The 50,468-nt window shown below is 41.0% G+C and overlaps 2 protein-coding genes across 2 annotated transcripts; one reads left to right on the top strand and one right to left on the bottom strand.

The window, feature by feature from the left end:
* Positions 1–1,182: 1,182 nt before the first annotated feature.
* On the bottom strand, positions 1,183–3,461 carry tmem244 (transmembrane protein 244). The gene is made up of 6 exons (XM_038968003.1): positions 3,347–3,461; positions 2,859–2,944; positions 2,485–2,561; positions 2,217–2,342; positions 1,615–1,659; positions 1,183–1,440 (listed from the first exon to the last, which is right to left on the bottom strand). The coding sequence occupies exons 1-6, from the start codon at positions 3,449–3,451 to the stop codon at positions 1,343–1,345; spliced, it is 537 nt and encodes a 178-aa protein (XP_038823931.1). The 5' UTR covers positions 3,452–3,461; the 3' UTR covers positions 1,183–1,342.
* A 4,362-nt stretch (positions 3,462–7,823) lies between these two features.
* Positions 7,824–41,950, top strand: l3mbtl3 (L3MBTL histone methyl-lysine binding protein 3). The gene is given in 21 exon segments (XM_038968094.1): positions 7,824–7,931; positions 9,616–9,727; positions 10,943–11,112; positions 12,089–12,226; positions 12,844–12,928; positions 13,193–13,287; positions 13,595–13,699; positions 14,042–14,177; positions 14,863–14,954; positions 15,652–15,803; positions 17,792–17,868; positions 18,278–18,363; positions 18,519–18,629; positions 22,181–22,295; positions 24,583–24,685; positions 26,419–26,554; positions 31,341–31,385; positions 35,896–35,938; positions 36,851–37,008; positions 37,101–37,163; positions 41,219–41,950. Coding segments are annotated over 21 exon segments (2,274 nt in total). The 3' UTR covers positions 41,363–41,950.
* Positions 41,951–50,468: the final 8,518 nt, after the last annotated feature.

Here is a 50,468-nt window from a genome sequence, read left to right as displayed (position 1 = left end):
CACCCTATCTCAATCCATCTGGAAAGGTGTGGACACTATGATCTGAGCAAAGCTCTTACCAAGGTGAAATCTACACCCGCAGGTACAAGAATGGAGTGAAACTAGTTGGTGTGGCAGGTAGCCTAGGGGTTAAGAGCATTGAGCAGGTAATCAAAAGGATGCTGGTTCAAATCCCCTAGGTGGCAAATCGGCCTGTGTCCTTAATTTGACCCTAATTGCTCATGTAAGTCACTCTGGATAAGAGTGACTGCTAAATTACTAACATATTTTGGGTAGATATACTTCCTGTTGTAGCTTTTCAATTATTTTAGTTGAGTCTTTGATTTACTTCACTGTCTGGGGTGTGTCTGTGTAAATGTGGGGTCACTGGGATTACAACTGTGACTAATGTCAGTATTGCAGACTGTAATGATCAGCAGACTGACCTGTTCAAGAGGTGGATGTGCGCTTCAGTACTGAAATGACACCATTCAAAATAGTAAGGAGGAGCGACTGACTGACTGCTAATTCTAAGCATGCTTAATCCCAAGGGCTTTAACAGACAACAGATGCTCAGGCTTAATAACAATCACCACTGTGCTATCCCTAAGGTTCCTTAGTGTTTTAATTAGGTAATGTGTTATAAGACACTAATACCACTTTGTTTTAACCCTAATTGCTCCTGTAAGTCGCTCTGGATAAGAGTGTCTGCTAAATTACTAAAATGTCAATGTAATAACACTTTGTTGCAGTAATAATACAGTAATAACACTTTGTTACAGTAATAGCACAGTAATAACACTTTGTTACAGTAATAACAGTAATACCACTTTGTTACAGTAATAACACTTTGTTACAGTAGTATCACTTTGTTACATTAATAACACAGCAATAACACTTTGTTACAGTAATAACACAGTAATAACACTTTGTTACAGTAGTATCACTTTGTTACATTAATAACACAGCAACAACACTTTGTTACATTAATAACACAGCAATAACACTTGGTTACATTAATAACACAGCAACAACACTTTGTTACATTAATAACACAGCAATAACACTTTGTTACATTAATAACACAGCAACAACACTTGTGTTTATTTCATCTCCAAAAAGAGTAAATGACTCCTTATTATTTCCAATGGCATGGAGGAGGATATGAACAAGATACACAAAAACAAGAACATTGTTGGCAAGAAGTGTTTAATATTCTCAACAATTCCTTCCAAACAACCTTTAATTGCAAAATATAATGTGTGGATTTACAGAGTACCAAAGTTGTGTAGTACAAAAAAACTGAATATAAAAAAATATTTCACCCTACATCATTTTGTAGAAGAAAAGCTAAATGTTTTTCTTAGAAATTTTGGAGCTCATCCGGATACACAAAATTATTCCTGAAAAGCTTGTATGCTACAAGTTGGCCTCCGAAAATCATCATCACCAATCCAGAACCTGTGACACAAGTGGATATAAAGGATAGACCTATTTGAATGCATCAAGTATTGAATCACTTGCAAAATAAATGTAGAACGACTAATTAATGCGATGATCAAAATACCCTGTATATAACAACAAATCATGTTTGTATTGGCTTCAAATTGATTGAAATCAAGTATGATTCCTTACCAAGGGCAATCCAATAATGTTCTGTTGACGGGAAATCAGACATAACTGGATGAAAGAAACAGACAGGATAGTAATTGAATATGACACATATTCAACCATATCAAATAAACTAATACATCAAATCAAGCTTTCTGTCAGCTTCTGAAACTGTATGATCATGATGTTCTTCTGACAAGCCTGTTTATACTAAAGTGGCCTTACAACTTTGCATAACATAACCTACTGTAGATTGAAATCTCAGCAATTCAATGATAGGATTAACATTGACATTGTTTGTTATTTTAATCTAATTCATTAGCAGATACTGAAACTGGTACTAAATCATCTACTAAAAAGTGTGACTCAGGTGGGAAGTAGATTCATGTGGAGTCATTGATGTGTTTGCTATTGTCAAACCTGGCTTTACTGTAGAGCACAGGCAGCACCAGACAGACAGACGCCATCACACTAGCGACATTAATTGATGTTAACCAATAGAAAGAGGGACTCTTGAAGCATGGTGCTTGACACAGATTTAAATACAAAGTAGACAGCTGCATATACACAAGGCAGTGATTAGACCATATGTACATACTTGTAAAAATTGCTCTCTTGCTGCTTACCTGCTACCGTCAGACCGATGTGGATTAGTGTGACTGTGATGGCGTAGTCCCACACCCACTCCTCGACAATCCACGCAAATATCAGGCCTCCCAAAAGATAGGTCAGCTCCATGGAGATCACTGTCACTATGCAAGAAATACAAAACTACACACCTCAGCCAACATGCTTACCAACATGAACACACAGAATTCAAGGTAGTCCATCTAAAAAAGGGATGTTGCTAACTACTGAATAACAAGAATAAAGCAGAGTCTTCGATCAACTCACCTAGGTATTTTGGACTTTGCCATGACGGCTGTGTTGTGTAGTCAAAGGGTGCTAAAAGGCTGTCAACCTCATGTACTCTGCAGAGATGATGAATAATGAGAAACTTGGGTCATAAATGGTATATTTGCTGTTAACTGTAGTTACAGTAAATGTGTGAGGTAGCACTGGAGACATATTGTAATGCTTTTTAGCAGAAACCAGAATGAGGGTTCCATGCAGACACTGTGCATTTTTATTTTGTGGGTAGTTTCTGTGTTCATGAGACAGGAAGTACACGTCAATCATGTACCACAACATATGACAATGAAACTATATGAAAGACAGGATATACTTCATTTGAATATTGTGGAAAATATCTATTATTTTAGACTCACCTGAGAATACCAATGCAGAGACTGACCACTATGTAGTAAACAGCATAGAAGGATATTATGCACATCAGCAAGTTCTGGAGAACAATCTGTAATACATAACATCACATCAGACTCCGTCACACAAGACCCTCAAAATGTCAGATGCTCATTCTTAATAAAACCTCAAATATGATCCATAATAATATGGATTCATTTGATCATTGCTGTTGCCACAAATCTACAAAAAAGGAAGGCCATTTAGAAAGTTTCGGACTGAAATACTTGCATAAACTGAACTCAGATAGGTTCAGTCATTTCATTGAAAGGTATTAGAATTCTATACCAAATGCTCTAACTTGAATAGTGAGCTGTGTTGCCAAAACTACAGCAGCACATGACCTATGTACACAGTGCCACACTAAGTAGACACTGGTAAACATGTACACCTCCTGTAGTTCTCTACTACTACATTTCCTGTGGTATCCAAAACTGAAGTCCAAGGTCTTTACCCATGTTTCACTGACGTTGGTCTTGATCTTGACTGATGTTGGTCCATAGCGCTTCAGAGTAGACCCACAATACCCACAACACCTGCAACAGTAGTCCAACAACATGAATGGCCGCCTTTTCTTTTATCAGTGGAGACGCTAGAAGGCCGCCTACAGTAGAGCAAACACACCAGGGGATGAGGGCTGGTCTTACTGGTTAATGGGATTACACACACGCAAAAAGCTTCCTGTCTCAATCCAGGCTGGATAAAGCACGCCCCAAGGCTCAGACCACTTCTACAGCATCACCAACACACAGTGGCTAGAAATACACCTGAGTGGGGTGACAACCAACCTCTCTTCACATCACTGTGATGTCACTGCATACATATTCACTGGACGGTATTATTTTTTAAGCTATTAATGTGTGGTGTTGGCCTGTTGGGGTGTATATACTGTAACAGCTGCTGGAGCACCAGGAGGCAAGCCAGACATGACTCTGAGTAAATTAAATGTAAATAGGTCACACACTTCTTTAGAACAGTGGAATTGTCTGCTTCTCTGGCCAGTTGATCTACAGCATACTGCACAGCAAATTGGCCAGTGTTACCTAGTGTAGATTTTTCAATGTAACTTTTCTATGGTTGATTCAGGAGTGAAGTTAACTCTGTAAGTGTTAATTTAACACTCATTGGTGTAAAATAACCAGAGTGTTGGCATTAATAACCAGAGTTGAGCTCTATTGCAGGTTGGTTTTTAGAACAGTTTGATTCAATAACTATGCTTTTCACGTATATTGATTGATTTATTAGTCTTATGCTACTCAAATATAAATAACATTTTCTAAACTAATCCAATCTGTTACTTGGACTTATTACACCGGTTACTGAAATGGTTGTTACAGTTTAGATGCTTTAGGTAGTCTCATATTTTAATATTCCCAATCCAGGCAGTCATTCTGAATACAGGTTGCAGGTGAATACAAATTCCAAATGTTGGATATTCCCAGTCTAGCTGTATTCCAATAGGAATTACAGATCACTTTGCAAGCCAGCATGAATTTCAGGTCACTGTATTAGGTTACAACTAGGCCCTCAACATAAGGCGTTATGAAATATGTATTGTATTGTCTAAAATAATTACAGTTGAATGATAACATATTTGCTTAGGATCTCACTTGGTGAAGTCCATAGGACTGAAAATGAATGAATGCAACAACGATGTCACTGTCACTAATGAATAGTCATGGGTTGTAAACTCTACAATTCACTCAATAGGAAAGGCACACTGGGAAATATGCAAATACGACTTTACCCCTAGCAATGTGTTAATTTAACACTGAAAAGTGTGGACTGTATAGACACTGGAACAATGTTAAATGTAACACTCTACAGTGTTGATTTAACACTGGAGAAGCTGCTGTGTGTGTGCTACGACATATGACCTCTGTAAAACTGAACATATTCTTGAATGAGAGTTGAGACATTGAACAGGCTCCTGCTACACGGTTGTTAAAACCATGACAGAACTTTGAGGGAAAGCAAACAAGTCCTAAGCACTTAAATCATTATCCCAGTCATAAACCCAGTCTTCAGTATGCCTTTTGACAATCACCCTCAGCACAGCATCATTTGAGCTTCTTTTCTTTTTAGCGAATTAGTGACACTGTAACTCACTAATCACTAATGTTCTATACAGTGAGTGGATTGTGCGGTGACGCCAATAATGCATTAGAGAAGAGACAGATCACCAACACAAAGCATGTCTTCAGTTAAATACTCAGTCATATGCAAGAAAGGGCTCCCAATGAAATCTTTGCCCGCATGCCATTCCAATATGCACATTCCATGAAATGAAATTGAGCTCCAAAAGTAACAAATTAAATGTACACTATGGTGATATGCAACAGCAGTAACACCCAATGCAGTATGCATTAGCCAGACATGCTCTCACAGAGCAGCCCATAATAATCTGAAGACAAAGCATGAAAGATTTTATAGAAAAAGTAGAAAAAGAAAAAGAAAAAGTAGTCATACATTTTTTTATAACTGCATGCATTGGTAATGATAAGCATGATTGACTACAAATCTGCACAGATAGTTACTGTACATTTGTCTCTAGACAGCCATTACTGATGAAAGTCATACGTTATGTATTCTATTATGTACTGCTACTTTTACTGGAACAACTCTAGATAAACTAACTAGAAGTCCAATAAAGGTATTTGAATTAAAAAGTAGGCCATGGATACAGCCTATTAGTGTTTTTCATTTTGATGTCATTACATCAAGTTGAGCCAATTTGTATATAGTAATGGAACTATAGCATGACATAAAGAAACGTTGTACATCAATATTTGCATGGTTTCTTGCACAGGACTCACAAGCACAGATTCATTTTAGTATATCAAATGCAACGAAAACGAGCTTGCTGCGTACTATAAACCTAAGCACAAAATTGAAAATGTGTTGATGGCGCACTACGTACTAGGATACAACACAATGTCGGTAGTGAAACGTTTTCTGACGTTCTTTGTGCCATTTCGCAAGTCACCCCGTTTCACTGTCGACAAGCACACTGGGTTGTATTTTTAGTAACATGGTATTCGTGCTCTTGTATTCCCATTATCGCATATTTCATTCTCCAAATATCCACAACGCATCAATAATCATTTGCTGGTGCTTTTATTTCAATGGTAACGTTATGCGACAAATAATGGTTAAATCTATAAATATTTTGTTACTCAACCAGCTAAAACTTTCGATATTGCCATCATGTGTTCTTCAGTCTAGCTGGGGCACTCACTGCAAGCACTAGCTCAGAGCCACGCTCATGCGCATTGACGGCTGCCTGGGCAATTTGTCAGTACTCGTGGGAGAATTTGGGTAAGAAACAGACAAATTAAAACAAATGTACTTTAGGATAAAACAGTTAATGCAGGAAATTATGTCTTATTGTAATTAGTGATCTATTGTGTAGTCTAATACTTTCGTGAGAGGTTCATTGCGACGGAATTTGACCAAAACTTAGCAATAAAGTACAAAACGACTGGACGTGTCATCAATAATATCAGCCAGGAAGAGGTTCAATGTAAAGCGTTAATCTATTGCGTTCTAAAATTGTAACAAAAGTTGCGTCGAAAATTACTGCAATCGATAGAAAATATGTTGCGCTACATTTCTTGTCTATAGGAGACGTATATAATAATGGTATATTGTACTCTTTCAAGAATAATGCGCTTCAGTAATTCCCGGTTATGGATGTGGAAAGGAGGAACTGTGCGCTTGACAAGCGATTTGGACTAAAATATTTATATCACCATTTCCTTCCAAAAAGCTGTCAAGGCAGTTAAATATAATTTTTGTTGTAGTGCAACGAGTCTGCAGGCCTGCCGGTGAGAATTATATAGAGTATATTCCAGCTCCGCCATTTTGGGAAACTGCCTTTAAAACACATTAAATAGTATCAGAGCAAAGAAAAGTGTTTAGATCTGATACAATGCATGTTGGGCGTCTTGCTAAGGGACATCACTACATACCTGTAACACTCCTAGTTGGAATACAAAGGAAATGCGAACTGGTTGCGCCCAACCGAATAATTTAATCCCACTAGTAATAAAAACTATTTGACTCAAAGAGCTCGAAATAAATATGAATAACGCTCATAACCGGTAGTGAGCATCTGATTATAAAATCTAACACACATGGAGAAGAATATGTGCACAGTCAACATGCGGAATTTTCCTTTGTAATAATATTTTTGGATAATTCAAAAAAGTATTCCCGCATACGATGCAATTTTGACGTTTAGCAGATAGGAGTAATCCTTCAAATAGTTTGGGTTGTAAATTAAATTATATGTTTGCGTCAATTTGAAGTTACTCTCATATTGCAATTTCATAAATGACTGTCAACGATTTGCTGTTGATATAGGCTACTGTAACTGCCTGAATGGGCGCATACATAAAACATAAATTATAGCCTATACCCTACCCCAATGTCAGGAATTGTATTTGAAAGACAGCAATATTGATGCATCATATTGCATAAACTATCAATAATTCATATTTTCTATAAAATACATTAGACATTTTCGTCTCGATTTTCTGTTCAGTGATTTCATTGTTGAATAGGGTCTGAAAGTTTCAAACGCAGTCGTCCTAATGTTGTCAGCAATGACCTCTAGTGGTTGATGCACGTCATCGAGTTCCAATCACATGGCTTCCGCTGTTACGTTTCGACAATAGTGAAACATTGTTGCAAAGCAGCTCTGTGAAATGTTATTGAAACATTGTTGCCAATCGGCTCTGTGGAACGTCACTTTGTTTTTCTTTATTTCATTTGAGTTGCACTTTAGTTAGCTAATGTTATAAAAAGCCTTTTAAAGTCAATTTATGTAGATTTAGTAGGCCTATGACATATTTATTATGCAGTGCATTATTTATTGTCTGGCTTGGCTTCATCTATCATTGTCTATTTCAGATATCACCATTTTTAATATGGATGAGTCTACAAACATCACAAATGCAGTAACCCCTGATTTTGATGTGTATGGTGCCATGGACTGGAGTGATGGTGTTGGAACCTTACCTGGGAGTGAGCTAAAGGTACAGATCACCACAATAGCCAAAAAGGTTCAATATTGTCATATATATATATATATATATATATATATAGTATCAGTCAAAAGTTTGGACACACCTACTCATTCAAGGGTTTTTCTTTATTTTGACTATTTTCTACATTGAAAGCTTTGCACACTCTTGGCATTCGCTCAACCAGCTTCACCTGGAATGCTTTTCCAACAGTCTTGAAGGAGTTCCCACATATGCTGAGCACTTGTTGGCTGCTTTACCTTCACTCTGCGGTTTAACTTATCCCAAACCATCTCAATTGGGTTGAGGTTGGGTGCTTGTGGAGGCCAGGTCATCTGATGCAGCACTCCATCACTCTCCTTCTTTGTCAAATAGCCCTTACACAGCCTGTAGGTGTGTTGGGTCATTGTTCTGTTAAAAAACAAATGATAGTCCCACTAAGCTCAAACCAGATGGGATTGTGTATTGCTGCAGAATGCTGTAGTAGCCATGCTGGTTAAGTGTGCCTTGAATTTGAAGTAAATCATGACTGTGTCACCAGCAAAGCACCCCCACACCATCACACCTCCTCCATGCTTCACGGTGGGAACCACACATGCAGAGATCATCTGTTCATCTACTCATCGTCTCACAAAGACACGGCGGTTGGAACTAAAAATCTAAAATTTCGACCACCAGTCTAATGTCCATTGCTTGTGTTTCTTGGCCCACGCAAGTCTTTTCTTCATATTGGTGTCCTTTAGTAGTGGTTTCTTTGCAGCATTTCGACCATGAAGGCCTGATTCACGCAGTCTCCTCTGAACAGTTGATGTTGAGATGTGTCTGTTCCTTGACCTCTGTGAAACATTTATTTGGGCTGGAATTTCTGAGGCTGGTAACTCTAATGAACTTATCCTCTGCAGCTGAGGTAACTCTGTGTCTTCCTTTCCTGTGGCGGTCCTCATTAGAGACTTTGTCATCATAGCGGTTGATGGTTTTTGCGACTGCACTTGAAGAAACTTTCAAAGTTCTTGAAATATCCGGATTAACTGACCTTAATGTCTTAAAATAATGATGGACTGTTATTTCACTGTGCCAATTTGAGCTGTTCTTGCCATAATATGGGCTTGGTCTTTTGCCAAACAGAGCTGTCTTCTATATTCCACTCCTACCTTGTCACAACACAACTTATTGGCTCAAACGCATTAAGAAGGAAAGAAATTCCACAAATTAACTTTTAACAAGGCACACCTGTTAATTTAAATATATTCCAGGTGATTACCTCATGAAACTGGTTGAGAGAATGCCAAGAGTGTGCAAAGCTGTCATCAAGGCAAAGAGTGGCTATTCTGAATAATTTGTTTAACACTTTTTTTGGTTACTACATGATTCCATATGTGTTATTTCATAGTTTTGATGTCTTCACTATTATTCTACAGTGTAAAAAATAGTAAAAACATAAATGAGTAGGTGTGTCCAAACTTTTGACTGGTACTGTAAATATTTGTATTATACCTAGCAGAAAAAGGAAACATTATAAGGAAATTAAATGAGCCGTTTTGGTAAGGACAAATGCAATGTTATATATAATGTATACATCATAAATTGTAAAAATCATAATTCGTTTTAGTTTTTCCTGACCACATCGCATGGCCCTAATCACAGTATTCATCTAAATATAATTACTCCTCACGTATGTGTGTGTTATGTTTATCAGTTTAAGGTGAATGAGTTTGGAGTCTTGGAGGTCCTAACAGAGGAGGGAGATGATGAGAGGGTGAAGAAGTCTCATGCTACCACTACATGGGCAGTGCCCACTGCGCAGGAGGGTAAGATGGCATGGTTCAATGTACACAACTTTGATATGCTCCCAACAGGGATATATTTGTGAGATGTAAGCCTACACATGTACAATGTTTGTATCCCCATTGGGATCTTACATAATATGCACCTGTCTCTCTAGCACCTGACCTGGTGGGATGTGCATATATTTACTCTTTCATCTTCCTCTTTCAAGTAAGCATGTTTAACTGACGGTTTTCACTACCTTATCACATACCACATACACAGTCTTCAAGAAACGACTTCACATCAGTAGTGGTGGCTTTGTTTTTATGACTATTCACAACACCAGATAATTACATCAGGTAACTGTGCTGTCTGAAAAATGCTTTCATCTTTTAGTTTAGGATACCTCTGATATATGCATTTTCCAGAATATTACATTGTCATTATTGTGTCTAACCTTATAGGTATGAGAATCAGTTAAATTGAGCTCAAAGCTAAGAAAGTGATGAATAATGATCATTAAAAGTAGTCAGCTGTCAGCTATCTATTGGAGCGTTTCTGATTAGCTGAGATCTCAAATGCCTTTAATGTATGTGTTAGTTTAGCTCGTGGCTATATTGTTGTTAAAAAATATCAAGTAGGGTATCAAATTTAATTTGTCACATTACTTACAAGCCCTTAACCAACAATGCAGTTCAAGAAATATAGTTAATAAAATATTTACTAAATAAACTAAAGTAAAAAATAAATCAAATCAATCAAAAAGTAACACAAAACATTTCCATAACAATATTGAGGCTAAATACAGGGGGTAACGGTACCGAGTCAATGTGTGTGGGTACAGGTTAGTCAAGGTAATTTGTAAAGTGACTATTCATAGAAAATAAACAGAGAGTAGCAGCAGTGTAAAACAAAGGGGGGGTGGGGGGGGTCAATGTAAATAGTCCGGGTGGCCATTTGATTAGTTGTTCAGCATTCTTATGGCTTCGGGGTAGAAGCTGTTAAGGAGTCTTTTTGTCCTAGACTTGGCGCTCCGGTACCGCTTATGACTTGGGTGACTGGAGTATTTGACCATTTTTTATGATCCTTTGACATTATTCCATTACCCTGTTCTTATTGACCCTGAGCTTAGAAACGTTTCATTAGCCACACAGGAGATGGGTGAAGATGACTTTTTGACTCTTTCTCTCGCTTTCCCTTTCTCCCTCTCTCTCTCTCCTCCCCCTCTCCCTCTCTCACTCTCACTCCCTCCCCAGCCCTCTCAGACAGTGTGTGTGTGGCAGTGAAAGAGGAGAGGCAGGAGGGTCAGTGGGCCCAGAGAGGCCTGGTGTGTGTGCGCTGCCAGAGGAAGGGCTCCCCCGTGGACTTCCTGTCTGACTGCCTTCACTGCAGCGAGCGCTGTCTGCAGCAGGACCAGCAAGAGTGAGTGGGCTGGGAAGGCCTAGAGATGTATTAGGTCCAGGGGGTCTGGTCTGGTCCTAACTGCAGTGTCTGCCTGATGCTGTGGGGAAATATTATGCTACTTTCTGGTAGTTGAACTGGTGTTTATTGCGGTTTTGAGGTTATTCCTTTTGTAATAACTTTCCCTTATGTACAGTACACTGAAATAATAGCGGTGACAGACTCACATAGTCAATGTTGATATCATACACTGATGCCAAATTATCATGTTCAAACTATTTTGAAACACCAATATAGATAAAAAAATGTTTTACTGGTATCATATTTTCTCTTTCTCAATTTGCTCATATGAACAACTATAAACATCCTTCATATGCTTAAAAAAATCAATGAGTCTCCCTCCTAAAATGTTTTTGGGGCCAGCCATCCTATGCAGAGTGGAAGCCAGGAATAATCGATCAGTTAGTTAATGTAAAGACTAGTGGTGATGCTAATGCATGCTCTGAGCTGGAGAGAGAGAGAGCCAGTGCTGCATTGCCGTGGGCCCCATGTATCCATTGTCTTATAGGAGGAGAAGCTGCCAACAGAACGTTACATCTTAAAGTGGTATTCCCTCTGTGGATTTACTACTGCCATGGCAACAGAGAAAGGAAAATACTGCCTATGCATCCTATAATAAATAGTTAATTACACGTAATTAGAAACATTTTGAGTTAGATTACAATAAAAAAAAAAAAAATGGGGGATTTTACCCATTTATAGCTGATGATGATACGATTATTCATAGGCAGCCGTCACCAGGAATAAGTCAATGTAGGCGCAATGCGTTATGAATATGAAATACATGTGGTCCTCATTTACATTTTTGACTTCAATTATTTACCATGAATGAACACTGTTTTGTGCTGGTCATACTTTAGATATTTTGACAGAAAAATTTGCCAGTTGAGTTGTTACTGAAACTATAGTTTTTATGTTCTTTCCACTGCAGTGAGCTGAAGCTGAAGAAAGAGGTGTCTAAGAGCAATGGGGAGGTGGTGGGTATCAGCTGTAAGTGGCCTCTGCAGCAGTACAAGGAGAGCCTAGCTGACAAGATGAGCACCACAGAGGTCCTGCCTGAGGACCATGATGAGGACTATGTCAGTATTACTTTATACTCTAAGGAATATTGGATTTTTAGTTTTTTACCAATGTTGTTATCCGGAATTCTTATCCATGCCCCCCCCCCCCCTCACTTTTACAGACATTGTGTACCTACTAAATCACTCCCAACATTTTAAGACATTTACTGATATTTCTTGATATTTCATCACATTTTGTAGATATTGCTTATGTGATTTAAAGACGCTATAGACAAATAGTTCCAGAGCTCTCAGTCTGTACATTTTTTGCATCACTCCAGATTGCACAAGATTGTGAGGGATGATACATTAGCCTTGCATGTCTTTTATTGCCGAGGTGTCGTAACTCATACGAAATTAATACCTCTCACAAAATTCTGTGACCTGATTGGTGCTGAAAACTCGCTGATAGTCTCTGATTTATCATTAATGTTTCAAAATGGAAACATTTCAATGTATACACAAATTCAGAATGATTTCCATACTACCTCATAAACACTGTCCTGATTGCAAGCACCATCATATCACATTGCTCTAGTCTATACTGTATTTGTGAGTATTCTTAGTCTTATTAGAATGTTCCTGAGTATTATAGTGTTCTAGTGTGTAAATCCTGCTGTTTGTGCATCAAACAGGAGGAGAAAGACAGCAGGAAGACGACGCGTGGCGCTCCGCGAGGCAGGAGGAAGCGGAGGGGGGATGCAGCCCTGCTGAGACACAGTAAGTAGAAACAGGCAGTGGAAGGGACACCTGTGAGGTGTGTGTCCCAAATGGCACCCTATTCCCTATGTAGTGCACTATGGGGCCTGATCAAAGGTAGAGCACTATATAGAGGATCGGGTGCCATTTGGGACTGTCTCTTGGGACAGAATCTTCTCACTATTTCCAAATCACTATATTCATATAATCACTGCCATTGCACACACACAAACTGTATGTAATTTAATTTATTGCTTGTTACAATCAAATCATTATTTATGGCAGCTGTTCCATATGGAGGGAAGAAGAAGTCTTGGTGTTGGGCCTCCTATCTGGAGCAGGACAAAGCCATCGCTGCCCCCACTAAACTGTTCAAAGAGGTGAGCTATCATACCCCCCAGGCCTGTCTAGAATTGGTTATTAACTGAGGTCTAACCCATTATCATTCTCTGTTTCCTTCGAGTCATTCTAATCGTTCTCCTATTTCTCCTTTACAGCTTGTTATGCAGCGTTTATATGCAATTTCACAACAAGGCCTACATTGTGTCCTGCATGTTTAGAATTCATTTATTCAACTCATTAATCATATTATTATTTTCCTACAGCAACATTGTTAAGTTCATTATTTATTCTACATAAGTCTGGGAATATGTATTTTAAACTAATTATGTCCCATTTTCCTTTCAGCACCAGGCCTTCCCCCAGAGTAAGAATGGATTCCGGGTGGGGATGAGGCTGGAGGGTGTAGACCCAGAACATCCCTCCATGTACTGTGTGCTCACTGTAGCTGAGGTAACCTCTCACCTCGACTCATCATCGCTGCCCTCTCAGAGGAGTCTAAACTCATGGCATGGATATCTTCAGCTTTGGGATGATCTGAAGCAAAGTCTGCATTGTCATTGTTCTTGTTCCAGTGCATAGCAATAAATGTGTTCACTAACATGTACTGTATGTGTTGCTATGCAATGGCATTTAGCAAATTACAGTATTTATACGACCATAAATGCTTGTTTGGTTTTGAATTTTTACTTTTCTATTTTGGCATCATGTGCACGTCTGGTCAGTATGCTGCTACTTCAAACACAGGATGACCATGTTCGGTATGAAGATGCTTAATGCTTCTTCCATGTTTAGGTTTCAGGACACCGAATACGGCTTCACTTTGACAAGAACTTGGACTGCTATGACTTCTGGGTGAATTCCAACTCTGCAGACATCCACCCTGTGGGATGGTGTGAGAAAACGGGACACAAGCTGCACCCCCCCAAAGGTAAGAGACATGCTACCTTTGACAGATATCCACCTGGAGAAGATAATAACGTATGGATTGCTTGTCATTTTGGATGGGATATTTTCAAACTGTTACTTTAGCACTTCCTCATCTTCTTCTCATTACTATTTCCTTCCTGCTGTATTTGATTTATTGCTCACCAGATTTAATTTGAGCCAGTTTGCTTCAACAGGAAATCTGAATTATTATTATGTGGATTATTATAATTAGTGGCTATTTTTGTAGGGGTTGATACATTTTTTGTAAGGGAAAATCAAGTCTGACATTTCAAAGTAGAAATGACAAACTTCAGAATTTTTTACCTCAAATACACTACACGTTTTAAATGTCTTGCATTGCAGGAAAGTTCTCCTGCAACAGGGTGATCAAATTATAATCCTACATCTGTATGTGAGACTAGTCATTCAGGGATGGTTACAGTGGGTATACTTTGACAAGCAGGTGTGTAAGCAGGTTACCCATGGCAACATGAAAACTGGAAAACAGTTCTAAACTATTTTGAAAACACAAAGAACACAAAGATTTTATTTATATGACTTTTATGTATGATTACTAGCATACTTGAAATTTAACCAGCGATATTTAATAAGGAGTAAAATAATTTCCCCCCAGTTCTTTATGGAAACGTGAGTATAATCCTTGTCATTTCTCTATGGATGGACAGGTATGAAGGATGAGGAGTTCGGCTGGTCGTCATACATCAAGCAGAGCAAAGCCCAGGCAGCTCCCAAGGCCCTATTTGAGAATCAGAACACGGTAAGAGAAGCCTACAGACCTAGATTAGGCCGGGGACACACAGATGCATGAACACAAATGAAATCGACATACATCATTGTCCATTTTTGACCGTCAGAAGTACAACTCAAGTAAACTATTTTCGGGACGAGTTCGGACGAGTTGCATTCATTTTTTGCCAATCATCTCCGTTGTCATTCATCCGGCAACAGATGACTCCCATTTTAAAAGCATTTGCTCCATCCGAAATTCTCTGACACAAAATCTCAATGTGTCCACTTTCATATAGCTTTAGTAGTAGTGTTTTACCACCACTAGGTAAAACTGTTTAGTTAAGACTACACATCATTCATTGAAGTACAGTACTTGACATCAGCCCATTCAACATAGATTTGACGCAGATGCATGTGCAGTTTAAAGGGTTTAAAGTACAGGTGTGGTTTTCTACAGCAGGAAAATAATCCTGCAGCAACAGGAAATGTGGATTATAATTAATTGACCTTTTTTGTAGGGGTTGACACATTTTTTCATAAGTCTGACATTTCTAAGTGGAAATTACAAACTTCAGAAGCCTTCAGAATACACTACAAGTTTAAAATGTCCTGCATTGCACGAAAGTTATCCTGCAACAGGGTGATCAAATTAAGATCCTATATCTGTAGGGTTATGGATGAAGTAACTTTTACCTCTGAGTAACTGTCCTATGTATATTTTCCAGACTGTCACCCCTTTAGGATTCAGAATTGGGATGAAGCTGGAGGCCATTGACAAGAAGAACCCCTCCTTCATCTGTGTTGCCACAGTAACAGACATGGTGGACAGTCGATTCCTGGTGCACTTTGATAACTGGGATGAGAGCTATGACTTCTGGTAATGTCTAACTTTGTGATTACATTTGCTTCAGTACTCAAAATCAAAGCACTGTATCATCACCAGCAGTGATTTGTGTTAACTGATGCCGTATCATAATCATATTGCTTAGGAGTCTGTGTTGGTTTAGCTTGTTGCAGAATTGGGCACTAGATGGTGCTAGATTATTATAACAGAAGGTTTGTGTCTGGGAGGAGAAAATCATTGCCTCTTACCAAAGTGTTTGTTATTCATATTTTACACAAGCAAACATGCTACATCACTTGAATCTGCATTATTGCTTTCAGATTTGGAAGACAAAAATGTCTGTACCATGAATTAATATTTTGACACTGGCACGCATATCACTTTTCTCACAATTATTTAGTCTTATTTCTTTCTCCCTTTTATTGGTTTCTTATTGCATTTGTTTGGCTCTCACAATTCTTAATGCTTCCGTTTCCCCCCTCAGTTTTCATCACTCCAACCCTTGTTGATTGTCACCATTGTGTGGCTTTTTCTGACTGAGAACTGCGTGTGTGGTTACAGTCGTTACTGTCGATTCGTGCCCACTCTGAACTCTCCCAGCTGTGGATTTAGATTGCCAGCCAGGAGGAAGTCTCGATCTGCACGATGCAGGAGCTTGTATTGGTTGAATTATGGATGATCGTCGTCAATAAATGTCAAGGAGGAGAAGAGTTAGAGAAAGAGTAGAGCACAGAGCGGCTAAGGTAGGAGCAGACTCATCCAGGAAGATGACTTTCTCACACGTGGTGTCACTACGTATCACATCAGCCAGTCACAGCCAGTCACAGGCAACTCCAACATCACAGCTCGGGCCAGAGAGCAGCTAAACCACTCCACTCTGCTCCATCCTGGCCTGGCCAGAGAGTAGGACACTAGGGGGGAGTGCGGCGATACAGATTTTTTTGGTTTCCTGTGCTGAAGACGTCTATAAATCGGTCTACTAATACAGGACTAGTAAAAGCCCATTGCACTACTGAGATTATTCCACACTGGCACACCACAATAGGGATTGGCTTTACAGTGTGTTGAGTACATGGTGAAATAGTAAACAGTTTAACTCTCCAAAGATATTTCAGTAACAGCCTATTGGACAAGTAAGGAGGGTTGCAATATACTAAACAGATTTGCAAGCCCCTTGCAATTTAACCAGCAATGCCGATGCAATAACGGCATCATAACAGTATTAATACCTGTAGTTGCACCTAAACAATGCTACTCATCAGGTCAATGATGTGCCCTCCATCATTCAGTGATGGGTGAATGTTGTCCTACTGATGTTTGTTGTGCAGAGAGGTATTCGTAGGAAGCTGTGAGAGAAGTGTCCTTTCTCACTCTGACTGTCCCGATACATCAAAGTGTATGTTGCATAAGATGCCATCATGGCTAAATGCACGCCACAGTGGGTCAGACTCTGTCACATTGTCAGTTGATCTATTCCTCTGTCTGTATTCTCAGTCATTAACATGATCCTTATTCAATCACTCATAACAGTGAGGATTCATATCATAAACTTCATGTCTTAACAGTTTATGGAGACAGGGGGAAAGGGTAAGGGGGACACCTAGTCAGTTGCACAACTGAATGCTTTCCACATTTATCCCAACCTTTCAGTTTCTGGCCGAATGGCAGGTAGCCTAGTGGTTATGAGTGTTAGGCCAGTAACCGAAAGGTCACTGGCCTAACAGCGTTTTTAAAAATCTGCTGTTCTGCCCTTGAGCAAGGTAGTTAACCCCCAACAACTGCTCCTCGTGTGCTGATGACGTCGATTAAGGCGGCCCACTGCACCTCTCTGATTCAGAGGGGTTTGATTGAATGTGGAAGACACATTTCGCTTGAATGCATTCAGTTGTGCAACTGACTAGATATTCCCTTTCCCTCTTAATGGCTAGGCTAACTGCCGTCAAGGCATTAGGAAAGGGGGACATTTGACATTGGTGAGCTGATGGCATTTTTACCACTGTCCTTCTCCTGCTCTTCTGTAGGTGTGATGCAACCAGTCCCTACATCCACCCAGTGGGCTGGTGTCAAGACAACAACAGGATTCTCACGACCCCTCCAGGTGACATACTAACTCCTGTCAATCATTATTGTCACTATTTGTCCTGTAATGATGACTGACCATACAGTTATACACGGAACCCAAACCGGCTGTGCGCGTGAGCCATCTTGCATACATTTATTTTGTCCCCCTACACCAAACGCGATCACGACACGCAGGTTAAACCGGCTGCACACGCAGCCGCAGCCAAACCGGAGCCGGTTTGGGTTCCGTGTTAGAGTAAAAAAACACATGAAATGTTTCCAAACAGATGATCTGATCTATAAATTATGTTATTCCACTGTGGAGTAGGCAGATGGTTTCGAGTACCAGAAAGCACAAGGGACTTTACCTGCCCGCCCACACACTACATAATATAGCATATAGTAATAACATCCTCAATCTGGATCAATCTTTTTCCTTGCTCTAGGTTACCCCAGTGTCAAGGATTTCTCCTGGGGAAAGTATCTGGAGGAGACCAACTCATCACCGGCCCCTGCCAGGGCTTTCAAAGGGGTGAGGCTGTCTCTCTCTATCTTCGGCCCGTAAGACGATGTGGCAGCCCCCCCATCCACATCCAAACACAATTTACTAGAGTAGCCTAGCTGGCTGTCTGCCTGCTGCAGAGTGACATATGACATGCGGCCTCACACCCCCCTCTCCCTCTACAGAAACCTCCCCACACCTTCCTGCCACTCATGAAGCTGGAGACGGTGGACAAGAGGAACCCCATGCTTGTCAGAGTGGCCACCGTGGTAGACACTGAGGACCACAGGATCCAAGTGAGAATATATCTATCACTCTCTATCTACTGTAAACCTCTCCTTAGGACGCGCACCCAGCCCTTCCATGTGTTTGATCTATTCTAGAGCTTGCACACCTGATTCAACTTGTCAACTAATCATCAAGCCAATGAGTAGGTGAATCAGGAGAGCTAGTTCAGGGCTAAAACTAAATAGTGAAATGTCTGGGGGTCCCCAAGGAGAGCTTTGAGACACAATGATCTACCTGACTCCTGTCACTGTGTCTATCATTATCTATCTGTGTCTATCTGACCCCTGTGTCTACCGGTATCTACAGTATCTGCACTCCACACTGGATTCATTCAAAATGGCAGTGTCACTCAGCTGTAGCAACACTTCTATCTGTGTCAATAACTAGGAATGCTCCCTTCCTCCTATCACTAGTTTGTAGCTCAGACCAGGAGATGAGTTTCACCAGGTGTTGTGTGTGGTTCAGTTCAGCTGTACAGGAGGATTAGCCATTACATCACTCATCTGCACTGTGAACTACAGTATGTCACTTTTTAGATTTGAAAGAGTATAATCTTAGATTAGAGAATTATATGCCTAATCCGAGTCCTGTATAGCGCCTATATTTCAAAATTTCCCTGGAAAAAATGTCAAGGAATTTCACATAGAAAGTTGGAAGGAAATTAAAGTGTCCTGCATATGGCAAATAAGTGAAATGCACTGATGTACTGCATTGGGAATGAATCGAAAAATGATTAAAGTCCCTGGCATTGTCACATCCCATTGTCCCAGTACGTTTTTTAATGTAATTTGTTATATTTAACTAGGCAAGTCAGTTAAGAACAAATTCTTATTTACAATGACGGCCTACTCCGGCCAAACCCAGACGACGCTGGGCCAATTGTGTGCCGCCCTATGGGACTCCTAATCACGGCTGGATGTGATACAGCCTGGATCCGAACTAGGTACTATAGTGACGCCTCTTGCACTGAGATGCAGTGCCTTAGACCGCTCGGGAACCCGAGTGGTGTCAAATGAACATCTGCCTGACTTTCTCCGTGAGATAATTTTGAGGAGCACTAAGCTTCACGTTCCATGAACTCTGATGTGAACAGTAGTTTAGTGCCAGTGGCCAGCCGGCTGGGGAGTCATGAGGCGATTGCATTGTGTTGGGACATTAGTGCAGGACAGGTATCTATCCGCAGAGGGCAGTAGTGTCACCTCCCCCTTCTCTCATCCCTCTCTCCTCTTCTCTAACCTGCTGCTCCTGCCGATGGGCCATAGAGTAGTCTTTCTTTCCCCTGCTTTCCCCTTTCCCCTACAGTATGTCAATGCCTTTACCTCAGCCTTACTTATGTCTATACTGTTCAGTCATCTCAGTCTAAACCCTTCTGTCCATTGAGAAAAAATAACCCTTCATAGCATATCTCCACTCTATACAGTCCCTCAGGTTTCTAAAGTCCTAACCCCTACCTGTCCACCTACTGGAAGATTACCCTGATTCATTCTCTGATTCATTCTCAGTATACATATTTTTTCAAATCACGCGAGACAAAACATTTATTTTTATTTGGAATTGTAAACCAGATAAAATGAAACCGGCATATTTATAAAACGAACATGAGTTTGGAAGGTTAAAACTATTCAATTTTAAGGCATTAAACCTCTCTCTTACAGCCTCCATTAGTCAAAAATGATATCTAAATCCAACTGGTTACCAAGAGAGGCCCATCCTATGCTTAAGAGTGGGCTCTTTGCCTTTTTGCAGATTAAAACCATACATTTTCGGTTTATTGACAATGGATCCCTGTTTAAGTATCCTCCTTTTTAAATTAAGCCATAAAGAGTTTGCTACAATTTCAATTTCATCCTCCAGGAAAGGCAGATCAAATATTACAGCAAATAATATGGCTAAACTCCACTGTACTGATAGAGAAAACAACCATTTTCTTGGAAAATATTTACAAGAAGGGTATAATATTTATAAAGGATATTGTCAACAAGAACGGTAAAATGATGTCACACAAGCAACTACCCCCCCCCCCCCCCCCCCCCCCCCCCTTTCCCCCTGGATTCACCTGGTCAGTCTATGTCATGGAAAGAGCAGGCATTAATTTCAATTTAAGCTATTATATAAAATCCTTGCTACAAAAAGAATACTCAATATATGGGGCATTGAACAGTCAGCATTGTGCAGACTCTGCCACGAGGAAACAGAATCAATAGAACATGTTGTTTTCTGGTACTGTCCATTGGCAGCTCGCTTTTGGAGGAATGGATGTTATGCCAGGAATGGTTGTTATGTCATAATATCAGGGTTCAGATGGGCCTGCAAACTGTATTGTTAGGGGATCTGAAAAAACACGATCAGTCAATGTGAAATATCATTACACTCTTCTGTAAAGTATTTATTTTTAGGGCAATATCGTCAGAAATGTTACAAATAGGGAGGTTCAGGACCCTCATAACACATCACAGTCAAGTGGAGGGATGGATGTATTGCAAAAGGAAATAACAAAATGGTATTATACTGGGAAAGATGGGTTAGACTGTGGACATTGGAGGGTCGGAGTTAATATCACAATGAATGGTGGATTTACCCGCTGTGGGTGAACATTCAGAACTTGCAGAATGTGGAAATTAGGAATAGATGTATAATTGTTTAACTACATGTACCGTACATGTGAGCGAAAATAGCTGTAAGTTGAAGTAGAAGTATTGTTATCAGTTAGTTTACTCCAGTCAGGAGAGGGGTGATACGGTTGGGGAAGATACAGAAGTAAGGGGAATTAGAAATGATGCAAACAGTTCAATTGATAGAACCCAGACCTATCAACAACATTAAAGCTGATCTACCTCCCCCCACACTCACACACAAATATATTAAATACATCCTAACCCCTAAACTGTACTCTACTTTCACTCCTCCATTTATATACAAGCCTTTAGATGTGATCTGGACTGACTTTTATCTTCCATTCCACCACCACCATTCCAAGGCAGTGTTCTCTAAATCTCCTTGCATCCCCATCACTCACACACAAACCAACACTACATGCATTTCATGCTCTGATTGTCCTTCAACAATCACATGCGTTATCTTTACTGCTTCCCCTTCTCCAGTTCCTCTGTAAACCATCACTTGCTTCATATTTCATGTTGTCTTCAACTGTAAAATAGTAATGCGGGTGTTCAGCCAGGGAGGGAAGAAGGCTGTAGACTAGGACGGTCTGCCCTTCCACAACTCCCTGGTGTGCTCCTGTCTCCTCTTGTTTGCCCCACATTGTGAAGCACACTCTCATTGTCAGGAGTGTGAATCAGAATGGAGGGAGAGATAGTGATCAACTAGGCTGTGTGTGCCTCACAGATAGCAGGGCTAGCCAGCTGTAAGAGGCAGCGCCAGGGGCTTCAGTCGGAGACAATACTTGTCAGGTAGACTGGCGCAATCAGTATTTCTGCTTCTTACCTCCAAGACATGCTCTTATCATGTCTACCATGGTTTTGACAAGCTCTTTTCCCCACATTTCTATATTTAGCTATTTTACTGTGACTGTTTGTCCTTGGTTTGTGTGTTCCTTTAGATCCATTTTGATGGCTGGACGGATGAGTATGACTACTGGGTGGACACAGACAGTCCAGACATCCACCCTGCGGGCTGGTGTGCTAAGACTGGCCACCCCCTCCAGCCCCCGATCAGTGAGTGGCTTTATGACTCATCCTAATCTATTCATGTCCAGCTCCCTGCCTCAGTTCAAGACCTACGGTTCATAGAAGACACACTTAGAGCCAGGCCTCCATTGATGCTGTTTTTTCTCATCCCATTCCATCATAAATGGCGTAATATGCTTTCCCTGAAAAGACGGTTCCATCTTTGCATTGTTTTAATCTGATCTGCCGTCATTATATTTAAGAAGTAGTTGAAGCCTTGTTTGTGAAAATAATTGCTCAAAATAACTCAAGATGTTTGATGACTCCTGAGTCCTGACTCTCTCTCTGGTCAATATCCTGTATTTTACCCAGAGGATGCTGGGAGCAGAACAATGAACTTCCCTCTGCCTCCCCTTCCCCTTCCTGATCATTTCTCCCTGTGTAATGGTGTCCATGGAAACGTGGAGTGGAGAAGTCGATGCTGCCGTCATATTTCAGAGTACAGAGCTGGTTTCTCAGAGAGAGAGCTACTGCTTCACATGGCAGCTCACTCGTGTCAAAAGGACAGATCCAGGGAAATATCTGCTTTTTCTCTACCTGTATGGCTCTCATTAGTACCAACTCCTTGTGAGGTTGACACCTACTCCTTGTGACTCTGAGGCTATCCTAATATGGACACTGTACTGCACATTAGCATTACATGAATCCAATAGATTTTGTCACATTATTCTCGGATGGTTTGCCTGAAGTCATGTTGTGAATAATGTCTCACTAGGTACAGTACAAGTCAAACGTTTGGACACACCTACTCATTCAATGATTTTTCTTTATTTTTACTATTTTATACATTGTAAAATAATATTGAAGACATCAAAACTATGAAATAACACATATGGAATCATGTAGTAACTAGAAAAAGTGTTAAACAAATCTATATATTTGATATTTTAGATTCTTCAAAGTAGCCACCCTTGGACTTGATGACAGCTTTGCACACTCTTGGCATTCTCTCAACCAGCTTTACCTGGACTGTTTTGTCCAAAAGTCTTGAAGAAATTCTCACATATGCTGAGCACTTTTTGGCTGCTTTTCTTTCACGCTGCGGTCCAACTCATCCCAAACCATCTCAATTGGGTTGAGGTCAGGTGATTGTGGAGACCAGTTCATCTGATGCAGCACTACATCACTCTCCTTCTTGGTCAAATAGCCCTTACACAGCCTGGAGGTCCTGTGATAGTCCCACTAAGCGCAAACCAGATGGGATGGCGTATTCCTGCAGAATGCTGTGGTAGCCATGCTGGTTAAGTGTGCTTTGAAATCTAAATAAATCAATGACAGTATCACCAGCAAAGCACCCCCACACATCACACCTCTTCCTCCATGCTTCACAGTGGGAAGTACACATGCGGAGATCATCTGTTCACCTACTTTGCGTCTCACAAAGACACAGTGGTTGGAACCAAAAATCTAAAATTTGGACTCATCAGACCAAAGCATAGATTTCCACCGGTCTAATGTCCATTGCTTGTTTTTCTTGGCCCAAGCAAATCTCTTATTATTATTGGTGTCCTGATTCACACAGTCTCCTCTGAACAGTTGATGTTGAGATGTGTTTGTCACTTGAACTCTGTGAAGCATTTATTTGGGCTGCAATTTCTGAGGCTGGTAACTAATGAACTTATCCTCTGCAGCAGAGGTAACTCTGGGTCTTCCTTTCCTGTGGCGGTCCTCATGAGATCTAGTTTCATCATAGCGCTTGATGGTTTTTGCAACTGCACTTGAAGAAACTTTCAAAGTTCTTGACATTTTCAGGATTGACTAAACGTCATGTCTTAAAGTAATGATGGACTGTCATTTCTCTTTGCTTATTTGAGCTGTTCTTGCCATAATATGGACTTGGTTATTTACCAAATAGGGCTATCTGCTGTATACCACCCATACCTTGTCAAAACACAACTGATTGGCTCAAACGCATTAAGAAGGAAATAAATTCCACAAATTCACTTTTAACAAGGCACACCTGTTAATTGAAATGCATTCCAGGTGACTGCCTCGTGAAACTGGTTGTGAACATGCCAAGAGTGTGCAAAGCTGTCATTAAGGCAAAAGGTGGCTACTTTTTTTTTTTTTTTCTACAATATATTTAGATTTGTTTAACACTTTTTTGCTTACTACATGATTCCATATGTGTTATTTCATAGTTTTGATGTCTTGACTATTATTCTGAAATGTAGAAAATAGGAAAAATAAAGAAAAACCCTTGAATGTAGGTAGGTGTGTCCAAACGTTTGACTGTAGATCCGAATGTAATATCTCCCCCTCTCCTCATCCCCAGGTCCACAGGAGCTGTTTGAGTCGTCAGGGCAGGGCGGATGTCCCACCCCAGGGTGTAAAGGTGTGGGCCACATCAAAGGAGCCCGCTACTCTGGCCACCACAGGTGCTCTCTCTCTCTCACAGCACTCAATCTGGCTGGCCAGGATTAAAACTACCATCTACTGGAAACTGAAACTTATAGGGCTCCCGAGCGGTCTAAGGCAATGCATCTCAGTGCTAGAGGCGTCACTACAGACCCTGGTTCGATTCCAGGCTGTATCACATCCGGCCGTAATTGGGAGTTGCATAGGGTGGCGCACAACTGGCCCAGCGTCGTCCGGGGTAGGGTTTAGCCGGGGTAGGCCGTTATTGTAAATAATAATTTGTTCTTAACTGATTTGCCAAGTTAAATAAAAAAAAAAATTATAATACAAATAACAAAAACAGGCTTCATATCACTACAGGCTGGTGAATGGTCAAACTGGGTCTTCTTGCTCATTGATCAACCGGTTACATGTATTAGCCGATATTGTAGCATAGACGTCCGTAATGCAAAAGACACCCAATATGTGCCTACAGCAGATGTGTTAGGTCTGGATGTCAACAGTATTGGTATTGTACATGATCCACACGTACCTGTATGCCCCTGAGGTGAGGCTGTATATAGGCTGTATAATTGGCTGTGTGGAGCTAGAAGCACAGCCGTGTAAGCGCATGAGTGTCACTCTCTCCCATCAGTATTCATCACCATTCTTTCCCTTTTCTCCGAAGAAACCACATCTCCACTCTCCATACACCTACAATGATGCATCTGCATCAGCTGGCATTCTTACAGCATATACCCCTCCAGGTGTAGTATATCTACTAATGTGAGCAGAAAAATATTTGCAGAAAAGGCAATATGACTCTGACGTTTAAGTCCTACATTATATAGTTACCTGAGGTCATAGATACTGCTGTAGAGTCACTTTTTAATGGGGACACTGTACCATGGTTCAGTATCTGTAATGTAAGCTGATTAACCTTGGAGTCGGAGTACATAATGTCGTTTATTAAAATGTATATATGGAATGAAGGGCGCTTTATCAGTATTTGTGGGCTAACCTGGCATATTAAACAGGTAGCGCCACAGCTAGCTATGGACAGAAATAATGGGAAAGATCCTCTTTTTTTTTTTTTTTATTGTGAATGTGGCCAGGGGGGAATGAGAGAGGGATTAGAGGAGAATGAGAAAAACGCTTTAATTTCTCTTCTCTCGTCAGTCAGTGGTCGCAGTTACTCAACCATCCATACCCCCATGTATATGCAAATATGTTGTTTATATATTTCCTTTTTAGTGGAGTTAAAGTATGTTTCCCCCAAAGTTAATGAGAAGTTGTACATTACACAGGTGGGAGGTGATAATGCACTGTAATGAAGTAGTCACAGTCTGCACACTGCTATTGTCTGCAGCAAATGTAATGCTTCCAAATTGAGATTCATCACCCTGGAATTAATTACGTCAACCCCAGCGACTCAGAATTCTTTGGTTTGCTGCAGTGACTATTGAGAAGTACTTGGAACTGTGTAAACTCACATGTTTTATGGCAACATCATCTTTTGCCCGATTAGACAGGAAAGAGAGTCTGTGACACGCTCTCAGTGTGAGACAACTTCCTTATTCTCATTATTTATTATTGCTTTTATTGATTCGGTCCCCAAGAACATTGATGTGTGAAATCCTATCTTGTCTGACGGTGACATATGTTATTAATACCTTATTAAGTTATAATGAAGTCCTATTATGAAGTTGTTATTACACAAAGTCCTTTTTCTTAAATCAGTCATTTGTAATAATATATATGCTCTGATTTGCAGTGCGGTGGGATGCCCATACTCTGACATCAACATCAACAAGGACTCAGTGCTGCCAGACCGTCTGAGTGGTGAGATGCCAGGGTCAGGAGGACTGGGCCGACCCCGACGGGCAGAACCCAACCCAGACAACCACCCAGCTCTAGCTCTCAATGCAGAGTAAGGACCAATTAGTAACCAGAACACGCTCAGAATGCTCTTAACTAATCAACATTCTCAGACATTCCCAGACAGACTGAGACAATGTTGTAGGGTGGAAAATATATAATTCCTGAGTTTGGCTGAAACTATCATCGTGTAGCTTCGTATTTTGAAATATAACTGAATTTCCAGATTCCTTCAAGCATTTTAGCAGCTTAACACCCAAATAAGTGTGAACAGCCCTCATCTATTTCTGTCTGAAGTGACTCAACATTCTAAACAGTTCCCCACCAGCCATGGCTCTCTTATTATGGATGTTCTTTCTGCACAACTTAAAAGCAATTCCTCTCTCTGACAACTTCTTAGCAAGCACTTAAGCGCCAACACAAATCACCTGGAAAAGCCTGGCAGGGGTGAGATGGCTGGCAGCGGCATGGCGAAACCCGCCGGCACAGAGCCCAAGAGGAGGTGAGTGGCCCTTACAATGCATGTGAATAGCCCTGCTCTCCGGAATGGCTGCCAGACCTGGCATTAAATCTGATGGTGGAGTGGTGTGTGACTGTACTGTGTTATTACTGCCTGCCTGCTTTCCTGCTTTCCTGTTGGACTCTTGATAGGACTGTGAGGACCTGTGAGGACCCGATTTGCTAGTCACGTAACAGGTTGTTACTAGCTTGTGAATTTCTGATGTTTGCGTGAAATCTGCGAGACATGACTCGATCTTCACTTCTCCCAAGCCTGTTGGGGAGTTGCAGTGATGAGACAAGATTGTGATTGGATAGCAATTGGATATCACAAAATTGGGGATAAAAAGGCAGTGAAATAAAATACAAAATAAAAATACCCCCCCCAATTGTTTTTTATATGGTTATATTATGTAAGAATAATGGTGCAACACTAATAAATATAATAATATTTTATAACAAATGTGCGTTCTTACGCGTTGGATAGCGGTCACTGTCCGCGGTTCTGAAACATAATCTTCAGTTTGCCGTTGAATTGGTGCCTTTCCCTGTACAGTACCAGTCAAATGTTTGGACACACCTACTCATTCACTTTTCTGGTTACTACATGATTCCATATGTGTTATTTCATAGTTTTGATGTCTTCACTATTATTCTACAATGTAGAAAATAGTTTTAAAAAATAAACTGGAATGTGTGTCCAAACTTTTGACTGGTACTGTATGTTGCTTCTATATGTGCATAAAAGCAAAGTTAACCAGCATATTGGTGTTGAGAACACCAATCCTCACTCAACCACAAACTGTAGGATAAAGCAATTTCACAAATGTGCTGTTTTTAATCTTTGCTATGCTGTAATTAAGGCTTTTTCCCCATTAGAACAGACTGGTATTACTTTTAAATTATTTAGTGTTGTTTACACCGTTCCAAACATTGTGATCTAACAACACCTGTTTGTCACACATAATATGCACGCAGCCTTGTATAACCAGCACTGAGCTGTAGGCCTAAGAGTGCTTCCTGTTTATTCTTAATACCGTAACCTTCTTAGGCCTATATTTCAATATATAGGCTACTGCAGGGGTTCCCTAACTTTTTTGGCCCACAACCCCTTTTGATATCTGAAAATATTCGCAACCCCAACCACGTGAATTTTTTTATATATAATTAACTTTTTTATTTGGGGCTATGCCAGTCAACATTATAACAGTATTTCTGATGGTCTATTCAACTCAGCCTCACGTTAAAATTATGTGATGGTATGACAGTCAATTGCAAATTAGTCTGACATAATGTATCTTATCTCACCACCACTAATCGCTGCCTGCACCTGCCAGCATCACTACTCTGGACGGTTCTGATTTAGAATATGTGGACAACTACAAATACCTAGGTGTCTGGTTAGACTGTAAACTCTCCTTCCATACTCACATAAAACATCTCCAATCCAAAGTTAAATCTAGAATCGGCTTCCTATTTCGCAACAAAGAATCCTTCACTCATGCTGCCAAACATACCCTCGTAAAACTGACCTCTTACCAATCCTCAACTTTGGCAATGTCATTTACAAAATAGCCTCCAACACCCTACTCAACAAATTGGATGCAGTCTATCACAGTGCCATCCGTTTTGTCACCAAAGCCCCATATACTACCCACCACTGCGACCTGTACCCTCTCGTTGGCTGGCCCTCGCTTCATACTCGTCGCCAAACCCACTGGCTCCAGGTCATCTACAAGACCCTGCTAGGTACAGTCCCGCCTTATCTCTGCTCGCTGGTCACCATAGCTGCACCCTCACGTAGCACGTGTTCCAGCAGGTATATCTCACTTATCACCCCCAAAGCCAATTCCTCCTTTGGCCGCCTCTCCTTCCAGTTCTCTGCTGCCAATGACTGGAACGAACTACAAAAATCTCTGAAACTGGAAACACATCTCCCTCACTAGCTTTAAACACCAGCTGTCAGAGCAGCTCACCGATCACTGCACCTATACATAGCCCATCTATAAATAGCCCAAACAACTACCACTTCCCCTACTGTATATATTTATTTATTTTGCTCCTTTGCACCCCAGTATTTCTACTTTGCACACTCATCTACTGTCAAATCTACCATTCCAGTGTTTTAATTGCTATATTGTATTTACTTCGCCACCATGGCCTATTTATTGCCTTTACCTCCCTTATCTCACCTCATTTGCTCACATTGTATATAGACTTATTTTTCTACTGTATTATTGACTGTATGTTTGTTTTACTCCATGTGTAACTCTGTGTTGCTATATGTGTCGAACTGCTTTGCTTTATATTGGCCAGGTTGCAGTAGTAAATGAGAACTTGTTCTCAACTTGCCTACCTGGTTAAATAAAGGTGAAATAAAACACTTATTTTTTTAATTAAAAAATAATGAGATGGGTGAGTTTAGGTGCAATCTTACTGGCAGCAATATCCTTGCCTGTGAAGCCCTTTTTGTGCAAAGCAATGATGACGGCACGTGTTTCCTTGCATGTACTCATGGTTGACAGAGGAAGAACAATGATTCCAAGCACCACCCTCCTTTTGAAGTGTCCAGTCTGTTATTCGAACTCAATCAGCATGACAGAGTGATCTCCAGCCTTGTCCTCGTCAACAATCACACCTGTGTTAACGAGAAAATCACTGACATGATGCCAGCTGGTCCTTTTATGGCAGGGCTGAAATGCAGTGGAAACGTTTTTGGGGGATTCAGTTCATTTGCATGGCAAAGAGGGACTTTGCAATTAATTGCAATTCATCTGATCACTCTTCATAACATTCTGGAGTATATGCAAATTGCCATCATACAAACTGAGGCAGCAGACTTTGTGAAAATGTATATTTGTGTCATTCTCAAAACATTTGGCCACGACTGTATATATGGAAAAATACATGTTTAAAAATTTCGCTCAATCGAACAGACAACTCTTGGTCGACCAAGATTTTAAACTTTTTTTGTCGGGGACAGCCCTATACACTATTGTGCTTGAAAAGCCCAGGAGGGCGAACCTTTCTGAGAAACTAGATCCGGCGTGCCTGGCACCGACGATCATATCATGATCAAAGTTGTTTAGGTCACTAATTTTGCCCATTCTAACGTTCAATCGAACAGTAACTGAATGCTTCGATGCCTGCTTTATATAGCAAGCCATGGCCACGTGACTCACTGTCTGTAGGAGGGATCCATTTTCATGAACGGGTGTGGTGTACCTAATAAACTGTCCAATGAGTGTACACATCTTCCTTCAAGTGACCGATACACAATTGAGGTTATTTGTGCTTTATTCTGGACTTGAGAGTTTAATGTTCATGGGCTAAGATCAGCATCTATCTATTTTCACACAGAGAGCCACACAGAGAGCCGCAGAGTCACGGTAGTAGAATTAAAGATTGCTCTAATTACCAAGCCTCTCTACATCAGCTTCCCCAACCTTTGTCAAACTCATCTGACTAATGCCTGCCCTCCAGTTGCCCTCCTTTCATTATGGTTATTTAAGGACTAGTAGTAAAAATTACTCCTCAAGCATACACTACCAAATCCATCATGCACTGTTTTCGTCAGGTTTAAAGTAATGTATAATTAAATGACATAATGCTGTGTTTCTCTTGTAAAAACACTTTAATGTCATTACCAGCAGGTATTTACACTAATATGCACTCAATCCGATTTCACTATAAATGTACAGTATCTCTACTCCACAAGCATTGCCACAGAGCTGTTGGCCATATGTGGGCAGCTTGATTTGTATAGGCTAACATGAAATTCACCAAAAAACATCACTTTATTCTTAAAATGTTAATTAAAAATGTTGATTGTTAAAATGTTGAGTAATGTTATTTGCGTAGAGAAATTGGTTGTCCAGGGACTGGCACCAAGTTTTATCTCTGTTTTATTCAGGAGTTGGAACCTGCTTTCAGTCCAATGTACAAAACAATTTCTGAAGACATGGAAAAGAGAGGGGACCGAAGGTGTTCGCTAAGTTTAATTTAGAGAGAAGCTCAAGTCATTACCCTGTTATTTATGAATTATCAAGACTCATCAGAGCAGCATGTTGATTGAGTATGACTGAACAATTTTTGGGATTTGGGAGTGATTACAATATACATTACATTTTCACCCCAGGAGTAGTGAAGGTATTAGAACATCTTGGAATGTACTGTGATAATAAATTAAGTAATAACTCAGTATGTCATGAAAAATGTTTTTCCAAATTGTGTGATCCCAGTTCCTGCAAGACTGCCCTGTTTTTGTGTCTCTATTGACCCCCTTCTCTCTCTTCCAGGGTTGGGCGGCCTTGCAAGCAGAAGAAGGTAGAGGAGCTGGTGGAGGACGAGGAGATGAAGAGTGAGGTGCCGTGCATAATTGAAACCAAAGGTACTGAACTGTCTCTAAATAACATTATATTCTTCCCACTGGAGATTTTCTTATGATTAAAATGATATCAAGAGCATCACTGCACAGTGTTTCCCCAATATAGTCTGATCTATCACCTCCCACTCATCTTACCCCGTGCCTTCCTTCACAGTATGAATCAGTAATGTAGATTAATCAAGAATTACATCACTTCCTCTGTCTTTTAAATGTTCATGTCTTTGGCACAGATAATGTTTCTTGTCCTAGCTCCTTTGGTTTCAGTTCATTTATTGAGCGAAATTCCAATATTCACATCCTCTCCACATTAAACCAAACTGCACCGCATACCAAAGCAGTCCTTGTAGTATTGTGTGAACATAACCATTAAGCAATACGAAACCTTAAAGCAATAGGAATGACTCACTCCTTCTACAGTACAGTCTCTGGATTCAGGGTTATTTGTGTGATGTCCCTGTGTCAGAGCATCAAAGGCTCTGCTCTGGTCCTTTGTGTTCTCACTCTTCTGAAGGGATAGAAGGTGTTAGATTCTAAATAACAGAGTAAGAAACTGACGGACACTATAAAAGCTCCAACGAAGTTTATTCACCCAAAGGATCGAACAGCTGAACAGGCAAAGACATATTTCCACCAGTGGTAGAATATATACCACAATTTGGTTGGAATCTCTTCCTTCTCTCTAAACATGACATCTTTATTGCTAGGCGGGAAGTTAAGTGATGCGGGCAATAAACTGACCTGACCTGACTTCGGCCCCCCATTCCTCACTAAGCCACATCTCTCCACCCTTATCAATGCCTGCACACGTGATTGCCCTTCCTTTACTCAATACATTCCAAGCTTAATTGCCTCCACCATATACATTCCTCCTACAGATAACCATTAACTTCTGGTGTAGAAACCAGACTATGGCTCTCAATATTTCAATAGAATACCTGATAATTAACAATATTTTAAGTTTATAGTCAGAACTCATCAAAAGCTAGCAAGCTGGAAGCAAATATTATTTTAATACAAAGACAGACAGAATTAATTTTCGTTAAGGTTGGGCGGTTCAGATTTTCATACCTTCATACCGTTCCTGTACCATACCGTGGTATATGGTATTACCGGCAGTGCACACAAGGGGCGCTACTTTTTTCAAAATCGTTTTTTTACACACAACAAATTTAGGCAGCATTCTCATTTCGACGCCAAACCCACCCCTGGTGTGCGTGGCCAAATAGTTGTATTTCATGTCATCCAACATATGTAGTTTTGAGTTTAGTAAGCGGCATTGGCACTTGGATTGGAACCGGTGCTTTGGTCAGATGACATGAAAATAGAGCTCCTTAACCACGTGTTCCAGTGGTGGGTTTGCTCAGATGACATGAAAATAGAGCTCCTTAACCAAGTGCTCCAGTGGTGGGTTTGCAGTCTATTAGAATGCATGAGCAGAAAAGAAACCTATACCACATACCTACCCCTACCTACTAAATGGTGGTGGATGTTATGGGGCTACTTTTCTTCCATTGGTCCTGGGGCCCTTGTTATGGTTAAGGCATCATCAACTTTACCCAGTACTAGACATTCTAGACAAAAACCTAGTTACCTCTGCCAGGAGGCTGAAACCTGGCTGCAAGTGGATCTTCCAGCAAGAAAATAACCCCAAGCATACATCAAATTACACAAAGAAATGGTTAATTTGACAGAAAATCAACATTTTGCATTGGCCATCTCAGTCTCTGGACTTGAAACTCATTGAAAACCTGTGGTTTAAATTGAAGAGGGCAGTCCATAAGCGCAGACGAAGGATATCAAGGCTTTGGAAGGATTCTGTATGGAGGAATGATATAAGATCCAGTGGTGGCTGCTGATTGGCTGAATACCAGGGGCGCGGGTTCGTTAGAGTTGTCAACAAAGCAGCATGACAAAAATATGATGCCAAGTTTTCGATCTACCGATAGTTTCTTTGAGAAGATATATAAGTGATCTGTGCATTTGAACAACAGCATAAATAGATTTCACTTTTGCATGTAAAAAACCGAATGACAAATGCTGCACATGCTGCCACTGTTTTGAACAGATTAGATTATACTATTTAGAACGAGCAGCCAGCTCACGAACTAACGGGTGCACCTGGGAGAACTCAACAAGCATGCAGATGCAATAAGTGAAAATACATTATCTAACTGGGGATAGCTAGCTAACATGTTACAAAGCATGACGCGTTAGCTAGTTTCATTCTGAAACAACTTAATATTTCTGAGTTAGTCAGATATTAGTTTAGAAAGACTTGAATTTGGAATGGGAGCTAACTAGCTAGCATGCTAGCTATAGCTAGCTAGCTGCTTATCAAAGGTAGATAACTGGTTAATTTGACCCGAAAATTTACCAAACTATTTCTCAATGTTTCTAAAAATGTATTATAGCTGGCTAATTAAATTTGATCATGCTTTGTGATACACCCAGTTTTATGCTGTTTAAGCCCACAAAACATGTCGCCCTGTCACCTGAATACCATGGGGGGAATTGGCCAGCCACTGTCATGCTTTTTTGTCCTACCAGATCCACGATGAGAAGGTTCGAGCTAGTGTATCTCTCTGTCCTTCGACTCTTGTTGGATGTAGATGTCCGGTTTATCAGGTCCCAGACTCCGATGACTGCTATGATTATTTATTTAATTACAATTTGCTTTTAGCTTTAGCGCCATCTGTACCTGATAGAGCAGATCTAATCTCAAGCCGTCTGGTGCAGGAGACTCATTGGGAGGGAGACTAGAGCAGACCCAGCAGTTTTGACTGAGTCCACATTTGAGTGCCCCAGGACGATCCATTTACTTTGTGCTGTTATAATTTATGCTATTCCTGCGATTTCATTGGGCCAGTTCCCTTTCATAGCAAGTGGCTGGTAAAACAATCCAAACAATGTTCGCCGGGCCTATGCACACACGGAGCTGTTGCTGCTGGCAGAATCCCTGAGGGGTAGTGCTGAGCGATTAACCGACATACATTTTTCCCCGGTTTTAAACAACTAATTGACCGACGTTGGTTCAATTTCTTTAATTCCATTTACTTCAGGATTTTTGTGAGCCCAATGCGGCGTTTCGTTAGAGAGAAATTAAATAATTTCCAACTGAAATCAAGGCAAGAATTTTGTGGGATGCTGGGCTTAAGGGAGTTGTAGTTTTCAGTTAAGCAAATATTCAAGCTAGTTCGACAACGACGCCCATTGTTAGGTCCCGGAGACATGAGCATCTCGTCATTATATATACAGTACCAGTCAAAAGTTTGGACACTCCTACTCATTCCTGTAGCAGCCAACAAGTGCTCAGCATATGTGGGAATTCCTTCAAGACTGTTGGAAAAGCATTCCAGGTGACTACCTCATGAAGCTGGTTGAGAGAATGCCCAGAGTGTGCAAAGCTGTCATCAAGGTAAAGGGTGGCTACTTTGAAGAATTTCAAATAAGAAAAAAAACATTTTTGGGGGGGTTAGTACATGATTCCATATGTGTTATTTCATAGTTTTGATGTCTTCACTATTATTCTACAATGTAGAAAATAGTGAAAATAAAGAAAAACCCTTGAATGAGTAGGTGTGTCCAAACTTTTGACTGGAACTGTAGATCTCTGGATGGATACACTTTTACGCCTGCTACGTTAGGTTAGATATCCACACAGACCGCACGATAGAGGAATGTGCAGAACACAACAACGAGAGGGACAGAGACAGTTCGTGAAAGTATGCCTTATCTACTTTGAAAAAAAAGTACAATTATTTAATCCGACAGCTCTGCAGCATACTGTAGGCTACAGTACTTAGGCAGGCTAGCTAAATAGGATGACTAAAGACAGTACAGTATGGGGAGCACATACAGTAGATAACATTAGGTTTAGCTGGCAGACTGCTACTGTACGAGCAGAGATGCGATGATGACTTTAAGGAATAAAAAATAATTAAGTTATTAAATAAAAACTAAGTAATATACGCAACTGAAATATTTTAGTATTTCATAATAATTTCCTATTTTTCTATTTATGTCTACCCAATGTGGTCCTGACAGAGACCATGCAAATTTTTCAATGTTTTGGAAATTGAATTCTCACTATTTTGGGGTTTGGAATTTCCGTTAAAAAGCTCTATTTCATAATGCATTTAATGTATAAAGAAAACCTATAACGAAATCAAAAATCGTGATTATTTAAAAAATAATCTAATCAAAACTGTACCGACGTCAAAAAGCACTAATCACTCAGCACTACTGAGAGGCTGACTAGTAGGTAACTGAACAGCTTGTTTTTAACAATATAATTTTGAAACAGGAAAATGTAAACATTTACCACACTTTTATCAGCATTTTAAAATATAATCCATGAATGATATAATATATTTGTTAACAATTTTTTATCACAAGTGGGGTGCCGTCCCTAACGCCTTAATGGGTGAGCCGCCACTGCTAAGATCCTTTCCAATGTGTTCTCCAACTCATAAAACATTTTAGAAAAAGTCTCAGTGCCGTTGTCCTCGCAAGGTGAGGTATTGAAAACAGGGTTGTCAATCATTTTGAGCCCTACCTTTTGACAAAAAGGTATTACTTGTATTACAGAATCTCTTTCTCTGAGCAATTGTATTAATATAAAATAAAATATAAAATAATTCCCAATTTTTTGGAGCATACAATATAATTTAATTACATTTTAATTTCGGACCCCGCTGTATATTATAGATTTAATGAGTAGTAGTGGTCATTCTCTAACATGCATTTTCATATATAACACCCCGTGTCCCAAAGGTATTTACTCAGCAGAATGGCGAGTGAAGACTCTTCCAAAAAATACTTCCCATTTCCCTGAAACATGAATAATAATGTCCTTGAGTGCTTTGTTGTTAGTTTTCTCCATCCACTAAAGTAAAGTAACATGAAGTTGCTGTGTCACAACTGTCATTCAATTTGTACTAAAGAGTTATGACCCATCCGTTTGTGACTGTGGCCTTTGCTATTGGCTGAAACCTTTCTAAGTGGTCCTCCCTCTCTTGCTACAGTAGATTAGTTCCTCCCGGGGCAACATTTATCTTTATGTTCCATCAGACTTTAGAATTACTCTCAAAACATCCACATATTTTTCTTCACTTGAATTGTCACTCCCAATTATACATTTTAGGAAATAAACGTTGGAAGATGGTCAAAGATGTGTTTATGCCTGGAGCAAAGTAACAGTCAGCATTAACTCACTATCTGATTAGACTGGTTGCCCCTGGTTCCTAATATGGTTAGGAATGAGCGTCAAGCATCTGCGTTCTGTTTCTTCTAGCATTTCTAGATACTTCCATCAGATCACTTGCTTATTTAATATCAAGCAGTTCATCTACAGGTAGCCACAGCAACAGATCCCTTGCCGTTTTAAATTAAGTTAATTCATTCAAGGTTTTGTATGTATATTTTCTACTCTTCCAAACAGTAGAGCTGACACTACAGGAAGCCCTTCACCAGTCAGTGTTCATGCCATGCACCTCGCCATCCCCCAGCAGCACTCCTTTCTGCTGGGACCAGCACAGCAAGCTGCTACCCACCGTGGCTGGCATCACTTCAAGCAAAGTGGCTGTGTGGACAGTGGAGGAGGTACTGGATAACTTACATTGTTTCTTGCAGTCTAAATAACTGTCTGGGTAATTTGGATAACTGTACTAACCATGATGTTCAATGTGTTACAGGTGATTGAGTTCATCCAAGGTCTTCCAGGCTGTAACGAACACGTGCACACTTTCAGAGATGAGGTACAGTTTCAGTACACTACAGCTTTTAACTCTCTGACCACTGATACACACACACACACTGACTTCTGGGAAAAGGACTTCCCATTTGCTGTCTGCTTGTGGGATTATAAAGATCCCAATTTGGTTTCATCAGATGCATTACCTCCACATTATCGCTCTGTGGTCTCCACATCTGTGTCTGCCTCAGAGTTGAAACTTTTACTGCAGTGAGCTAAATCAGGGTCACACAGTGTTTCTTGATAGTCCTAAACAAATCTACTTTGAAACAAAAGTATACACCTCACACACATGGTTATGAGCTTAAAAAAGAAGACACCTGTACCATGTCAGATATAGAGTTGAAATGTATTCAATTTGGAGCATCACAATATTAATCAAATAAACAGTGACGGTGATGGTACTTGAATTATTATTTTTTGCATGCTAGTACTTTAAAAAAGTGCCAATATTTTGCGAATAAAGTAAACACTTTTAGAATAAAGTCTCAGTTATATTTCAAGATTAACGTAGGGGATTTGGTTAAGTGCATGTCTCCCTGGCTCTCCCTGGCAACTATTAATGACCTTATCCATGGTGCTTTACTAACAGTAGTATTTCCCCCTTATGGCAACTACCCTCCTAACGGCTATACGCTAGTTGGCTACATGAGCACACACAATAAAACACATTATCTTAGGATTCTGGAGACTGGGGGCTATGCGTGTGTATGTCCCATGTCAAACTGCTCTCCAAATTCGCTACAAAACCACTATTTTGCAGCCCATTCTAAAACTATAGAGGCCTACTAGATTGAGTACCCGAGGCTAATCGTATGTTACAGTGGGCAAGTAAAAGTAAATGATGTGCCTATCCAACGGCTGCGGGAAGAATGAACAATGAACCTGGGGTTTTACGTAAGTGTCTGTGGGAGAAGAGGCAACACAAGGACCACTCCTACATGCGCAAACCAGCTCATCTGAGGCACTGTTTGAATATATTCATCTATCGGTCTCCCTATAGGATGGGAGGAATGAAGGATGCATAGGTTAACCCAAAACAAGAGCATCATCGCCGTTATAGGCTATTTGTCTCAGTTGTAACGCTAACATAGGCTACCACTTGTTCACCTTGTAGAGGCTAGTGCCTAGGCCTTTTGGCTGTTAAGCTATGACAATGGAACATCAAATTACTGTCTCAGATGGGGCTTTATCCAAACCCCTTTCCCCCTGCTCCATGGCAAGGTTCATGACAGGGGTTTGGGGGCCGCCCTTGAGCTTGACAGGACGCACAATCCCTCTCCACGCAATCTGTGACCTACATTCACAAGATAATAAGCATAGTCCTATGAGGCTACTTCATTGGAAGTGTAGCCTACATAAAACACCATGCCATTCCGCCCACATTTGTAAATTAACCTTTCGTTTCGACATATAGGCTGCTGACCTAGCTGTTACTCTCTCAAATGTACTATGCACGGTGTTGACATACGCAGGGGATTGAGGATAACATTGTAGAGAAAATCGAAGGGCACCTTGTCTGCATTCAACTCCATGTCTCTTCGTAGTCTCATGTCTCTTCGTAGTCTGAAAACGCACCATGGCCATTAGAATGGTATTGCTTTGGGGATTGTGTGTGTGTGTGTGTGTGTGTGTGTGTGTGTGTGTGTGTGTGTGTGTGTGTGTGTGTAATATTACAACTTTATTCTCGAAATAGTGCCACTTTTCACAACGTTTTATTTCAACTTTATTCTTGAAATATTGCCATTTTCTAAAAGTACTATGCAAAACAAAAATCAAAGTACAACCACACCTCACCATTTTTCTTTTGTTTTCACTTGGCCTTAATACTCTTCTATACTTTATATGCATTTATATACATTTACAAATATTAGAGTAAAACAAGGTTATATTTTGGCTTCTGGCGGGGTACCACATTTAAACTAAGCTCATGAGGCATTTATAAGTTATATTCTTCAATGTACAGTGGGGCAAAAAAGTATTTAGTCAGCCACCAATTGTGCAAGTTCTCCCACTTAAAAAAGATGAGAGAGGCCTGTAATTTTCATCATAGGTACACTTCAACTATGACAGATAAAATGAGAAAAAAAATCCAGAAAATCACATTGTAGGATTTATGAATTTATTTGCAAATTATGGTGGAAAATAAGTATTTGGTCACCTACAAACAAGCAAGATTTCTGGCTCTCACAGACATGTAACTTCTTCTTTAAGAGGCTCCTCTGTCCTCCACTCGTTACCTGTATTAATGGCACCTGTTTGAACTTGTTATCAGTATAAAAGTCACCTGTCCACAACCTCAAACAATCACACTCCAAACTCCACTATGGCCAAGACCAAAGAGCTGTCAAAGGACACCAGAAACAAAATTGTAGAACTGCACCAGGCTGGGAAGACTGAATCTGCAATAGGTAAGCAGCTTGGTTTGAAGAAATCAACTGTGGGAGCAATTATTAGGAAATGGAAGACATACAAGACCACTGATAATCTCCCTCGATCTGGGGCTCCACGCAAGATCTCACCCCGTGGGGTCAAAATGATCACAAGACTGGTGAGCAAAAATCCCAGAACCACACGGGGGGACCTAGTGAATGACCTGCAGAGAGCTGGGACCAAAGTAACAAAGCCTACCATCAGTAACACACTACGCCACCAGGGACTCAAATCCTGCAGTGCCAGACGTGTCCCCCTGCTTAAGCCAGTACATGTCCAGGCCCGTCTGAAGTTTGCTAGAGAGCATTTGGATGATCCAGAAGAAGATTGGGAGAATGTCATATGGTCAGATGAAACCAAAATATAACTTTTTGGTAAAAACTCAACTCGTCGTGTTTGGAGGACAAAGAATGCTGAGTTGCATCCAAAGAACACCATACCTACTGTGAAGCATGGGGGTGGAAACATCATGCTTTGGGGCTGTTTTTCTGCAAAGGGACCAGGACGACTGATCCGTGTAAAGGAAAGAATGAATGGGGCCATGTATCGTGAGATTTTGAGTGAAAACCTCCTTCCATCAGCAAGGGCATTGAAGATGAAACGTGGCTGGGTCTTTCAGCATGACAATGATCCCAAACACACCGCCCGGGCAACGAAGGAGTGGCTTCGTAAGAAGCATTTCAAGGTCCTGGAGTGGCCTAGCCAGTCTCCAGATCTCAACCCCATAGAAAATCTTTGGAGGGAGTTGAAAGTCCGTGTTGCCCAGCAACAGCCCCAAAACATCACTGCTCTAGAGGAGATCTGCATGGAGGAATGGGCCAAAATACCAGCAACAGTGTGTGAAAACCTTGTGAAGACTTACAGAAAACGTTTGACCTCTGTCATTGCCAACAAAGGGTATATAACAAAGTATTGAGATAAACTTTTGTTATTGACCAAATACTTATTTTCCACCATCATTTGCAATTAAATTCATTAAAAGTCCTACAATGTGATTTTCTGGATTTTTTTTTCTCATTTTGTCTGTCATAGTTGAAGTGTACCTATGATGAAAATTACAGGCCTCTCTCATCTTTTCAAGTGGGAGAACTTGCACAATTGGTGGCTGACTAAATACTTTTTTGCCCCACTGTATATGTCAAAAAATGGATGAGGCATCTACTGATTGCCCCTTTAAAAGAAATTGGATTGTCCCAGAGGCCTGTGGTGTAAGGCAAAAACTCAATTAGGCCTATTTAGGTATTCTCTGCAGATTATCCAAGTAATTAAACACAATAAATCTCACTTCTCATAGAGTGATGTTCATGTTATGCCATTCTGTTAGCGTTAATAGCGGTTGATATTACTACAGCTTGTTAAATGTAGAATGTGACTCAACCCCTGAATAACACCCCCTCTAATGAGCCATGGTCATTTGTATAACCCTCATGGTGGAGAATCCTTAAAAACCCTTGGCTTTGAAGTTAATTCTTTATGCACCGCTATGTCTAAGATGCCTGTTTTTGGAGGTTGAAAGTGAAACATATTCCTTGGGCAAAAATGTTCAATAGGAAAGCGCTTTGATAGTAGACATTTTCAAACGTGAGACTTCTCTAACTCTTCCCTCCCTCATATGTTTTTGTCCAGCAAATAGATGGTGAAGCCTTCCTTCTGTTGACTCAGGTTGACCTAGTGAGGATCATGAGCATCAAGCTGGGTCCAGCCATTAAAATCTACAACTCCATCTTGATGTTCAAGACGGCAGAGGAATCGGCATGTAATGAGCTCTAACGAAGGTCGGAGGCCACTATTTTTACCCTGAGCAGAGCAGAGCAAGGAGAAGGAGGTCTACAGATAAGGATGTGAAGCACAAAGAACCATTCTTCTTCCCAGAGGAAGCAAACTGAATGCACATGTGAATTGCACAAGTAATTTTTTTTAAGACAGCCATATTGCATACTGCGAATCTCCAATGTGATTGACTCATTGGAGAAATGTCATTTTCAATCATCAGCTCTATTATGTGTAATATTATTGTACAGTATAGGCTCTTTTTATATTAGTGTTGGGGTGGTGCCACGAGGATGCTCGTTCTACCTAAAAACTAAAACTGGAAATGTAGAGCAAATGCGTCAGATTTCCTTTAGTGCATCACAATCAGCAACTCTGCCATTTTCATCATGTAGAAAGTCCCATCTGCACAGGGCTTTAGCTGTTCCGGTCTCTCTGGGATGCTGATGTCATGCAGGTCAGAGAGATTCTAACTGAGAATGGAAGCTCAGTGATTCCCCAGGTGAGTGGCACAGAGAAATTAATACATTCATGAGAAAGTCCTCATGCTTTTTTATCCTTGTTACTTCTGTCTGGCTGCTGGGTTGGTGGTGCTGGAGGACAAGGCTGTATAACTGAGAGGAGGGAGGGACTTTTATTAATTCACCAAACCAACGGGCACCATACTGTAAAACAAGCCATCAGGCCCTGCATTTAATTTCCCTTTTGGTAAATGCACCCACCTATTATGCTTTATGGATAGCCATATACAGTACCTGTATAAAGACCAACATGGGTCACCTTGGTCTGGTTTCTCCTGTGTATTGTACAGTCATCTCCTCATCAGTACTGTTCAGGCCCTATGAAGCAGTGACAAGTGTCTGTTTACTTTAAGGTACTAACCCCAGGGAAGGGGTTTGGTTGAATGAATTAAATCTAAAAGTCCATATAGACAATGGTATTTCTTTACGTGGACTGTTGTTCACTATTGTTTATTTACAGTGCATTCGGGTGGTATTCAGACCCCTTGACTTTTTCCACATTATGTTACGTTACAGCCTTAATCTAAAATTGATGATTGTGTGTAGATTCTTCGTCAATCTACACACAATATCCCATAATGACAAATTGAAAACAGGTTTTTACAAATGTTTGCAAATGTATAAAAAAATTAAAAACAGAAATACCTTATTTACATAAGTATTCAGACCCTTTACTATGAGACCCGAAATTGAGCTCAGGTGCATCCTGTTTCCATTGACTCTCCTTGAGATGTTTCTACAACTTGATTGGAGTCCGCCTGTGGTAAATTCAATTGATTGGACATGATATGGAAAGGCACACATCTGTCCATATAAGGTCCCACAGTTGACAGTGCATGTCAGAGCAAAAAACCAAGCCATGAGGTCGAAGGAATTGTGTCTAGGCACAGATCTGGGCAAGGTTACCAAAACATTTCTGCAGAATTGAAGTTCCCCAAGAACACAGTGGCCTCCATCATTCTTAAATGGAAGAAGTTTGGAAACACTATGACTCTTCCTAGAGCTGGTCGCCTGGCCAAACTGAGCAAACGGGGAGAAGTGCCTTGGTCAGGGATGTGACCAAGAACCCGATGGTCACTCTGACAGAGTTCCAGAGTTCCTCTGTGGAGATGGGAGGACCTCCCAGAAAGACAACCATCTCTGCAGCACTCCACCAATCAGGCCTTTATGGTAGAGTGGCCAAACGGAAGCCACTTCTCAGTAAAAGGCACATGACAGCCCGCTTGGAGATCGCCAGAAGGCACCTAAAGGACACTCAGACAATGAGAAGCAAGCTTCTCTGGTCTGATGAAACTAAGATTGAACTCTTTGGCCTGAATGCCAAGCGTCACATTCTGCAGGAAACCTGGCACCATCCCAACGGTAATGCATGGTGGTGGGAGCATCATGCTGTGAGGATGTTTTTCAGCGTCAGGGAATGGGAGGCTAGTCAGGATCGAGGGAAAGATGAAAAGAGCGATCCTTGATGAAAACCTGCTCCAGAGTGCTCAGGACCTCAGACTGGGGCGAAGGTTCACCTTCCAACAGGACAACAATCCTAAGCACACAGCCAAGACAATGCAGTAGGTGCTTCGGGACAAGTCTCTGAATGTCCTTGAGTGGCCCTGCCAGAGCCCGGACTTGAACCTGATCGAACATCTCTGGAGAGACCTGAAAATAGCTATGCAGTGACGCTCCCCATCCAATCTGACAGCGCTTTAGAGGATCTGCAGAGAAGAATGGGAGAAATACCCCAAATACAGGTGTGCCAAGCTTGTAGCGTCATACCCAATAAGACTGGCTGTAATCACTGCCAAAGGTGCTTTAACAAAGTACTGAGTAAAGGGTCTGAATACTTATGTAAATGTCATATTTCACTTGTTTTATTATAAATTTGCAAAAATGTCTAAAAACCTATTTTTGCTTTGTCATTATGATGTATTGTGTGTAGATTATTTTATTTTTTTCACCTTTACTTAACCAGGTAGGCCAGTTGAGAACAAGTTCTCATTTACAACTGCGACCTGGCCAGGATAAAGCAAAGCAGTGCGACACAAACAGCAACACAGAGTTACGCATGGAATAAACAAATGTACAGTCAATAACACAATAGAAAAAATCTATATACAGTGTGTGCAAATGAGGTAAGATTAGGGAGGTAACGCAATAAATAGGCCGTTGTAGCGAAGTCATTTATCAATTAACACTGGAGTGACAGGTGCGCAGAAGATGAATGTGCAAGTCGAGATACTGGGGTGCAAAGGAGCAACAACAAAAAAATAACAATATGGGGATGAGGTAGTTGGATGGGCTATTTACAGATGAGCTATGTACAGGTGCAATGATCTTTGAGCTGCTCTGACAGCTGATGCTTAAAGTTAGTCAGGGAGATATGAGTCTCCAGCTTCAGTGATTTTTGCAATTCGCTCCAGTCATTGGCAGCAGAGAACTTGAAGGTAAGGCGGCCAAAGGAGGAATTGGCTTTGGGGGTGACCAGTGAAATATACCTGCTGGAGCGCGTGCTACTGGTGGGTGCTGCTATGGTGACCAGTGAGCTGAGATAAGGCGGGGCTTTACCTAGCAAAGACTTATAGATGACCTTGAGCCAGTGGGTTTGGCGATGAATATGAAGCGAGGGCCAGCCAACGAGAGCATACAGGTCACAGTGGTGGGTAGTAAATGGGGCTTTGGTGACAAAACAGATGTCACTGTGATAGACTGCATCCAATTTGCTGAGTAGAGTGTTGGAGGCTAATTTGTAAATGACCGGTAGGATAGTCAGTTTTACGAGGGTATGTTTGGCAGCATGAGTGAAGGATGATTTGTCGCGAAATAGGAAGCCGATTCTAGATTAAATTTTGGATTGGAGATGCTTAATGTGAGTCTGGAAGGAGAGTTTACAGTCTAACCAGACACCTAGGTATTTGTAGTTGTCCACATATTCTAAGTCAGAACTGTCCAGAGTAGTGATGCTGGACGGGCGGGCAGGTGCGGGCAGCGATCGGTTGAAGAGCATGTATATAGTTTTACTTGCATTTAAGAGCCCTCAAGTGCCAGAAGGGGAAGAGCGGGAGCAGACGTGACAGTCCAGGCACAGCTGGGGCTGAAGCGGCAACGGTGAGAGACTTGTTTCGGGAAAGGTGGATTTTTAGAAGTAGAAGCACAAATTCTTTGGGCACAGACCTGGATAGTATGACAGAACTCTGTAGGCTATCTCTGCAGTAGATTGCAACTCCGCCCCCTTTGGCAGTTCTATCTTGTCAGAAAATGTTATAGTTAGGGTGGACTTTTCTGGATTTTTGGTGGCCTTCCTAAGCCAGGATTCAGACACGGCTAGGACATCCGGGTTGGCAGAGTGTGCTAAAGCAGTGAATAAAACAAACTTAGGGAGGAGGCTTCTAATGTTAACATGCATGAAACCAAGGCTTTTACGGTTACAGAAGTCAACAAATGAGAGCGCCTGGGGAATGGGAGTGGAGCTAGGCGCTGCAGGGCCTGGATTAACCTCTACATCACCAGAGGAATGGAGGAGTAGGATAAGGGTATGGCTAAAGGCTATAAGAACTGGTCGTCTAGTGCGTTTGGAACAGAGAGTAAAAGGAGCAGGTTTCTGGGCGCGGAAGAATAGATTCAAGGCATAATGTACAGAAAAAGGTATGGTAGGATGTGAATACAGTGGAGGTAAACCTTGGCATTGAGTGACGATGAGAGGTTTTGTCTCTAGAGACATCATTTAGACCAGGTGAGGGCACCACATGTGTGGGAGGTGGAACAAAAGGGCTAGCTAAGGTATATTGAGCAGGGCTGGAGGCTCTACAGTGAAATAAGACAATAATCACTAACCAAAACAGCAATTGACAAAGCATATTGACATTAGGGAGAAGCATGCGTAGCCGAGTGATCATAGGGACCAGTGAGTAGCTAGGCGAGCTGGAGACACGGCGATTCAGACAGCTAGCGGTCCGGGGCTAGCAGAAGGGCCTTAGGGGGACGTCGCGACAGAAGAGTCTGTTGTAGCTCCCTCGGACGGTTACGTCGGCAGACCAGTCGTGATGGATCGGCAGGGCTCCGTGTAGGCAGTAAAAGGTTCCAGGCCAATTGGCAAAATAGGTATTGTAGCCCAAGAAATTGGCTGATGGACCTCTTCAGCTAACAGTCCGATATGCTCTAGACAGCTAGCGGGCCGTGGCTAGCAGGCTAGCGGATGGGCCTTCGGGACGTCGCGACGGAGGAGCCTGTTGAAACCCCCTCGGGCGGATTACATCGGTAAACCAGTTGTGATGGATCGGCGGGGCTCCGTGTCGACAGTAAAAGGGGTCCAGGCCATTTGGCAAAATAGGTATTGTAGCCCAAGGAGTGGCTGATGGACCTCTTCAGCTAGCCGGGAGATGGGCCTAGCACGAGGCTAGTTCCCGGCTAACTGGTGCTTGCTTCGGGACAGAGACGTTAGCCAGGAGTAGCCACTCAGATAGCAGCTAACTAGCTGCGCTGATCCAGGTGAAAAGGTTCAGAGCTTGCAGTAGGAATCTGGAGATATGGAGATTTGGTGGAGAAAAAGCAGTCCGGTATGCTCTGGCTTGAATCGTGCTGTGCAGACAGGCAGGAGTTGACCGGGCTAAGGTTAGCTGAGGACCGCTAGCAGTGGCTAACTGACTAGTGGCTAGTTAGCTGGCTAGCTTCTGTTGGGGGTTCCAGTTCGTGTTAATGGACAGTCCAGCAGGCATCGGCTGTGTAGCCAAGTGATCATAGGGTCAAATGAGCAGCACTAGATGAAACAAGGAACAGTTCGGTAGTCGATTACTATGTTGAGCGAGCGGGAGACACGGCGTTCAGGGAGCTAGCAGGCCGGGGCTAGCAGATGGATCATCACCAAACATCCACGATGCAGAGGCCGGTTGAGAGCTGGCCGAGTTACGTCAGCAGACCAGCAGACCAGTCATGATGGATCGGCGGGGCTCTGTGTCGACAAAGGGTCCAGGCCAATTGGCAAGAGAAGTGTTGTAGTTGGTGTACTTAGTTTGCTAGCCGGGAGACGGGCCTAGCTCGGGGCTAACTGGCGCATGCTTCTGGACAAGGGCGTTAGCCACAATAGCTCCAGAGCTTGCGGCAGGAATCTGGTGATGTAGTTGAAAAGAGCAGTCCGATACGATCAGGGCTGGTATCGCGCTGTGCAGACTGGCAGGTATTATCCGGGCTATCCAAGCTAAAGCGGCAGGAGTCCAAGCTAGAGGTAAAGACCGTTAGCAGAGGCTAACAATGACTAAATAGCTAGTAGCTAATTCGCTGGCTAGCCTGTGATGGAGGTTCTAGTTATAAGGTCTTAAAAAATAGCTGATCCGTACCACATTGGGTGAGGCGGGTTGCAGGAATGTATATTTATTTTGAAAATGGACAAAAGAGATTGAAATGTATACAAAAAACTAAAAAAGACAATATTTACATGGGACGAAAACAAACACGTCTTACTGCTGTGCCATCTTGGATTTTCTTTTGATGAGGGGAAAAAACGATCTAACGTAACAAAAATGTGGAAAAAGTCAAGGGGTATGAATACTTTCCGAATGCACTGAGAACTTGCATTTAAAGCAATCACTAAATATAATTGAATGGATACATTGCTGATCATCTCAAAGAGCATACTTAGTGCCCTTGAAAAAAGTTGACTGTAATATGCTATTTCTATTTTCAATGGGCTTTACTGAAGCCTAAAGAGAAAATGTTGGTTTATGTTTTGCTTTTATTGATTTAATAATGCTTTTTCTTTCTTGTCACACCAGTGAGTGAGACTGCTGTGTATAGAATTATGCAATGCAATGTAAATGGGAAAAGAGCTTGCCATTTTTGCAGCTTAATAATGATGAAACCTTTATTCCACCTGTATTGATTCACAAATAAATACAATGAGAAGTACACTAAGGCTGCCCTGTCTACTTGTGTTACTGCTGTCTCAAGTTGTACTTTCAATGTACACTAAACCCACTTTGGATTTGTTGAAGTCTTCAGTAACAGAATATTATGCATCTGTTATTTAGCTAATTTCAAATAATTTTCACATCCTGTCACACTGTGCTATTTTTTTCTCCTGTCACCTTGTCAGAATAATCAGCCTAAGAATGGAAACATTATTTACTTGTTCTATTTTCATGCCGTGAAAGTAAAGACCTTTCATTTTTGCATGGTTCAACACAATCTTTTATTTTCTAGTATTTGTTATTACATGAACACGTCTGACAACTGTTGTTTGATCATTGTGTCTCTGCTCCATTCTTCTAAATCACCTCAAAGTACAACTCTAAGATGAAATCTTTGTTAAGGAATCATCATCTTTGATTTGTTTTGTCTCACACAATATTGCAGATATAAAATGTATTATTTACTGCAAAGCATAAAGATGTTTTCAACAGCATTGAGAAATATGAATACGCATTACAACAGATGTGGTTCCTGATTATTCTCATGATTTACCTCAATTCAATGTTTGGTGGTGCTAAGGAAAGTGTACAGCATGGAGGAGTCTAGATTAGGTTGGGTTCAGAGGACTAGCTTTAAGGGAAATATGTAATATTACCCTAAAAAAGGCAGCTAGCTATAGAAAAACAGTGAGTCACTTGTCTCCAGTACCTCTGCAGCCAGAGCATTTCAGTTGTTGGCATCTTTTGGACATTTCAGGCTGAAGCTGGCATCTATTTTTGCCTTGTGAATATTCATTGTGACTTTTGGTGCTATTTTTCCACTTAATTAAGATAAGCTCACAGGCTTACGAGATTATGAATGCTTATGAATATGAATAAACATATGCATATGAATAAACCAACATAGCTCAGACACGAGACGCATGTGGTCTCTGTTGCTGACGTGAGCAGAACTTTTAAGCGTGTTAACCCTCTCAAGGCTGCTGGCACTGGACGGCAAGCCAAGCCGCGTACTCAGTGCATGCGCAGACCAGCTGGCTGGAGTGTTAATAGACATATTCAACATCTCCCTATCCCAGTCTGTTGTCCCCACTTACTTCAATATGTCCACCATTCTTCCTGTACCCAAGCAAGCTAAGGTAACTGAACTAAATGACTCTCGCCCTGTAGCACTCACCTCTGTCATCATGAAATGCTTTGAGAGGCTAGTCAAGGACCATATCACCTCCACCTTGCCCGACACCCTAGACCCACTTCAATTGAGTACAGGCTTAACTGAATGAACAAAGATGGAATGCAATATGACATTTTATTACATAGTTTGGGGAATGGCCTGTTCTCTGACGGATGATCCTCGGAGCCAGATGATGTAATGGCAGGTAGCCCTATGCGGGGCTGCTGGCATCGAAACACCCCCACTGGTGCAAAGGAGTTTCACCAATGAGCCTTAAGGTTATTATAGCTTGGGATGATGGGGATGTGGAATGGTTGTCGAAAACTTTTTCTGAAAAACAGCAAGTGAGAGAACAAGGGTAAGTTAATATATAAATATATCCCAAGATTTATGCCCATTGGTTGAGAGAGAGAGGAAGGCGATCATTACAAGAGTGAGCCCATAGTTTAAACAGCAAGCGTGAGAAATGTTCATTATTGTGCCGTGCTTATAGGCTATAAGGTAAATAGGTGAATGACATTCCAAACATGGCTAACAGGAAAGAGGAAAAGAAACAAGGTGCTATGCTGATGATATGTTTCTATTCATTCTCACTATTACCGTAGAATAGGAAAAAAAGTGAATTATGTTATGCTTACTGGATGAAGTTAATCAAGCATTCAGATCAGCCTTCCTGATTGAACTTTCATAACTTACATTTCAATTCAGTACAGGCTTAACTGAATAAAAAACTAAGATGGAATGTAATGTGATATTATATTAAATAGTTTGAGGAATGGCTTCGTCTCCAAGGGGAGATGCTCTGATCAGGTAGCCCTATACGAGGCTGCCGGCATCAACTTACATATTTGACATGCATGGTTACATTGTGTATGTTTATGCATACAGTAATTATTATTTAATATGTCCTCACCTGGGATTTGAACTCATTCCGATGTTCCTGCTATGCCACCATGTGTGTGTCAATGACTGATTTCACCTGTAGGCCTATTCTTACACTTTGCACTAAAAAGTAAATCTCAGCTTTGTTAAAAATACACTGAATAAAAATAACACTGAACAAAAATATGAATGCAACATGTAAAGTGTTGGTCCCATGTTTCATGAGCTGAAACAAAATATCCCAGAAATGTTCAATACGCACAAAAAGCTTATTTCTCTCAAATTGTGTGCCCAAATTTGTTTACATCCTTGTTAGTGAGCATTTCTCCTTTGCCAAGATAATCCATCCACCTAACAGGTGTGGCATATCAAGAAGCTGATTACACAGCATGATCATTACACAGGTGCAACTTGTTCTGGGGGCAATAAAAGGCCACTCTAAAATGTGCAGTTTTGTCACACAACACAATGCCACAGATGTCTCAAGTTTTGATGGAGCGTGCCATTGGCATGCTGACTGCAGGAATGTCCACCAGAGCTGTTGCCAGACAATTACATGTTAATTTCTCTGCCATATGCCGCCTCCAACGTCGTTTTAAGGAATTTGTCAGTATATCCAACCGGCCTCACAACTTCAG

The sequence above is a fragment of the Salvelinus namaycush genome, chromosome 29 (genome assembly GCF_016432855.1).
Source record: "Salvelinus namaycush isolate Seneca chromosome 29, SaNama_1.0, whole genome shotgun sequence".
Classification (NCBI taxonomy): domain Eukaryota; kingdom Metazoa; phylum Chordata; class Actinopteri; order Salmoniformes; family Salmonidae; genus Salvelinus; species Salvelinus namaycush.
Note: the sequence above shows the minus strand (reverse complement) of the source record. Positions and strands in the feature narration are given on the sequence as shown.

What these genes read in the sequence shown, in the direction of transcription:
- tmem244 (XM_038968003.1), bottom strand. Translation starts at nt 3,451, where the DNA reads ATGTTGTTGGACTACTGTTGCAGGTGTTGTGGGTATTGTGGGTCTACT. An exon ending in CCAACGTCAGTGAAACATGG is followed by an intron (nt 2,945 to 3,346) that starts GTAAAGACCTTG and finishes TATGTATTACAG; the next exon opens with ATTGTTCTCCAGAACTTGCT. An exon ending in CTCTGCATTGGTATTCTCAG is followed by an intron (nt 2,562 to 2,858) that starts GTGAGTCTAAAA and finishes TCATCTCTGCAG; the next exon opens with AGTACATGAGGTTGACAGCC.